The following is a 72,089-nucleotide window of genomic DNA, read 5'->3' as shown; positions in this document are numbered from 1 at the left end:
ACCGAACAATATTTTTTTTTTACACTGGGGAAGAGTGCACCTGGACAAGGCAGCAGCCGCTTGATGAACAACACAGCACCCCTTTTATGGACATCAAAGCACCCCTGCAGAGTGCGGACGGACCACCTGCAGAGTTACAGATATGTGGATGATAAACTGCGGCCCCTACGGCCGTGTCACCAAACAATAACGTAGCTAGCACACACACAAAAAAAATTGTGGAAAGATAATTATTAATTTTAACTTTTATTTTTTTAACACTGGGCAAAAGCACCCCTGGAATGATAGAGCACCCCTGGACGACACAGCACTACTTTATGAACTGCAACCCTAGCCCTTTGATGGACAGGACAACAGTGACAGCAGCACCCCCCACTTTATGTACTGCAGCCCCAGCCCAACAACACTGCACCCTTGAACTACTACAACACTGCACCCTTGAACAACACAGAAGAACAGAGCCCCTTGATTGACAGGACAACAGTGATGCAGCACCCCCCACTTTATGTACTGCAGCCCCAGCCTGACAACACTGCACCCTTGAACAACAGAGAAGAACAGAGCACGTCTGTTCTGTACACTCTCCACAGCAGGGGTGAAAATGGTGCAGATCAGCGGGACCTTTATAGAATCCAAAACCCGCGAGATTCCGACAAGGGATGAAAACTTTTTGCCTCATATTGGATTCTGAGTTAGGCGGGAAAACACGAGTCGGACTCGGCTCCTACTCGGATCCCCTATGTTCGGGTGGGTCCGGTTCTCGGAGAACCGGACTCGCTCATCTCTAATCCTGCAGATGCAGACATGCTGAACGTCATCATTTAAACAATGTCGATATCATAGCTGTCAACATTGTTATGTCGGCATTGTAAATCAGGGGTTCCCCACCACGGTCCTCAAGGCACACTAACAGTCCAGGTTTAAGGATAGCCATAGTTGAGCAAAGGTGACTTAATTAGTACCTTAGTTTTTTTTTATTTAACCATCTGTGCTTAAGCATGGATATCACTAAAACCAGGACTGTTAGTGTGCCTTGAGGACCGAAGTTGGGAATCACTGTTGTAAATGTTTACATTATGAATACATCCTTTTTGGGTAGTATGTAATTGTGATGTCAACTTCCCTCTTTCTTCAAAGTACATTCTGGTGTCCCATTGCACAGGGCTACATAGATGTGTGTGTGCTGGGGGGGAGGTTATTAGTGCAGTAAATGTCTTAATGGTGGTCTAACAAAATGTAGAATGGCTTTATTATTACAACAATGAATACAATTGGATTTAATGTTTTAGGAGCCATGCATGTCTAGCTTCTTAAACAATACAGTGTACACATACAATACACGCAAACACACACACAGTCACAAACACACAAATACATGCATGCAAGCACACACATACATGCATACATATAAACAAACAGAAAAGTATTTTAGAGTGCTTGTGATTACCTATCCCATGTTTCCCCTAGCAGAAGTACACTTGTTTTTGTAGCAGATAAAGAGAAGGTATCCTCTAGTAAAAAATAATTATGCCCTTTATTCTTGACCCATTTATTTGTTCAAGCAGCCAGTAATTAATGTTTTGATAATTAAACTTCTTCAGTGACTGCTTGTCATGAAATCCCCAGGAGACACATACGAGTACAATAAGCAATATCAGTGCTATATACTTCCTGATGAGGGTAGTTTATGGGAAAGCACACACTTGTAATTTTCCAAATGGGTTTTGGATTATTACATTACCAATAATCAGACAGATGGTTAATTCCAGTAATAAGCTTGCTCAGTTTTCACTTTCTTCCAGGCCCTGATTTTGCAATTTGCCTTTCATATATTCTAAGCATTTAACCATTGAATTATGGGTGAATTATGTATTATACATTTTAGACAAATGGAATGGAGATAATGAATGGTTGGTACTTGGTACTGTGGAAGTCGCCCTTAATAGCCAGACCTTTATGAAAGAAGAAAAGTAATGTGTCTTTTGTTAACATTGGTTCCTGTTTTTGTAAGAAATCATGTACAGTAGTTGCCCAAAGGATTGTTCATAGTTAGATACACTACACTTGGTCTTGTCTGGAGAAAAAAGAGAGTAGGTCAAGGGGCACCAATAGGTTCACCCAAATATCATCCTCCTAGTCACAAGATTTACCTGCCAATCTCTCAGGTTTCTAGAGAACAGGAGGTCAAATTTGTGTGACCTCCACTTCACTAGCAGATGTAGAGAGACTATACAGAGAAACATGATATGTTAAAAGGCAGAACAGTTTTCTGGTAGAAGTAGCACTGATGATTGCATTGACATCTTATGTATTTACCCATCACACTCCACGTAGACCGTGGCATTCTAAATTAACAAGATACCTACAAAAACTCTCACGTAAAGTAGAACATCAGTGGCGTAAATCTCGTACTCCAAGCAAATTCCTCACATATAAGACTATCTACAACTCTTACCGTAATGCTCTGGATATTGCTAAACAAACATATTTCCAATCTCTCATCTCTGCCCAAGCCTCTAACCCCAAGCGACTTTTTAATACATTTAAATCACTTCTTACCCCTCTCTCACCCAACCCACCTGCTACAATCCATGCACAAGATCTTGCTTCCTAATTCAAGGACAAGATTGATAAGATCTGAAATGAAATGGCATGCTCTTCCTCAGCCAGTGACCTACTCAATTCCCTACCTGAACCCACTGGCACATTCTCTTCATTTGACCCCACAAATGAAGATGAAATATCTATAGTCTTCTCATCCACCTACTCTACTACCTCTCCTCTTGATCCTATACCCTCACAAATCAGTAAAGCTCTGTCTCCTGTGCTCAGCCAAACCTTAACTAAAATCTGTAATCTCTCTCTCTCTCTACTGGTATCTTTCCATCACTGTTCAAGAATGCAGTGTTTACTACCATTCAAATGCCCATCCCATCTCCCTTGCCCCTCCAAGCTACTTGGGAGACTTGTCTACACCTGCCTCACACACTTAACTCACACAACAGTCAGACTCATTCCCAACACTCCACAGAGACAACACTGACTAAGGAAGTGACTGATCTGGTCACTGCCAAGGCTAAAGGCCATTACTTGCTTCTAATTCTTCTAGATCTCTCCTGTTTTTGACACTGTTAACCACTCTCTTTTCATAAAAACACTACAATCCCTAGGTCTTAAGGACACAGCCCTTTCTTGGTTCTCATCCTAGTGTACCTATCTAATCGCTCTTTCACTGTTTGTATTTTGCTGATTCTGCATCCTCTTTTCTAGCTCTATCATTTGGAGTACCATAAGGCTCAGTCTAGGTCCTCTGCTTTTCTCAATCTATACCACCTCTCTTGGAAAATGAATCAGCTCTTTTGGACTCCAGTATCATCTGTACATTGATGATACTCAAATCTACCTATCCTCCCCAGATTTGTCACCATCTGTATTGGTCCGTGTCACTGAATGTCTTTCTGCCATTTTATCTTGGATGTCATCTCACCACCTCAAATTTAATATTTTCAAAACAGAATTAATTATATTTCCACCCATCAATAGTAGTTACCAACCTGATCTTTCTATCACTGTTGATAACTCGACAATACACCCTACACCACAAGCTCACTGCCTAGGTGTCATCCTTGACTCTGAATTGTCCTTTGTTCACCACAATCAATCTGTCTTCAATCATGTTACATACATCTAAAAAACATGTCCAAAATTCAACCATACTGTATCTTACACAAGACACTGCAAAAACTCTAATCCATGCACTCATTATTTCCTGCATTGACTATTGCAATAGTCTCCTTACTGGTCTTCCCAAAAACAGGCTCTCACCACTACAATCCATTATGAATGCAGCTGCGAGGCTGATATTCCTCGCCAAATGTTCATTGTCTGCTGCTCCACTCTGTCAGTCACTTCATTGGTTACCAATTTTCTGCTGTATTCAGTATAAAATACTTTTGCTTACACATAAGGCTATTAAGCAAATATCTACCAACCCGACCTCTCTGCTCAGCACAAAATCTGCGTCTCTCATCTACACGCATCACTTGCTCCCATTCACAGTTGCAGGGCATTTTTTCAGGCTGCACCCACTCTGTGGAATGCCGTCCCATGCACAATAAGACTTTCCTCTAGTCTCCAAACCTTCAAGCATCATTATATCCCCTCTTACAGTCCACACATAACTCACACATATTCTTTCATTCACATCCTCCTGACCTTGGGCCAACATTTCTGTGTGATTGGATCATACAGTCCACCAAGAACCTCCGCAATCTGGCTGGACCAATATGAAATAAAAATATAAAATAGGGCATTCCTACCTTTATGTCTGTCTGTTATTACCCAGTTTTGTTCTTTTAATGTTTCCAATTGTGAAGCGCAACGGAATATGTTGTGCTATACTGTATAAGAAACTGTTAATAAATAAATAAAAATAAATGTATTTCTGAAACTCTGTTGAATAGCAAAGGCTGTCTACAGTGGTTGCTACGACAGTCCAAAGGACTTCCCCAGAACAGAAATAATGAGTGCCTGCGACTTAAGACCATTGGCATGAGAAACAGAAAAGGATTTTCAAGCCACCAAACATTGTGGGTCTGGGTTGCATAACCACCAGAAATTGAAGTTTTCATAATAAGAGATAGCAGTATGCATGTTATAACCACCATAGAATTAGGGTCTGCATTGTATAATGTTCACCAAAATATAATAGGGTGGTCACTAGAATGCTTACTGTTTTTTGTTTCTGTCATAAGACCTCTATGTAATAGTGAAATGTGGTTGCATTATGTTTGATTAATGCGCACTGATATAACAATTTTTCATACATTTTATGGAGCAGTTTATTGCACCAGTCAGCTAATCATAGATAGTCTATCTGAAAGGCTATCTGTGATAGGTTGAGCAGTGCAAGAGACCAGCCAAGCTCATTGGAGCTTCAGTCATTTTTCATTGTACAGTATGCTCCTCAGGAGCAGTCTGTATATTTGTTTTGTTGTTTTATGTTTCCTTATGGAATACAATCTTTACATTAGATTATAGAAGCGCAAAAGATATGAAGAAGCAGATTTTAGGTAAGCATTAATTATGAAGGGAAAAAAATCTTTATGGTGGAAAAATTGAGTATTGTTTACTATAATGGGGACAACAATACTATTAACATCACGGGATAACATTAGTATAACCATAAATGGAGCAACATTATTATCACCATAAGAGGGGATCATCATTAAGATTACATAATTAATATTATTATTACCATATTTGGTGGAATATTGTTTTACCAGTAATGGGGCAACATTTTATTACAAAAACAGAGATATTATTTTTAATCATTATGTGAGATGCACATCAAAAACTTCCCAAGGAGTCTGCAGAAGAGAAAATGTAAATAATTAAATAGATGGCATAAAATAAATGTATGAGTATGCATACATATATTTTGCAGTTAGCAAATGAGACATAAAATTTTATTTTTGGATACTTTTAATTTTTCACTTTTTCTTTGCCATGATTTAATGTAGATTATTATATAATTATTTAATAGACCTTTATAACAATTTTAAATGCATTTTTATTTGCATTTAAGCATTTACAGATTTATAATATTCCAGTGACTATACAATTGCTGATGGTATATGTTATTAAATTGAAAGAAAATACTGTGCCGACTCCTTTGTTTTGGATCTATATTAACTTTGTATTTTGGTTTTGTTGAAACTGCCCTCGCATGTTTTGGTTTTGGATCTGTATTTTTTAAATTATAAAAACAGCTAAAATCAAATAATTTGGTACTATTTTTGTCCCAACAGTATTATCAACCTCAATAACATTAATTTTGACCACTTCACAGCTTGCAATATTGTTTTCATCTAGTTTAGGCCAAAAGGTTGCACCAAGCTAGCTAGCTGACTAAGTTAAGCGACAGCAGTGGGCAACACAAACACATGGCAGTTCAACTTCCAACATGGCACATCTAGGAAAGAAAATGATACTGCAGTGGCAGATAGGATGGCAGTATAATAAGCTATATGACCCCAAGAATGTTTTCATTAATCATGAACTAGAACACAGGCCTGAGGGAGATGGAGTATGTATGTAGTTGAAGGCAGGGGAAGGAAGGATTGATTCGTAGTAAATTTAATTTAAGTTTTGCTTTCAGAAACAAATTTATAAGGGTAGAGGGGAGGCATTTACAGAGGAAATTTTCTCATTCACATATGCCCTGCCCAAGTCAAGCTCTTCGGTGGTTCTGAATTTTTTTTTTCAAATTCAAAGAGGCATGCAGGAGATGCTGTCTGTGGGCAGAAACATTTCTGAACATTTTCAGCATTCATCAACCACATGTCAAATATTTCAGTGGCAGTTCAACTTGCAACATGGCACATCTAGGAAACAGAGTAGCAGTAACTTTACATTAATGAAGAACTAGATTAGTGGCCTGAGGGAGGTAGAGTATGTATGATTGTGGAAGGCCAGGAAATGAAGGATTGATTCGTTAGTAAATTTTATTAAATTTTTTGATTCCGAAGAAAATTTATGAGGAACGAAGGGGATCTGAGCCTCAAATGGGCTTTTCCCTTCCAGGCTCGGATTCAATATCGAGGCAAAACATCATCATCCCAGCGTTGGATTTCACAGGTTTTGGATTTGATATAAGTCTCTCTCACAGTGATTCAGGCACCAATTCACACAGGACCACCAGGAGGAGAGCACACACTAGACTGCCATGGAAGAAATTAATTAATAATTACAACTGGGTGAACATGTCCCATGTTTTACCCACAAAATAAATGTGTTGCTTCAGAATTTTTTTACAATTAAAGGGGCATGCAGGAGATGCTGTCTGTGGCCATAAATATTTCTGGACATTTTCAACATTCAGAAACCACCTGGGCACAGAGCTGGGAGAAACCACAGGCAGCAACCTGTGATCACCAGCAATATAGTGCAGTATCACAGTATGATAATTACAAAGCCACCTTACACAGCATTAAAGGCTAGTATTCCATTACTACAGTAGTGACTGACTAAATACTGCAACACTGTGGAGAACCTTGCACTTGTGTTATGTATCTTCCAGTTTCCTTTTAAATACAAGAGTAATCTAAATATATATGAAAATTCCCCAGCGCCTAATAGTGAAATTAAAATTATAACCTCAGTGATAATGGTGAAGGTGAATTGGGTAGGTGGAAAAATAACTTAAATTAATCAGGAAATCTTTGGTCACCTGACCACCATGAGTTCATACATAAAAATCAAAAGATAGGCAAAACATCGTGTGTAACGTAATGACTCTGCATCAACACACAATACACTAATATACCATTCGGGAGTTTAGGGACTACAACAAGTCCCCCATATTAATATAACACTCCCAGTGTGATATACATATAACAATTTATTTAAAACAAAAATAGCATCCACGAAATGAATGCAAGTAAACAATGTACAAGAAATATATTTTAAAAAGCTTACCTGTCCATCATATGAGGGTCATCAATAATGGGATCCAATGCGTTTCATCTGTTGAAATAGACTTCTTCAAGGGGATATTAAAATGGAGATATTGAGACATATTTATACCCAAAGTAATTAACCATAGAAAGCACATGTTGGCTAGACTGGGGAACATCACTTCCTGTCACTCATCAAACAGGAAGTGATACACAACCTATATAACCACTATAATAGGGGATCTAATATTTAAGCAACAACATGGGGACACAGTAAATATCACAAACATTTTACAAATTAAAGTATATATAGTACAAGACATCCATAGTACCATAAAGTTCTGCAATTGGAACGCACGTGCTCTGCTAATTTCATCATTTCTGGTTTAAAATTTACTCTATGACTTTATAAAAGGATCCACTTAGTTCACCAAATGGTTGGAGTATTCCTTCCCTGTGTGTACTAGAGTCATGTAAAATCACTTCCACCTGTGGCTGGGCTGGAATACGAGACCGCGTAACGTCACTCCTGCCCCGGTCTCATATTGGGAGTTCCACTCTGCCCTTAGTTCATACTTCCTGTACATGTAAAAACATGCATGGTGTAACGTCACTTCCACCTCTAAATGTGTTACTCGCGTCTCTGCTTTCATTCACTTAGGCAGGTAACTAATGTCCGCGATCCCATATTTTCACTACAGCATGTGGCGGCCATGTTTCCGTGGTCCCGATATTAGTAAGCCCGAATCCATAGCGGCCATTTTAAAGAAGCCATCAATTCATCCTATGCTTCTTCTTTATATCATGTATATAACTAAAAATAATATGGAGAGGAGGACATGGGTGAAAGTTCTATATAGTAATATTATATATATATATATATATATATATATATACACTAAATAAGTTAAGTAAAAATATATATATATTAAATGACTAATTTAAAACGTGTTTAATTTTACCTAAAATAAACCTAAAACAGATAAATATCTATAAAATTTTATAGCATAAGAAAGTTGCAATTTCAAATGCTTCATTAAAACCTAAAGGAGACATGGTCCCTAATTAAAAAATCCAAAACATCTCTCTTTTGGATAATTTGTTAAGAATATGTCCACCTCTCTCACCCAATTTTTCTTGTTCTATAGCCTTAAATGAGAGTTACTCTGGATCAGAGTTATGATATTCCATGAAATGTCTATATATAGCATGTGTGGTTATTTTGTTTTTGGTATTACGGACATGTTCTTGAATGCAGAGTTTCAACATTCTCTTCATTTTTCCTATGTATTTAAGACCACAGGTGCACTCCAGTATATATAACCATAACTGATTTACAATTAATAAAATCCTTAATCTCATATTTTTTTTAATTATTGTGGTTCTGAAAAAACTTTCTTCTTGGGAGTAAATACTTGCATATGTTACAAGAACTACATTTGTAACAACCTTGACATTTCTTCAGGATATTTTTTTTTCTCATCATCCCTCTTTAATAGGCTAGTTGCTAAAATTTCCTTGAGGTTTTGGGTTTTTCTAAAAACTATCTTGGATTTTGGGGGAAGAAATTCTTTTAAAATAGGGTCCATCAATAAAATGTTCCAATGGCAATTCAATATCTGTCTAATCCGATTACCTTGGCAGTTATATGTGGTAATAAAAAGTATAAATCATTTTTCACATCAGTCTTTTTTGGTTGAAATAGTGCTGATCTTTCCATACCATTTATTTTAGTAATAGTCTGTTATACCATTTTTTAGGGATACTTTCTTTCCACAAATCTCTTGGAGTAAATATTTAATTGTTTATTAAAATCTTCTTCTTTGCTACAATTTCTTTTTATACGATGAAACTGGGAGAAGGGTATATTTTGTTTCCATTGTTCCGCATGGCAGCTATTATAATGCAGATAGCTATTGGTGTCCACATTCTTGATAAAATTACACGTAATAATCATACTACCTTCTCCTTGTAACACTAGATCCAGATACTCAACCATGTCTATGTTCAGATTGTAACTATTTAAAGATAAATACTTAAAAAATTCTAAAAAAGACAGCTCATTTCCCTCCCATATTATAATAATGTCATCTATATAACATCTATACATTCTCAAATGTTTTCCATATGGGTTATTTGAATAAATTACTTCTTCTTCCCAACTGCCCAATACCAAGTTTGCAAAATTTGGGGCACAATTTGTCCCCATAGCTGTCCCACATATTTTAATATAAAAAGAGTCCAAGAATTTAAATTAATTATGACTTAAAATAAATCTCATAAAATCGCAAATTCCATTCTTATGTAATGTTGACATCGCTGGATCTCTGTCCATAAATTTCCTACATGATGTTATGCCTTTATCATGTTCAATACATGTATATAAACTCTGTACATCTATTGTAATCCACAGGTAAGTGTCTTTCCATTCAACCTGGGATACAACATTTAAGATACTACTTGTGTCCTTTAAATAGGAGGGTAACTCCATAACATATTTCCTTAAAAAGGCATCAATGTATTTTGATAGATGGGAAGTAAGGGACTCAATTCCTGTGATGATGGGTCGGCCAGGGGGACTTGTTAGGGACTTATGTATTTTAGGTAAAAAATAAAAAATTGGAACAACAGGACTAGTAACCATTAAAAATTGGAACTCCTCCTTACTTAAAACTTGATTGTGCAGATAATATAATAAAACTGTCCTAAGCTCCTCCACAAAATTCTGTAGGGTCCTGTAGTAGAACTTTATATGATGATTCATCTTTTAAAACTCTCTGAGCCTCATTTTCATAAGCTTTATGACCCAAGATCACAATACCCCCCCTTTATCTGCTTGTTTGATTACTATTGCATTATTTTTTGGAAAAAAAATGTAAAGCCTGTTTCTGAGCATTTTTTAGATTATATAGTTTACAGGATTGGGGTTGTTTTTCACATAAATCTTCCTTTACTAGGTCATGGAATACATTAATATAGTTTCCCTTTGATTCTATTGGATAGTATTTGGATTTAATTTTAAGGCCAGTATTAGAATTGGGTGCCCGAAAGGTTTCTTCATCCTTTTTAGAAAAATGTCTTTTCAAAGTTAAAGTTCTTATCAACTTATTCAAATCTATAAGTCTCAAAAGTATTCATTTGGTTAGATGGTGCAAATTTAAGCCCCCTATTAAGCAGAGCTACTTCTGCTGTAATATGTTCATGTTGAGATAGGTTGAAAATACCTAGGTTCATTAATTCTGTTGTTGGAAGATCCATTTTTTGTTTAGTCTTCCTCACATTGCCCCGGGTACCTCATCATCTGGGTGTCTTCTCTTTAATGGTGACTGGGTTTTGAACTTCTCTCCAAAAAATGTTTTCTTCCGTGTACCCAAGGTATCCATGATCGGGTCTGGGGATAAAGAATCCGAATCAATATTCAACTCCAGTCTTTGTAGTGTAGAGAATTGTTTTCTTTGTAGTAATACCATATATATTGGGGGGAAAAATTGGTCCCCCTCTTTTATCACCTATAATCTTGCTTCTTTTTCTCATTTGGTACGGTGTCCGTTCCTGTTTTCTATGTGTTCCAAACATCTATGGTTTTTGTTGTTGTCTACTAGCTTTAAACCTACTCCAGTTTTTCATTTTATTTTTTTGGTAATCTGCTTTATCTCTAAGATTTTTTTTCTCTTTCCCTTTGATGACCTCCTCTTCTATTTGTTCTAGCTTTTTAGTTAATGTAATATTGCTTGCCTTAAAGACCTCTTTGTCTCGATGTATCACAAGGATTTCTTCTTTAGTTTTGAGATCTTCTTCAATTTTGTCCAAAACTGTCTTTTTCTCTGTGATTATGAGTTGCATTAATCTTACAGAGCATTCATGAAGAATTTTATCCCAATTTTCCACAAATACTTGGTTGTCTAGACCAAACGTGGGATTTTTCAGGATCCTAAGTCCTCTAGGGATCCTATGTGCCATGATGTAATGTTCCATTCCTTTAATCTCCCACCAGGTTTTGATTTCTTTTGTTAAGAGCCTTTCTACCTCCCCAAAAAGTCAATCTTTATCATCTACATCTGGTGTGTTAGTTTGTAAATTGTAAATTTGAGTCTTCTCATTATTATTATTATCACTTATTTATATGGCACCACAAGTGTTCCGCAGTGCCTTAAAAAGTACATAAACAAATAGGTTGAATTACAGTGACTTACAGTACAATACAATACAGGACATGGATAATATACATTGCTACATCTGTGACTATAACACCCAGATAAGCAACAATGCAAAGCAACCAAGTGTTAGGTGCCTTAGTAGAGAGTGAGAAGTAGATGAAAGTAGAGTAAGGAGAAGCACAAGAGGGTAGAGGGCCCTGCTCATAAGAGCTTACATTCTAAAGATTCTATGACAGAGATCATTCCTTTTCTCTAAATCTCTATTACTAAACATATTGACTAAGATTATGTTACTACCGTATTGGAATCCATAGTGCTCTGGAAAGTGCAATTGACTTTCATTATAAACACTTGTTAATGGGCCCTCAAGTGCCTTTGTTTTTGTGTGCTGATGAGTGAAGATTCAAGAGACATTTTATTACTACTGAACTCAATCTATGGGAACATTCAGCTTCTTGATAAACGTATTATTGAGTTATTCAAAGTTGGTTATAAATGCACTTACAGTATACTATAAGTCATACTGTAATCATTTAATGTGTTGTGATGTTTTTAAGAAATATTTAACTGAGGTTATTCACTTCACTTATTAAGTATTGATCTGCTGCTTTATGTACATTTTCTAATGTTGAAAAGTGATTATTACTGTGACTCACTGAACTGTCTTATTCTTGAATGGGAAATATTTGTATACCTCTGAATCTGATTTGCACTACTTGATCTTTGGTGCAAGGATGTATGTATATGTTTTGTTTTGAAACTGACAGGGTACTTGAATAATGTTGAAATCTGCATATTAACAAAACAGTGTATACAGTTGCTAATTCTTACAGACCAAAATCTTTTTCAAATAACCAGCTTTCAATGAAGGTATCTGTTAAAAATACCTTTTGTATAGTGCCACCTTCCTTATCACTCAGAACTGCACCTTGGAACCTGTGCTGGGTGGATGAATTTAAGTACCAGGTAAAGTGAGAACATTACTGTTTGAAATGACTCTGACACCATTTACCTGGGTATCACATAAGCAACTGCATTCTTTGTTGAATCAGGCCCACTGACCAGTAATGACAACCACAATGGCTCAAACACAGCCTTTTTTTTTTTTTACAGACAGGGTGCTCACTGCCCTGAACACATCAGGCTCCTTACTCCACTCCACACAGACACAGTGCCCCTGCCTGCCCTATACAGAATTGAAGGGACCTGTGACTATGCACTGCTGTATTCAGTGCCACATACACACAATGAAATACTCCCTCCTCCACACAGACAGCGCCCCTGCCTAAACAGACTTGAAGGGACTGTGCAGTAGTTGCTGCTAGTTAACTAACATTTTCACTGAGAGCCCTGCCTATGCTGCCTACTCCATTGGATCTCACTCATGAAATGGCATTTGAACGCAGGAAGGGACATTTATATGCAAGCCCAAACACGCAAGATCCGACAACGGAAAGTAGAAACCCAGAGCTGGACTTGGATCCCCATCGGATCCCCTAAGTTTGGGTGGGTCTGGTTCTCATCTCTTGAAAATACATTTTAGTTTTTTCACATTAAAAGTAATAAAAATCATTTTTATGATTAATAATCGATAAGTCCTCACTTTAAAGAGCAGTTATGTACCATGTTTATTGAGTTTTATTAATGAAAAGAAAATGTTCAACTGAGAAAAGAAATGTCTTAGTGTAAAATAGTTTGTATCCAAATACTGGTTTAAGGGCAAAACATTTGTTCTAACCATTGGCAAAGCAATAAGTCACAGGAAACTAATAATTAAACTCCAATTCACTTGGTGCAAGCAAATATATGGCTTTTATTTCAACAAATTCTATTAAAATGTTAAGATGAAGTTCCAAAAAAAGAGAAGCTTGCTTTGTGCTATTTTAGATAATTGGGGGTAAATTTGCTAGGAACAGGTTGTCAAAGCTTTCACCGATAGTCTTAAAATGACAGTTGAAGTAAATGCTAAAATGGGCTTGTTTAGCATTTTTTTCATTTATCGACAAAGCCGATGATTATCGTGGCTTTGATAACCTGCTCCTCAGTAAATCTGCCCTTGAGATCAGAAATATATTTCGGTGGGGTTATTTAAAAACTTAATAAATGTAGTCATATCTCTTTCTATTGGGATGGGAGTGTCATGACCAGGGTTTTGTGGCATGGAGATTTGCGGTCCTTACCAGTGAGGGCGCTGTGGCGCGGTCCTTCTGGCCGGGGAGCTGGCATGTGGAGACTGGCACTGCATGTACGCAGAGGTTTGCCAGTATTGGGCCATCCTGGCAAGGATAAGTCTAGTGGCGGCTCTGCGTCATGGCTGTCTGGGCGCCACCATCTTGTCTTTGGTCATGTGACATAGCAGGCCAATCGTCTGTGGGTCACGTGCTCTCTCTGGCCTATCACATTCCGTTACTGGATACTTAAGGGTGTTTGGAGTGCCCTGTAGTTGCCAGTGCAATGTGTTCACAGTGTCAGCTGTGAGAGAGAGTTCTCTGTGCTCCTGAACCTTAGACTTGTGCTCCGGTGCTTGCCATAGCTCCTTGTCAGCCTCCGGCTTCCTGCATAGCCTGAACCATTCTGCCTTGCCTCACAATCCACTGGGATCAGCCCTGCACCTTCCACCAGACCCACTCCTGCCTGAACCTGGCTCCTCCATTAACCCATTCCTGCACAGCCATCATCACAGCATTACCAGATTCTCCTTTCAGCCATCATCACAGTATTACCGGGTCTCCTTTCAGTCATCATCACATCATTACCGGATTTCCCTTTCAGCCAAAATCACAGCATTACTGGATTCTCCTTTCAGCCATCATCACAGTATTACCGGATTCTCCTTTCAGTCATCATCACAGCATTACTGGATTTCCCTTTCAGCCATCATCACAGCATTTCTGTATATCCCTCTCAGCCACTATTCAGCATGCCAGGATGTCCACTTCGGGCAGGGTGCCGGACCTAAAGATAGGGCACTTCTGCGTGTGCTGAAGGCTAGCATGTGCCCGAAAAAGGGCATGACCAAAGAAAATGGGGCATGTCTTTATGACGCGTCCCCTTTTTGTCACTCCTGGGGGCGTAGGCGGCACTTACGGACCTGACGGGCAGCCCCCAAATGCTGCGGTCACTGTGAATGGATGCCAGGCATATGCGTCCAGCATCCAAAAACCAGCGGTGACCGCTGTGCCACCATTTTGACCACATGTGGGACACTGCGACCCACGGGTGGAGACAGAACCCACAGGCTGTCTCAGCGCAGTGCCGCACTGGAGGGCATGGTGCTTTCAGAAATAGGGCAGGGCATGGCGTCCTGCTGAAACAGCCTAGCGGGAATGCTACTTACCAATGCCGGCACCCCTGTGGGCCCGACACTGCCGATGTCGCTCACTGTACACATCGTCCAGTGTGTATGCGCCTTTAGAATGCTTATGAATACTTTAACATATTAAAAATGGATACAAATGGAAAGGCACATGCCTAATATTGAAATATCCTAAAATTAATTTATTTAGTATTACATACTTATTTTACCATAGAGCACATTGTGGAAACGCTCTGTGAATCCTTGAAGCACTCTGCAAAGAAACACAGAGAAACAATTTATCTTGGTGCTCCCCTCCTCTAGAACTCACCTCCCTGCCCTATGAGGGCACCTACAGTACCAGCCTGCATGGTTTCAGACTCGCACTTAAATCACACCTGTTCATTACGAACCACCATAGAGCACTTTCTCACTCTCTTAATAACAATCTAAGTTTTTGAGCAGAGCCCTCCAACTTCTTGTTTCTTACCCTTCACTATGCTTGTATCCAATGTGCCCCCAGTCAGCAACCCTGTTACTATCATTGAGAGCAACTGCTTATAATTATGTCTCATTTGGAGTGAGCATTACTGCATCACTATGGAATACCCATGTGTATTAATAGGGTCCACAGTCCTGCAGCATAGCAGCCCTTATGAATAACAATGAGCTGCGATATTACCATATGCAGCAATCTCAGGAAGTGTAACTTTCCAGAACTTATGCCTAATAGCTAACACCATTCTTATATAGCCTATAGGCTGCTTTTCTCAAATTAGCTTCAGATCCCTCTCTGTTACTTGTCCTTTGGGCATGCAGAGGCCAATGACTGTGCATGCACATTTCAACTTCTGGGTTAGAAAGCAGAAAGGGAAAGCATCACTGTGGCAGCTGGTTATGGTGCAGCTGTCCTGGCAAACTGAGTTTGTTATATGCTGGCGGGGTGAAAAAAGCTGGAGGAAAAAAAAAAAAAAGCAAGCCGCATATGTGCTGTGGATATCATCACATTTATAAGGCAATGTTTGATATGGGATAAAGCCGTCATCCCGGTGGTCGGTGCTGGAATCCTGACACCGGCTAGAATCCCAGCACCAGCATCCTGACCAGCGGGATACCAAAGTTAGGTAGCGGGGTTTTGGGGAAGGTTGGGATTAGGTTTAGTCATTAGGAGGCAAGGTTAAGGTTAGGCACCAGGGAGGGAGGGTTAGGGTAGGGAGAGGGGGAGGGTTAGGATACCGACCAACAAGTGTCAGTATCCTAACCCTGTCGGGATTCTGACCGTCGGCATCCCATACCCAACCCCTATTGATACATCTTGCCATAAGGGGCATATTAATCAAACATTCTAAAGAGGACAAGATGAGGTGCCAATCAGCTTGTAATTGACTGTTTGCTATGACCAATACCTTCACTTGTCCTCTTTAGAAGGTTTGATAAATCTCCCCTTAGCTGTATAATTATTTCACTGTTTGATGTTTTCATCTGTCATGTCTGTTTGAAGCATGTTACATTGTTTTGTTTGTTTTTACCATTGTAATTTCTGTGTCATGCTCCGGCCCTTAAAAAACACTTTCTTACCTCTCTGGTGTCTGTTTAGACTGGCACAGAGATCCACTCATGCTGCACATTGCTCCCGGCTGGTGCTGAGGTCTGTCTGTGCTGCTCCTGCCCTGTACACTCGGTGTCCTGTCACTGAGCATCTCCGCAGCCCCTTGCTCACAGCGTGTCTTCCCAGCATGATCGTACACAAGCTGCATGCCAGAGTTCTCTCCTAAACCACAGTATGGGTGCAACCTTGTTGGATTCTATCACCTTACACTCTTCCTCCACTCAGAGCACTGCTCCCATACCAGCTGATTGCGGCATCCAATCCCTGGGGATCCTCCCCCATAAATTCCTTTTTCCAGACTGGCCTCTGTTGCCAGTACAGCGTCGCTTCTGGTGAAGTTACAGCACTGTGCTTAGCTTACGTAATCTGTATCTTAAAGGTTCCAGTCCATTATATTCCAGTTCCAAGTCTGGCTATCAAGTTTCCTATTCAATCTAACATTCCTGTCTGGTATTATCACACAGACTTGTTAACATTAACATATATCTGTTTCAGTTGATACCTTCAACAATCGGTCCCATCCGTTATTTCAATCATCTGTTCCAAACCGAACAGGTACTGCAATTCAACATCATCAGTCCCAAATGGATCCAGTACTGCAACTGATCACCATCATCCCCAAGCCAATCCAGTACTGCAATTGATCATCATCGGATCCAAACCGACCCAGTACTGCAATTTGTCATCATCGCTCATCATTAGACCCAAACTGATCCAGTACTGCAATTCATCAACATCGGTCTCAACTGATCAAATTCTTCAATTCATCAACATCGGTCTCAAACCGATCAAGTTCTTAAATTCATAAACATCGGTCTCAAACTGAGCAAATTCTTCAATTCATCAATCTTCGGATCCGAACCAACCCATTACTGCAATTCATTATCATCGGTCCCAAACTGATCCAGTACTGCAATTCATCAACATCGGTCTCAACCAATCAAGTTATTCAATTCATCAACATCAGTCTCAAACCGTTCTAGTTCTTCAATTCATCAACATTGGTCTCAAACCTATCAAGCTCTACAATTCATCAACATCGGTCTCAAACCGATCTAGTTCTTCAATTCATCAACATTGGTCTCTAACCAAAAAAGTTCTTCAAGTAATCAACATCGGTCCCAATCCAATTCTGCCAATCTCCTGAGTATTATATATCCAGTTTCCATTCCAATCAATAAAGACATTTAGTTTACTGTCAGCCTCCCACACCTGTTCCAACCAACTCCTCAGGTGTGACATTCCATCTGTGTGGCACAACGGACACTTAAGCTGGGTACACAGTAGATGACGGCCCAATGTGTCGTGCCTGACGTCACAACTGGGTTGGCATTTACATGTGCCCACCCAATTGTGATGGCAGTCACCGGTGGCCTCTACTGCAACTGTAGATAGCATAATGTGCCGATATATCTGCAGCCATCGTTCACAGACATGTCACTGGTACAAACCTGCTGATGTGCCCACGATATATCAGCAATTCAATTGAACATACGATATATTGGGCAGTTTGTACCCAGCATTAGCGGCACCATATAAATAACATAAAATATAAGATAAGATTATATCATCACTTCATATACAGTTGTCGAAGTCAAATAATTGAGTATGATCACTGTACAAATATTATCGGACAATTTAGTCGTCTATGATCTGATGATGAATTGCTTGGACGCTACTCCGATACACACAAATATATATTTATATTACTACAAGGTTTAGTCAGAGTGTGGAAAACAGGTTTAATGTGTATGTCTGTGGGTGTTTGCATATGTTTTGAGAAACTCTGCATACTAATACAATATGCCTGTAACAAATAATTAAAATGTAACATAGATAGTGATATGATCAGAGAAGGGTTCTAAATGCAAAGTTAGGAATCATAGTCAGGAACCTGCAAATCGTTAACAATTGTATACCTTTTGTTCGATACTACTGCTGTTCAAAGGAACTGGCATTTAGACTTTGAATAGGCAGAAGAAAAGCCTGTCACAAGCTACCAGACAAGGTGGCAACAGCAAACAGCTGTGGGTCTCCCCCTTCTTAGAAATAAACCTTACTGCTTATAACACCTTGGGCTGTAGTTCAAGCAACTTATTAAAATATGTCAGAATGGATAATATATATATATTAATCCATCACAAATACACTGAAATACATAACAGACACACATATACTTACATGCATATACATACGCACACACCTTTGAGTGCACACGCACCCACACATACGCGCAACGCAAACTAGCAAAACTACACAATATTCTCACACTTACACATACAATAACTTATAAAAAGTTTCCTCCACATTAAAAGCTTAGTATTAGAGGTTTTATTAGCAAATAATTATGTTGTGAAATGTATGTATATGATATTTAAGGTACAGAAGCTAGTTGACATGTCATATTTGATACCATTCTAAATCCCTGTTTATTTGTAGATCATTGGTTCTATCGGCAAGGAAATCGCAGCATGCGTTCGCAAGATATGAATTATAGGTTAGAATGTATCTCTGTATGTACTGTCTTTTTTATTAGTTCTTCAGCGGGAAAACCATAAAAAGCAACATCTGAAGATCTGGGACATACCCCCAGTGATACCATATGAACTAAACAATGAATGGAGTGACCTGAAGCAAGAACCAATGAGCATCTGTTATTCTGTGTCTTTGTTGTCTCTGAAACCTGTACCGAATATAGGCTTGTGAGCTGGGGCAGTAGTCAGTCATTTCTCCATATCCATGGGTGACGGTGACCACAGATTCAGGATTGAAATATTGCATACTGGGACCAGTGTGCACACATATGTATTGGTTTGTACCTTTGTATTTATTGCTTTTTGCGCTAATTGTGTTAGATCGAAGCGTGTAACTTTCTTTTTATTACAATATAACTTTTTGTGCTTTGGAACCACAATTGGATTGGAAAGCAATTATTTTGTATGCGACTTATAGTGCTAAATAGCGACATTTTGGGTATATAGATTTAGGGGTATCAATACAGCACTTCAGACATTCTTACTAGTATCATTATCATTATACATTGCCCCTTTTTCTTTGGAAATTACCTGTTTATCAAACAATTATCTAATCTGCTGATGACATAACTTCTCTTACCTCCGATTCCCAAACTCTCTGCTTCATAGCCTCTGAGGCTCCAGATCTATGTTTCTACTCTACTATAATTCTTTTACCAGACTTTCTGACTTTCTGCTGACCTACAATATAGGATCAAATCTATTTACAGATCCTGAGATTCAGTTTAGCACAGTAAGTAGGATATCTTCTTTCTTCCATCCTTCCTTTGATCACATATTCTCCGCTACATTCATTTTATTTCACGGAATCATTTTAGTAAACATACAGAAATAAACATTTTAGAAGAATTAAATAAAAGTTATATATCGGTATAATATTTGTCTAAAGTGTGCATTGCAAATAAATGCTTTTCCTTTCTGCTCCTTTTGCTGAATATTTTCTTTTTTTGTTGCAATAATACAAATGCTATGAACATTAATTTGTATATGCTGTTTACAATAATATTTTTGAAAAGCCTTCTGTCAATTGTTTCCCTTTTGAGTCAAAACTTTTTTTTTACAAAATCTACAATATTTTATGGGATTAGGGATAAATTAAATAATTTGTCATTTTCAGCATTATTACTATTATTATTATCTTGGCATTATTAAACCAATATCAGGATATGTAAGCATACAGTATATGTATCTTATATCCATTTTCCACCAAAATCCCAGGTCTGACCCGGGATATGGAACATGCTTCTAAACCGGGTTAGACCCAGGACAGATCCCTTATACACCGTGGCACTGACCCGGGTAATTCCTGGGTTGGTGCCATTCACACTGCACCTGTGTGCAGTGGAACTCTTCTGCCAGCGCTTGGTGATGACCTCATCTCCAAGTGCCTGGAAATTCGGATCTCCCCATGCTGTAAATGGGACCCGGGTTGTGCGACCTCTGTTACCTGATTACACTGCCCCTTAGCCCAGATCCTTCCCATGTCCAACCCTGGTCACTACCCGGGTTAGATTCCCGAGTCACTTGACCCAGATTTTTTTGGGGGACCCTTTTCCACTGAGCTGCGACCCAGGTAGACCAGGCCCGGGTTATTGCGGCAGTGCAAAATGGGTATGTGTCAGATATACAGCACTGATCTTGTCCTGTATGTGTAGGAAACAATGGATCACTGAGGGACATCAGAATAGTAAGTGTCAATTCTCCTCACTAGCTATGGCCAGCGAATTAGTTCTTTATTGGTCACCCTCAGAGTCTTGTTTGCTAAAGGCTACATATGTTCATGTGAAAGAAAGAGACACGGACACGAACGTGTATATGTAACCACAAGCATCTCCATCTCTGCCTCTGCTTTATTCAACAGACAGTCTCCTTTATAGATTCCATCTAACACATGGTATTCATTATCTGCAGTGAGACTATAGCTCTGTTTAAACATTGGAATCGCATACCTTACCATATATGTACATATGCTTTTCTGTGCACTTATAACAGGGTCTGTACAATGAATTAACTCCATCCTGTCCTGTGCACCCACCCTCCATGCATACATGGCATACAAAATGGATTCTTATTCCAAAATGGCTTCTACATATTCCCCCCTTTCAATTCAAATTTTACATACTATTGTCTTTCTAGCTTACCTAGCCATGGCCCACCCCCTATGTATCTGGTCCCTACTTCACACAACAAGTTATCCTTCCTAACGAGGTAGCTGCATGGGGCAGTGCCCATTCAAGACCACATAGGCGATGAGTCCCTCAGTTCCTATAGTCCTGTATCTTCTTTTCATCTGTATTCTTGTAAAAGCCTTCAATTATTTCCATACATTGTTCACATAAGTCTCTGCAAAGCAATGGTTCTCTAGTCTTTCAAATTGCACAAAAGTTCTGGGTATGTCCATGTAGCAGGATCATAGTTGTCTTTGACATTTCTTTAGACGCTTTAAACCTAGAACAGTAATCAAGTGTAAGTATTTTCCTTATTAGTCATATATCTATCCTGACAATCATTTAGATGACTAGTAATTTCAATCCTTTAGCTATTAACATGAAAATACCTGAAAACTATTCTTCTGTTCCCTTGAACCAACTTAACATATTCAACCGTGTAAACTATCCATTACTATCAATACCATACTCTGGATCATTATGTATCTTCCTAAACTGGTCATTCAATTTCTTAACTTTCTCTAAGTGTACATATATTGGGTCAGATAAATTATCAGCTATATAATTACAGCAAACAGGTCTCACTATTTTACACATACTTCCCTGTGTAGCTGTGAGATACTCAAGGATCAGCCTAAACTGTCCCAAAACCTTCACCTGGAATTTCAATTAATTCGTAATTATTTCAAACACATCAAATATTTAATCTATAACAGTATTAAATAGTCTGGCTAAAGCTTCTATATTGTCACCATTCTTTACACTAGGTCTGGATATTGATAAAACTAGAAACAAAACAATAACAAGAACAAATCATAGTATACAGTACATCCTCACAAGCCTTTCTCTGGCTTAAGGCCTAGCAACATATATCAATTCATAACTTCAAATTACTCCAACTCCCCTTATGTAATGATCTTGCAGTGTGAGGCGAATCCAAATTTTCTTTTCTGCCGCCTTTACTGCCATTGGAGTAGTTAGGAGAACTTGATAAAGACCTTGTATCTGGGTCCTAGGACTTTTCCTTAGATGCTTCTTTATCACGACGCAATCACCTGGTTGCAGTCTGTAGGTGCTGCAATTGAATTGGGATCTAGAACATAAGAGAACACCTGGTAGTGGACTTTGGTTAGTTTCTATTATATATGCATCACATATTGAATCAAGTTACTATGCTCATATTGTAACACTTGTAGGAAATCACATCTTGTTCTAGCAGTTTTACCAAATAGTATTCCATAAGCTATCATCCTACATTTCACACTGGGAAAGTTCTTGACTATCAATCATATTAAAAATAAACATTCTAACAAACCTTTCATAGTTCAATTTGACTGTATAATTCAGTCTTTACACTCTATCATTGCTTTGGGTCCTATTTATTCTCAGATTCTCCAAGATACATTCTAAAAATGTCTTTAATAAAATGTGTACCTTTGTCACACTCTATTACCTCACATGTACGAATTACTTCTGTCATTTATTTTCCTTTTTCCTATTGTTCATATTGTTTCTATTGTGTTTCATTTGTGTTTGCTACCATTCAAAACCATAGTCAATTTGACAACAGGTCTGAGCACAGAACATACCCAACACTTAACCAACTATATAAAATCAATCTTTAGTTTCTGGAAGGAATAACATCGGTGAGGTACTCCTTTCATTCTTCTTCTAGTACCGTGATCACTTTTCCTGGGCTGTGCAATGATTAGGGATAGGCTTATGCAGCCCAACTGAAGCCTGGGGCTATCCAGTGCTTCTTGGCTATTTTTACCATAGCATCTCTTATGAGTGCTTCCATGAAGTATTTGGGCTCAGACTGAGAATAGTGAACGTGGCAGACAGAGGTGGTGCTCAACCATCCATCCATCACCCGAAGTCGTGCAAGTCTTTCCAAGTCATACTTCTGAGGAACCTGTAACTGCAACTTTTAACAAAATCAGGTTCACTGTTTCTGCTGTTTCTGGTCGCCAATATCAAAATATCAGGTAGGTATATTACTGTAGCCTGTTTGGCCAACTTGGTTTGCTGGAGCAGTTCCTCTTCTGGGGTATGTTCTCTGATATGTGCTTTTGACCTTACTTAAAACTAAATTTGTCGGCATTTGAAAAGCAGCAAACAAAAAATCTAATACAAACTATGTATAATCTATCTATAATTTACAATAACATAACTTATCAAAAAAGATTTCATTAATTCAAAACAATCATTATCATTAAAGAAAGATGAAAAATAAAAAAAGTAATCATAATTTTCATCTTCCTGTGTCTCACTAGTCCCCTGTGGTTGCTAGCTGAACTACATATAGTATTTGCATTAGGGATGTGCAGGCTCAGACCCTTCCAATTTGCATATGCTGTGCTGCTGGATCTTCTCTCATATGCCAGCATCATCCCCCACAGTACTTCTCCCTCCTCTTGAATACATGAGAAACAAAGTGACATCTGGATTCAATCTTAACTAACTGCTGTAATGTAGCAGAGTTAACACAAGAACTAAGTTACAGTACTTTTAAATTCCTGCTGTCTATCACCTTTTAGGTATAATACAATAAGACCTAAAAATCCTCTCAATTGTTTAAATATCTTTAGTACAGGCACTTTTTGTACGACTTTTTCCCTCCCCCGACCTTGGGGTCCAGACATACCCTTTTGGTTAGGTTGGGTTGGAACTTTGAACCAAAAAAATTGTTTCTGTTTATCTTACTTAATCCTAAACTTTAATATTGATCGGAAAGTATCTTAACCAAATCAGTTAGAAGCATACAAAAAAACGTCCGACATGTTTTAAGTAGTGTCAGTGTAATTCTAGTTGCATTCCTGTAACCAAAATAAAGTTTCAACATCCTGACATTTCCAAGGGTGAAAGTACCTATCAATCCATCAATCCCTTAATCTATGTCTTTTTTAACAGTTGCTCATGATATTATACAACTGAGGATAATTTCTCTTCTATAACGGGTATATTACCACATTCCCTTACACTCCAGAACTTGGAACATCTGGAGTGGATTATTGGATTTTTTTTCTTTTCATTTAAAGCTTACTTGACCTGCGCAACTGTATTGGCAATATTAATTCCTATGGCTCCTTCTAATTAATTCATTCCAGTCATATATAAACAGCCCCTATTCTACCTATATTCTTAGATTTGTAAAATTATGTTCTTGTTGGTCGTCTAACCATTAACATCTTAATTTGTAAGCATGCATCATTCAACAGTTTAAAGAAATCAGGAACTGATAAAACATTTTGTTAGGGAAATTTTACATCACTTTTACTATTATTAATCCCTTCTGCAGCAATCAAAAATAATTACTGATTCTTTTAGAATTACAATATGGCTCTTGATCTCACAAGTTACAGAAACAATATCCATTTTCCTAGAAAATAACAAATAAAGCATTTTGTTATTAATGCATTCAACATCAATCCTTTTTCCAATCTTGCAATGCACTTTTTTTATTTATGGGCGTCCCCATGAAAAAAATGGCAACTCACTCACATTAACCCATTAACCCTTTCAATTCCTGCACAACTTCTCCACAATTCCCAGTACACCTTCACTATGCACAATCATTCACACACCACATCTGATCAGCACAATTGTTCCAACCAACTCTACTTTCTCAAGTTCACTCGACTCTCTTTAATCACATACATATGCATATGGGCCCATCTCATTCACAAGCAAACATTCAGTTACAGCACGGCAGCCATTTTCTGTGACATCCTGCATTCCATTGTCATCAGCAAAGCACCTCTATCACAGCATGCCTTCACAATACAAATTAAATATACATTTTGAGAAGAAAAGAAAAACAAAACAAACAAAACACTAGTTATATAAAATGCAACATTCCTCTTCAGTGATAATTAAGTAAGTGGGCATCTGGGGGTCATTTCTATATTCTTATTCACGTTTATTACATTTCTCAATCAGACCTTTCAGTGTGTCATCTAGGTTATATTTATTAACCTCTGCTTCTGCTTCTCATATCTCATTTTGTGAGGTTTAAACCAGTCAGTATCTGGGGTGTCAGCCTTTTTAAACATTCATCAAATATCCTGCTTTATGATTCCCATAAAGCTTTGCTAGAACATTCCCTTGTCTAGCTTAGTCAAAGTCCCTTATGACTAAAATCAGACCTAATGGTCCCCCCTCTTATTAGAGGTTACTATTCTCGTGCACAAGAATAATATCATCAAATATTTATCTATAGGCACATCCACACACTGACTTTTCCTGCTTCAGTTATAAACACTATTGACTGGATGTAACGTTCCTCCTATTTCTGAACACACTGCCTGACAGGGTCTCTCTCCCTTTCTGTTCTTTCATACACTAATACATGAAAACACATTTCTGTCAATGTATCCAATCCTTCTCTGATGTACCTTTCTAAATCTAATGGAATTTCATGGCACTCTTCTATTTCATAAACAAATCACTGTGTAGGGCTCTCTTCTAAAGTTAAATCAGTGGCTAAATCAAAGTTACTCTAAAAACACAATTAGGACAGGTTTGGTACATAACAAACAGACAAACAAGACTTTAAACATTCACCTATCATTCACTGAACATATAACAGATTATAACATGTTTAAATAACAACACCTTTAGGGTGACCAATAATTACCCAAGGATTGATTCCAGCAGGACAGAACTTCAACTGCAATGGAGACACAGCTACCAGGAGACCAGCACATTTGTGTTTACTCACCCGGGAAAGTGTCCTGGCAACTCTGTCCCCTGAGCACAATCTCACATGCTCTGTCCAGTGGTAGTCAACACTGCTGGGCATCTCAGTGGAAATCTCCATGTTGTCAATTCTCCTCACTAGCTATGGCCAGCGAATTAGTTCTTTATTGGTCACCCTCAGAGTCTTGTTTGCTAAAGGCTACATATGTTCATGTGAAAGAAAGAGACACGGACACGAACGTGTATATGTAACCACAAGCATCTCCATCTCTGCCTCTGCTTTATTCAACAGACAGTCTCCTTTATAGATTCCGTCTAACACATGGTATTCATTATCTGCAGTGAGACTATAGCTCTGTTTAAACATTGGAATTGCATACCATACCATATATGTACATATGCTTTTCTGTGCACTTATAACAGGGTCCGTACAATGAATTAACTCCATCCTGTCCTGTGCACCCACCCTCCATGCATACATGGCATACAAAATGGATTCTTATTCCAAAATGGCTTCTACATAAGTCTATGTTTGTGTAAAATCTCATTTAACATATATAGATGTGTTTTCATACACTGAGCATCTTTATGTCATACGATGCGAGATGCCCAGCAATTACTGAGCCACTACGAGAGGAGTAGCGTACCATATTTTTCTTTAAATATGTGTCTGTGGGGTCTATTTATCAAGCAGTGAAAAGCATCGAGAAGTGGACCAGTGGAGAAGTTGCCCATAGCAACCAATCAGCTCCTACCTATTATTTTATAGACTGTACTTAATAAATGCTACTTCAATGTAGAGATGAGTGGCTCCGGTTTTCCGAGAACCAAACTCTACCGATCATAGGGGAACCGAGTAGGATCCTAGTCTGGCACGAGGTTTCCCACCTAACTTGGAATTCAAAATGAGGCAAAACGTCATCATCCCACTGTTGGTTCTTGCGGGTTTTGGATTGTATAAAGGTCCCGGTGATCAGCGCCATTTTCACTCCAGCTGTGGAGAGTGTACAGAGCAGATAACAGTCAGTGTTATGTGTCACTATTTCTTTAAGGCTGTTTTAAGGCTGTGGCTGCAGTACATAAAGTGGGGGGTCCGCTGCTGTGCCCCTCGCTGTTGTCCTGTCAATCAAGGGGAAGGGGCTGCAGTACATAAAGGGCTGCTGCTGTGTTGTCCATAAAGGGGCTTGAGCTACAGTACATAAAGGGGTGCTGCTGTGTTGTCCTGTCCATCAAGGGGCTAGGGCTGCAGTTCATAAAGGGGCGCTGTGTCGTCCAGGGGTGTTCGGTCAATACAGGGGTGCTCTTCCCCAGTGTATAAAAAATAAGTTAAAATCTTTTTTTTTTCTTTTTTTTGTGTGTGCACTAGCCAGGTAGTTACTAGTTAGTAACTAGTTATGCTATTACTATTCGGTGACGCTGCCGGCCAGACCGCAGTTTATCATCCATGTATTTGTGACTCTGCAAGTGATCTGTCTGCACTCCGCTGCTCCGCAGGGGGGCTTTGCTGTCCATAAAGAGGTGCTGTGTGTTGATCATCAAGGGGCTGCTGCCTCGTCTAGGGGCGCTCTTCCCCAGTGTAAAAATAATAAAAGTGAAATATATAATTGGCTTTCCTCAAAAAATAAAAAAAATATCTTTTTATCTTTTTTTTGTGTGTTAGCAAGTTAGCTACACTATTATTGTTCAGTTGCACTGCTGGTCAGACCGCAGTTTATAATCCACATATTGTGACACTATAAGTCGTAGTGCAGTACGTTATTCTTATTCATAAAAAATATTGTGACACTGTTAGTGGTAGTGCAGTGTAATATTCAACTTTTCACCTCTTTCCTCAATTGTGAATAAATGATTAGTCTACATGCAGACTACAAGACCACAACAAAGTGCAAATTAACATGCATAATATAGAAAACATATTGATATCACTATAAGTGGCAGTGCAGTATGTTATTCTTTTCTTATTCATAAAAAATATTGTGACACTGTAGGTGGTAGTGCAGTGTTATTCTTTTCTTATTCATAAAAAATATTATGACACTAAGTGGTAGTGCAGTGTGTTATTATTTTCTTATTCATAAATAATCTTGTGACTCTGTAAGTGGTAGTGCAATGTGTTATTCTTTTCTTACTCATAAAAAATATTATGACACTAAGTGGTAGTGCAGTGTTTTACTCTTAAAAAAATCTTGTGACACTAAGTGGTAGTGCAGTGTGTTATTATTTTCTTATTCATAAAGAATCTTGTGACACTGTAAGCGGTAGCTGTAGAAGTACGATTCATTAAGAAACATCAAGTACAGAATATATATCATATACTTCAGAATATATACTGATTTATTTACTCATATTCACTTATATGTACACGCCATATATGACCATATACTTATATACTCTTATGTTCATATAATCTTATATCATATTCATATAAGAACTCACATATATATCATTTAGTATTAGAACCACCTGTCAGTCATGATGCTGAAGCAGGACTTATTTATCATGGTTGCTTTAAGAAAGACATTACCTAACTTGTTTTTCTGCAAAGTTAGGGAGTAAAAGGAACACATTAAGACCTTCCTTTTGCTCACTGTCTGACTTATTTACCAAATATAGAGATTCGGCCCTCAGATGAGGATGTTGCACATTGCACGTAGGCCATGGCTATTGCATTCCAAGGATGGGGAGTATTTCATTAATTAGGGCAAGAATAAACTTCTGTCTCAATCTTTTTATAAATGTCTTATCAATGTATGCCAAAAGTTATCCAATGCTTGTATGCCTTAGATGGAAAAAGAACTTTGCAAGTGGGGCGTGATATTGTGCAATGATTCTGCAAATGAAATGACTAGTGTATAAAAGATTTGGGACTTGTGTCCATCTTGGTTACTTGTGCACTAACCCTGAGAGATGCACTTATGCTCTCAGTAAGATTGCCTAATTAATTAATAAAATATACTTATTCTTAAGAATACCTGTTTCGGATTGATTACTCATTGGAGAAGCACGCCTGATGTTCTGTTTAAATGAACTTAGACAGTTTTGGATGCACTGCTATCGAGTCTACTAATTGCATGCAATCATGTGTCAACTTAACATGACAAGTGGAGAACTGCTTGCTGACTGGCCACCAGCTTAAGAGTCTTTACGAGAAGTCATCTCTCGGTATCTTGGTAAGTATAGAGTTTGTTATCTTTATATTAAGATGCAGATTTCTGTACTCCAAGATAGTGTGAGAGGAGATGTTGTGGGTGATTGTGTGTTTTTTGGCTAAGCATTGAACTCAGAATTTTATAATTTTGACAGGGTGTGTTACTGCATGTGGGTGATCTCATAAATAAATAAATAAATTAATTAATTAATTAAAGTGATAAGTGAGTAAATGTATTATTAATAAATTTTGTTATATATTATAGACTGATCAGCTATAGTATAATTAGTAATAAATAAAAATTTATATTTTTACTAAATTGTTGGATATTTACAATATTACATTTAATTGAAATTTGAGGCAATTGCAGAAATTTGTATTGATTATGTGATTAACTTGTTGAAGTAAAGCTTTTCTGTAAGACAGATGTGTTGCAAGGTGTAATATAGACCTAGAGAAAATATGGGTGCTAATATTTCCTTGGAGGAGAAAGCTGATGTACGGTCAAATAAAACATGTGCATATTACATAATGAAAAAGATTAATCCAAATTATGTACAATTCTGTGACAAGTGGTCTAAATTACCAAAAGGGCACAAAATGTGTTTCCCTATATATGGAACATTCAATACAGACAGTTTAGACTTGGTAAGAAAAAAGTTTCATGTTTGTTTGGAGCAAAGCGAAGAGCTAAGCATTTACAATGTTTACATAATTGGTGTGTTTATTCTTTTCTTATTCATAAAAAATATTGTGACGCTGTAGGTCATTGATACCGCAGTGTAATATTTAAATTGGTACAAATTGACATGTATGCTGTAACCCACTTCATTTGTTATGGAGAATGATCAGTTGAGAGGAGAGCAGGAACCACGTACTAGTGCTGAAGCTGCTGTTAGTCCCACCAGTCATGAAGATATTAGTTCTACTAAAGCTGATGCCCAAGAGCATGCAGGACTTGAGTCAGGGCATCTAAACTTAAAGAACCAATCTTTTACATTGGTAAAGAAAGAAACATCAAAGGGAAAGTTAGCTGCAGAAAGACATAACATTGACAATATGCCTTTCACCACACAAAGTCGCAAGGAAAGGCTAAGGCCTTGGCATTTATTTATTACCGGTGGTTCTGCCTCTTCTCCCAGTAAACTTTACAAAAAAAAATTTGTTGAGGTACAGGAACCAACTGTGTGCTCAGAAATGTCACAAATCCCTGAGGAGAATCAGTGAGTGCCATTTGTGAGCCTCCTTCCAAAACTTGTGCATCCTCATGAAATGTGGGGATGAACAGCACAAGTCAACATAGAACTTGAGGATGCTTCTGTGGAAGTGCACTGAGATGAGGAGGATATTTGTCTAGCTGACGGTAATAAGGATAATGATGATAATGATGATGATAAGGATGTTGTTGATGAGGATGTTGTTTTTGTAAATCAGGCCCCAGTGGAAACAGTTGTTGCCCATGATAAGGAATAGCCCATTGTCATGCCTGGGCATAAAACAAAAAAATCCAATTCATATGTGTGGAATCATTGTCAACCCATCTGTACCCATTGTCATGTCACAGTAAATAGAGGTAGGGACCCTAACCATCTAGGAACCTCCTCCCTGTTACATCATCTACAGTTCATCCATCAAAAGTGTTTGCAATATTCAGAAACTTTGGCTAAGTAACAAGCAGTCAAACATCAGCTACCTCCCTTCTCTCTACTAGATCCAAGCACCTGGCAACTTCACCACCAACACCTTCATCAATAATATCCTCAATCATGATTGGAAGTAGTCCTGCATCCAAGTTGATAAGGCTAACTCAGTCTTCCCCTATCCTGGATTCCTCAGAAGAATCATTGAGCACTATGCCTGCTGCTGCTGCTGCTGGGAGTGGATCTTCATCACAGAAGAGGTCTAGGAAGACTACTAGTAGTAGTCATAAAAAACAATTGACTGTTAAACAATCCTTTGCAAGGGGGAGCTAGTGTGACAGCTGTCACCTAGTTGCACAGTGATTACTTACGCCATAACATCTATGCTGGTATAAGATGTGCATCCAATATTCACCATTAGTGCAGTGGGTTTTAGACAGTTAATTGAGGTCCTGTGTCCACGGTACCAAATCCTATCTGGGTTCCACTTCACTAGAAAAGCAATTCCCAGGCTGTACAGGGACTTTAAAAAGAACTTAATTAGTGTCCTCCAAAATGTCCCACTGTCCACTTAACCACAGATATTTGAACAAGTGGAACTGGACAAATGCAAGATTACATGACTATAACAGCCCACTGGGTGGGTTTATTGCCTTCATCGCCACCAACAGCAGCAGCAGCAGCTAAGTAACAGTTTCACCGGTTTCACTAAGAGTTGAAAAACTCAGGGAAGTCATTGCAATATGGCTTACCCCGCTTGGACTCTGCTCGGGATTTGGGATTTCTGACAATGCCACCAATATTGTAAGAGCATTACAGCAGGGTGAATTCCAACACATCCCATATTTTGCTCACACAATCAACCTGGTGGTGCAATTTTTTTTTAAAAATGACAGGGCCGTGCAGGAGATGCTCTCTGTGGCCTGCAAAATTTCTGGACATTTTTGCCATTCAGCAAGTGCATGTAGAAGATTGCAGCACCTGCAAGAAATGTTGAATTTGCCTTATCACCAGCTGAAGCAAGAGGTAGTTGCAAAGTGGAACTCCACCCTTTACATGCTTCAGCGTATGGAGGAACAGCAAAAAGCCATCCAAAGCTACACAATGAACTATGATATAGGAAGAGGAGGGGGGATGTACCTTACAGCAATACATGTTGGTAACTGCTCAATCACTTCAGTAATATCACTCAGGTGCATGTGAGGGAGGGGTAGTCTATACAAGATTATTTTTCTCTTTCTCTTATTGTATATATATATATATATATTAATTTTTTTTATTTTTTCTTAGCATTTTAATTATACTTTTCACCTATGTATCACCCAGTAACAAATAGTTTTTGCTTTATTCTTATTAACCCATACTAACACTTTAGTCTCTCACTGGTGTGCATCACTGGGGTGGCTGGCTTTCGCCGTTTTTTGGGGGGGTTTTGCACTCCAGACTCTGACCAAGTAATAGGGACCTCCGGTATCAGAGATGCCATGATGCGGACTGGAGGCTTAGCCATATCTTTGCAACTGAGATCTCTGAAATTTCTACCACCATGTCGTTTTTCAAATCTTAATGCTGATTTCATTCTGAGTGCTGGGGGATTACATTTTTGCGGCATGACCTTACTCAAGCTCAGTGCAAAATCCTTTTCGTGTTGTGCAAAGTGCTGAAACCCTTTTAAAGTAGTCACCTGTGAAGTGAGTTCAGACACTGCTAGCTTGAGTCAGGTTATTCCCCTAATTAGACTGTTGGAAAAGCAGCTTGATAAACTGAAGCGAGCTGAAATGAAGCGATTCCGCTAAGCATGTTGTACTTGTAAATCAAGTCCTTTATTTGCTTCACCAGGATCCAAGGGTTGTCAGGATCTTCCAATCAGATCAATACATTTTGGCGACCATGCTGGATCATACATCGTGTCTTTCTTCCCAGAGGACACAGACCTGAAGAGATGCAAAGAGCTGTTGGTAAGGAAATTGTCAGCTCAAGCGGCACATGATGCAGCGATGGCTCCTCCTTCAGTTTCTCCAGCAAGTGCAGCTGCCAAGAAAAAACTAAACTTTCCTTACTGGTGATGCAGTAGAGTCAAAACAATAAAGTTTTGACATTTGGTTGGTCTAAAAAAATTGCTTACAATTAATGGTCACCATTCAAAGAATGGTTGAGGACTTTTTTAATGATAACGTCCAAATGGACATGTCAGACAGTCCGTTTCACTACTGGCAGGAAAAAAGGCAATTTGGAGGCCCTTGCACAAACTGGCTTTGCTTTACTTGAGCTTCCCACCCTCCAGTGTGTACTCAGAAAAAGTTTTCAGCACAGCTGGGAACCTTATCAGCGATCGGCAAAGGAGGCTACTTCCTCAAAATATGTAAAAGATGATGTTCATCCAAAATTAACTACAAATTTCACAACAAAGACCTTTACCGCCAATTACATCCAAAAATTGCAGAGGCACCTAAGGCTGTAATGGTTGATTGCAGCGGGGACGAATTAATATTGTGTGAAGATGATGTACACACTGATGAGGGTGAGGAATCAGATGATGATGTCGACAATATCTTGCCTCTGTAAAGCCAGTTTGTGCATGGAGACATCATTGCCAGCAATGTCAGCTGCCCATTGGTAGCTTGTTGTGTGGGGGCCCAAACAAACCAATCGCTTCAGCCACAATTGGCAGTACCTGTTGCTGAAGTAATTGGTTTGTTAAACTGTGCATGTCCTGTTTACTAAATACAACATAAGGGTGGGTGGAAGGACCCAAGGATATTTCCATCTTGCACCTCTTTTCTTTGCATTATGTGCTGTTTGGGGCATTGCTGCCTGACATTTATAATTTTTTAGTTTATAAAACTGCCATCCTGTCTGCCACTGCTGTGTGGCAATTGTTTAATAGATGTCCTATATTTTTTTAAACTGTCGTGCTTTTGTGGTGCTGTTCTGGTGCTTCCTTTTTTTTCTTTTATTTACATACTGTATTTATTTCAACTAAAATCACAAGTAGGCATTCTTGCAAAATACTCTTATGCCATTTTCAACCTTGATTTTTAGATACCAATCTGGTGGCCTTGGAGCATAACAGCCATGTTTGATGAGATGCAATTCAAATATCAAATGGAGAGGCTTTTTTGTGATGGTATCTGGAGATGTTCTCGCTCATCCCTTCCCAGCCTTCCCATACATAATCCCAGAAGCACAATGATAAGAGATGTTTAGTACCAGACTTTGAAATCCCTCTGCTCTCTTCCTGTTCAGAGCTTCCATTTTGTGTGCTGCAGCAGACATCATCTCCTGCATGCCCATTTCATTCTTTTAAAAAATTTTGCAACCACCTAGAAGCTCCACTGGGGCAAAGACTGATGTGAGTTAAATACCCTCCTCCCTCAAAAATTTGCTTCGGAATAAAAAAATGAAATTAAATTTACTAATAATCAACCCTTCCTTTCCCTGCCTTCAACTACATACATACTCCTACTCCCTCAGGACGCTTGAATAATAAAAGCATTTGTTTCTTGATGTGCCATGTTGGAAGTTGAACTGCCACAGCTGCTGCAATCTTTGACATATGATTGCTGAATGCCAAAAATGTTCAGAAATGTTTATGGCCACAGAAAGCATTTCCTGCATGCCCCTTTAAATTTACAAAATATTCTGAACCACCAAGTTGATATTGTGAGCAAAACATGGGACATATTGTTCACTCATGCTCTCCCCTCATAAATTTTCTTCGGAATAAAAAAATTATATTAAATTTACTGTGAATCAACCCTTCCTTTCCCTGCCTTTAACTACATACATACTCCATCTCCCTCAGGCCTCTTGATTAATGAAAACATATGTTTACTTATGTGCCATGTTGGGGGTTGAGCTGCCACGTGTTTGTGCCACTCACTGCTGCCACTTAGCTTAGTCATCCAGCTAGCTTGGTGCAACTTTTGGGCCTAAACTAGTTGAAAACAATATTGTGAGCTGTGAGGTGGTCAAAATTGACTGGAAATGAGTGGAAATTAATGTTATTGAGGTTAATAATAGCAGTTTGTATAATTTTTTGAAAGAAAATACAAATCCAAAACCAAACCACGCAAGGGCGGTTTTGCAAAACCAAATCCAGATCCAAAACCTTGAAGGAACTACAGATCCAAAACCAAAACACGGGGTCAACGCACATCCCTACTTCAAAGCTGATTGGTTGCTATGGGCAACTTCTCCACTGGTTCACTTCTCCACACTTTTCACTGCTTGATACATAAACCTGTTAGTTATATTGCAGATAAAGCTAAAAGCCACTCACTAGAGACACTAGACTGTGCACAGGATCTGCTTTTATACATGCACAAAGTCGCAGATGAAGCACGATGGAACTTGGTGTGAGTTAAAGTTGCAGCTGCTTGTATTGGAGTCTTTAACACAGATTCAAACTCAGTCACACACAGATGTACAAATGTTGCAAATCTCAATGGTCAGACCGTGCAAACAATGCAGTTCTATCTCTTCAAGTTGTTTATTTATGTGAATAAGATGCACATTTAGGGCAAAATTTACTAAGTGTCGGGTTCTAAACCCCGGCGGTTTGGTCGTGGTTTGATGGCATGTTCGAAACTCCAGGGGTTGGTGGCAGTTTTGCAGCAGTTTCTAAATGACAGCCCTGTTCTATTCTATTCTAAAATGTGTTTTGACGGCGGTTTTGCAGTGGTTTTGGCCTTAGCAAATCTGTGGATAGCAAAACCGCCACGAAACAGGATTTACAACCCGCCGCTTAGTAAATTTTGCCCTTTGAGTAAAAAAAACATTCTTGGTGCGGCCAAGTCGGCTGGCACCTGATATGCTGAGAGGAGCTATTTGGCACGACTGAAGCCACAATATTAGAGGACACATCTGTATGAAGCAGTGGCGTACCTATAATCGGTGCAGTGTGTGCAGGGCACATGAGGCCCCAGGTCCAGGGGGCCCTGCACTGTACACCCTGCACCCATATTATTTTAAACTCACCTGTCCGTGGTCCCGCTTCGGGTGTCAGCGCTGCTCAGAAAATGAGAAAATGGCCGCCATGGTGCCCGGAGTCTACTGATGCTCCGGTGGCTGACCAGACACATCAGTCGGCTGCCAGTCACTGGGGAGAGAGGAGGGGGGCCCACATGGGGAGTGCACACGGGCCTCCTCCTCTCTTAAGATGCCCCTGGTATGAAGGTTTCTTGAAACTCATGAATCATGAAGTTGGAACATATGTTTGAACAGCTGTTGATTCATTTTTATATAAATTGTATAACCTGGCTCCAATACCTCTTAAAGTGTACAGATGCCCCAAGCTAAATAATATTTTTTAACACTCTTTAGGCTTCCTAGCAACAGTGGCAGTGTACCTTGCTGAAGATGCTGGTAGATTCCTTATATTTTCAAATGCTTTACAGGTTTAATGACCTCTACAAACTTTTATGTTAGGCCATTTATTTTTGTGTTATCTTTTTATTAGCACACTGCAAATAATATAAGACCTTTAGTTGTGGGAACATTACATTACAGAAAAGCAATGTTTTTGAAAAAGGAAATGTGATGTTTCCTTCATCAATTTTGTTTATGCTCTTGTTTTCTCTGACACTTCATAAGATATACCACTTTCAAATTCTGTAGAATTAATGTGTAACCAGCTGACACCTCATCTGACAAACTAATCTTAATCAAGAAACCCTGATTTAAATGTATTTTTCTCTAGATTACATAAATAGTTCATGTATACATAATTTTAAAATGATATTCAGGAAACTTTAACTGCAATGCTTGGCAATATTGGGATATTTTTAAATGTTATATGTGACAAAATAAAATGGATGTAGTTTGAGTGACATTTCTAATATGACAGCAGATAAATTTAAACCTTTAGGCCAGGATGTACTATACCTTTTCATCGCGGCAAGTGCCGTTTTTTGTGAGATATGATATCATTGCAAATGTACAGGACAGCAATCAGTATAGCTTCCCAAATCACTGCAGTTTCAGAAATCGCTGCACAACAGAAATGAGTTCGGAACAGAAATCATTGCTGAGCAGAAATCTCTGCAGACCAACATTGGAGACCATGGCATATGAAAATGTGCTTGGAGGAAATTAGTAACTGTCATTGCAGGTGCAGTGTGACAGTTGAAGCTCCTTACTGCTTTTCCATTGGAACTCTGTCTGCCACCCACTGGTACATATCAGCCTGTGCTGTCAGACCGCTGCAGTTTTAGGCACTGGAAAACATCCTGAGTGAACTGCTTAAACCAAAATTTCAAATCAGAGGCTTCACAGCCCACCATGTAGACCTCCATGGCCCTGACAAACTTCAAACATAGCCACAAACCTAATCCTTGTCAAACGACACCACCTTGCCAAATTTGATGGACCTAGCTACAAAACTCTTGCCGTGCATAAAGGACAAACAGACAGACACACACTTTTTTGTTTATTATATAGATGGTGCTATAGATGGAGATCATAAATTATTAGGAAGCAGAGATGGTTCTGTTATCCCAGTACTATATGCAGAACCTGATGTGATTAATGCTACAAATTGATCATTTCTAGTTCGATAAACAATATATGCAATCATCAGTAATAATGTAAATTGTCGTGGCAGGAATAAACTGTCATACAGAAATATGCCAGGTCTGAAATAGGTCCTGCTGTCTTTGTGTACTAAGGGCCTTATTCAGCATGGATCACAATTGCAGCCGCATATGCAGATTGGACGATTGTTGTGTACTGCGTATGCACCACACTGCACGTGTGCGGCGATCATACAGCGATTACGCATGCAGACAGGAATCCATCGCAGACTGAATGACAGGCCTGAGCATGTGGGGGCAGTGACGGGGGAGTGGTTGCAGAAACGCAGGCGTGCCTGACCGTTTGAACGCCATTGCATGGGCATGCATAAATTATCGTAGTAGCGATTGCCTACGTAGCTTGAGTACTCACTGCGTGCGACGAGACTTGCAATTTCAGAGACAGGTCAGATCTGCTGTCATTCTGCGTGACAGGCCAATGTTCTCTGATGGTACCGATGTATACACAGGACTGCGAGGTATTATGGATGTGAGAAAGCAGTAGTGCAGTAGCGCACGCAGGGGGGGGTTTTAAGCACCCAGAAACCCCCCTCATGACGGGCCAACTTTTTCTTATTTCAGAGACGGAGACAGCCTTGTCTCCGTCTACCAGCCGCGGGCCACTCACACTCAGAGCTGCTCAACTGCCCGGCCCGGCCACTGCACTGCCTGTTTGGTAGCGGCTGTCCGCTCGCAAGTGGGTCGATGTTCTGCACTGAGCATGCGCATGACGGAGGACTTTCCTTTGCTCGTTGTGTCTGATCAAAGGGGGCATGCTGTCGATGTTGATTGACAGCACGCCCCCTTTGGTGGGCGTGCCGGGGGCGTTCCTAAGGGAACGCCTCCCGTCAGAAGCCGGCCCACTGACATCACTAGTGATGTCAGTGGGAGTGATTTTGGCTCTGATAGAGCCAAAATCACTCCAGGCCTTGCGGTTGAAACCTCAACCGCAGGCTCCGGCACGCAGTTTCGATGGTCGCGATGGTCAAGACCATCGCGGCCATCAAACTGCACGCTCGTATAAGCTGTGGGTGGTGACCCACAGCTATACGAGCGTCCAGGAGGACGCTCCATAGTTATGGAGGTCGGCCCTCATTCAGAGCGTGCGCTCTGCTCAGAGCGTACGGCTCTGAATGAGGGCCTTAGCTTTTAATTTTTTTTTCTTTAACACTGTAAAACATTGCTTGTTTGATTTTAGATGCCCTGACTTAAGCCCTGTATGCTCTTGGGCATTGGCTTCAGTAGATGATGTAGATGGACTAGCATCGTCATGACTGGTGGCACTGGCAGGAGCTCCAGCACTAGTATATGGTTCATGCTCTTCTCTCAACTGATCGTTCTCCATATTAACAAACACAAATGAAGTGGGGTATAGCACACATGTCAATTTGTACCAATTTTAAATATTACACTGCTGTATTAATGAAATACAGTGTCACAAGACATTTTATGAATAAGAGAAGAATCACACTGCATTTTCCACTGACAGTGTCACAATATTTTTTACGAATACACTGCATTTCTACTTACAGTGTCACAATATTTTTAACAAGTACACTGCTTTTCCACTAACAGTGTCACAATATTTTTTATGAATACACTGTGTTTTCACTAACAGTGTCACAATATTTTTACGAATACACTGCGTTTTCCACTTAGTGTCACAATATTTTTTACGAATACACTGCATTTTTACTAACAGTTCACAATATTTTTAACAAATTCACTGTGTTTTCACTAACAGTGTCACAATATTCAATATACACTGCGCTACCACTTACAGTGTCACAAACAATACGTGTATGAATATTACGCTATGGTCTGTCCGACAGCGTCACAGTAAAAAAAAAAAATAATAATAATATAGTTCACTGGGGTACAGCACAAAAAAATATATATTATTTTTTTATTATATTAGCTTTTATTATTTTATACACTGGGCAGCCTTGGATGGATAGAGCACCTCTGAATAAACACAGCAGCCCCTGGATGGACACAGAAGCCACTGCCCCTGGATGGACGCAGCAACCCCTGGGTGGACACATCAGACCCTAGATGGACACAAGGTCATCACTTTTTAACTTTACAAGGTTCACTTGCTCCATTCTCAAAGAAAGTTAGTTATCATATTGCCACCTCTTATACCCAATTTTTTTTTTCAATTCCAAAGGCATGTAAAGTTTTGAAATCACCTTTACAAATTGATCATCTTATAACTATCATTAATCTAGCATACAATCAGGGCCATAGAGAGCCCTGGCGAGCCCAAATACAGAGGGGGGTGTGGCCTAATTGTATGAGGCATGGCCACGCCCCCTCAACAAATAGAAAACCCACTGTTGCAGCGCTGCGGAGGGGGGCTCTGTGCGCCAGGGAGGGGGCGCTGTAAGCCCCTCAGCCCGGCAAAAAGCCAGGGGGGTGCGATCAGTGTGATCACTCCCCCCCACAGGCAAAGGAGACTGCTGTGGCTGCTGCTCATGATTTCTCATGATTTCTCATGAACAGCAGCCACAAGCAGTCTCCCACTGCAGCTCAGAACACGCTGTGTGCTGGGCTGCTGTGAGAGAGAGAGAGGAGGGAGGGGGGAGCAGTTCCAGACCTCGGCCCCCGCTGGGCCCATCAGGAAGCCCGGGCCCTGGTAAACAGTACCCGCTCCCCCCCCTTCTCAGTGCCCCTGCATATAATAGTCTATTAAATGGCAGGTAGAAGCTGATTGGTTGCTTGGGACAATATCACCACTTTACCTTTTTCAAAGGTTTCTTCGTGAGATTTGTTGTAGTAATCTCATACAGTATGTGAGTTTAAATTGAGATTGAAGGAAAAATATGTATTCCTCCAGGTCATTTTTGAGTCCTTTCCAAACAATGAAAACATATATATATAAATATACAGTGGTCGAAGTGGGAATTTTGAAGTAGGGGTATGGATGCATAGTGTGTGCGCATGCCAAAAAAAGGGTGTGGCCGTGCATCACAATGGGCTTGGCTGTGTGTCATGAGGGGTGTGGCCACACATAGGCTTTGCGAGTAAAAAAAACACCCACACATTGGGGGCAATTCAATTAAACATGATGTGAATAGCACCGGGAAGGAGTTCCTAGAGCTATTCAATTGGTTCCCCCGTGCCTGGAAGTTGGGAGATGCCAGTTAGCGCGCCTTAAGCCAGGTGTTTAGGTACGCTAACTGCCATTTTCCACCTAAAGTGCTGGTTGCAATGCTGTCAGCACCATACTAATCTGAAAAATAGCAACGCGGCCGGCACTTTAGTTTGATTTCTGCTCGCACCTTTAGGAAGATGTGTGCATAAATTCTTTAATTGGACTAGCAGCAGGGTCAATTGAATAGTTCCAGGAACCATTTCCAATTGCTATTCAACATTACACCTAATTGAATAGACCCTAATAGCACCGATAGGAAAATAAAGAAATACATTGGCCACAGGAAAAAAACACACAAACATATAGGCTTTGCATGAAAAAAAACACAGACACATTAGCACCTATAAGAAAATGTTGTGGGGTACACAGGGGTGGTGAGACACACAGGAATGGCAAGACACACAGGGGTGGCAAGGCATACAGGGGTGGCAAGGCACATGGGTGGTGAGGTAAACAAGGGTTGATGAGATAAACAAAGGGTGGAGGGGTACACACTACTGAGAAAGAATAGAAAGCTATTATTACTCATCGGTTGCTGCTCTAACAGCTGAGGAGGAGGCTATCTAGACTGTGACTCCTGGTCCTGAATATTGCAAGGGTCGGGCAGCGGCGGAGGCATAATGTCTCTGCAGCATGTAATGGATGCTGCAGAGACCTTCAATACAGCACCTGGCACATGCGGACGGGGTTCAAAGGCACAATACTGGACTCTGCAGCTTTGATGCTGCAGAGATCTTGGGACAGGACGGAGATTGGCTCCCAGTACTTGCTCAGTATTGGGCAGGCAGCGGCACACTGACTCAGCCAACTGCTGCCACTGAATCTGCTGGGGATGGGTGGCGGTGAAGGCATAATGTCTCTGCAGTGTGTAATAGATGCTGCAGAGACCTTCAAGACAGGCACTCGGCATGTTTGGATGGGAGGGTGAGCGGACGCCCGGCACATGCAGGAAGGAGTTTGGAGGCACAATGTTGAACTTTCCAGCGGGGGAAGGCTCCCAGTACACACTCGGGATTGGCTGGGAAGCGGCACACTGAGCCACCTGCACATACTGCAGCTTGCTTTAGGGACTGTGCTCCAGTGTCACTTACAGAAGCAGACTGAGCTTGTAACTTTCCTGCTCAGCCCTCTCCCAAGTTCCAAATACAGATGTGCCCAGCTAGATTGTTGCTCCATATGCTATGAACCATGCCACTCATGGCGCGCCACACACCATGCCATGAGTCGCGCCACACAGAAAGTTTAGTAATATAGCGTAGCGTAACGCTGGAAAAAAGTCATAACGTGTAATACAACTTTTTGCCCACCAGGTGTCACTTTTCCTAAACTACATAGCACATGCGTCTGATCTCCAATGCAAGTTCTGTATCACCGCCCGAAGATTGGCTGACAGAAGTGGTGATTCGGTACACTATACAGTATTACAGCGTTTTCCACATGGAATCAGGAATGTATAATAAAGCGGTAGAAGAATGTTTAATAAAGTTTGAAATCATTAAGCTCTGTATTACACACTGACTGTGCGGTTGAAATTGCACACTTGCGCCAATATAAGTAAGGGAACGCCTCCCGTCAGAAGCCGGCCCACTGACATCACTAGTGATGTCAGTGGGAGTGATTTTGGCTCTGATAGAGCCAAAATCACTCCGGGCCTTGTGGTTGAAAACCTCAACCGCAGGCTCCGGCACGCAGTTCGATGGTCGCGATTGTCAAGACCATCGCGGCCATCAAACTGCACGCTCGTATAGGCTGTGGGTGGTGACCCACAGCTATACAAGCGTCCAGGAGGACGCTCCATAGTTATGGAGGTCGGCCCTCATTTAGAGCGTGCGCTCTGCTCAGAGCGTACGGCTCTGAATGAGGGCCTTAGCTTTTAATTTTTTTTTCTTTAACACTGTAAAACATTGCTTGTTTGATTTTAGATGCCCTGACTTAAGCCCTGTATGCTCTTGGGCATTGGCTTCAGTAGATGATGTAGATGGACTAGCATCGTCATGACTGGTGGCACTGGCAGGAGCTCCAGCACTAGTATATGGTTCATGCTCTTCTCTCAACTGATCGTTCTCCATATTATCAAACACAAATGAAGTGGGGTATAGCACACATGTCAATTTGTACCAATTTTAAATATTACACTGCTGTATTAATGAAATACAGTGTCACAAGACATTTTATGAATAAGAGAAGAATCACACGGCATTTTCCACTGACAGTGTCACAATATATTTTACGAATACACTGCATTTCTACTTACAGTGTCACAATATTTTTAACAAGTACACTGCTTTTCCACTAACAGTGTCACAATATTTTTTATGAATACACTGTGTTTTCACTAACAGTGTCACAATATTTTTACGAATACACTGCGTTTTCCACTTAGTGTCACAATATTTTTTACGAATACACTGCATTTTTACTAACAGTTCACAATATTTTTAACAAATTCACTGTGTTTTCACTAACAGTGTCACAATATTCAATATACACTGCGCTACCACTTACAGTGTCACAAACAATACGTGTATGAATATTACGCTATGGTCTGTCCGACAGCGTCACAGTAAAAAAAAAAATAATAATAATATAGTTCACTGGGGTACAGCACAAAAAAAATATATATTATTTTTTTATTATATTAGCTTTTATTATTTTATACACTGGGCACCCTTGGATGGATAGAGCACCTCTGAATAAACACAGCAGCCCCTGGATGGACACAGAAGCCACTGCCCCTGGATGGACGCAGCAACCCCTGGGTGGACACATCAGACCCTAGATGGACACAAGGTCATCACTTTTTAACTTTACAAGGTTCACTTGCTCCATTCTCAAAGAAAGTTAGTTATCATATTGCCACCTCTTATACCCAATTTTTTTTTTCAATTCCAAAGGCATGTAAAGTTTTGAAATCACCTTTACAAATTGATCATCTTATAACTATCATTAATCTAGCATACAATCAGGGCCATAGAGAGCCCTGGCGAGCCCAAATACAGAGGGGGGTGTGGCCTAATTGTATGAGGCATGGCCACGCCCCCTCAACAAATAGAAAACCCACTGTTGCAGCGCTGCGGAGGGGGGCTCTGTGCGCCAGGGAGGGGGCGCTGTAAGCCCCTCAGCCCGGCAAAAAGCCAGGGGGGTGCGATCAGTGTGATCACTCCCCCCCACAGGCAAAGGAGACTGCTGTGGCTGCTGCTCATGATTTCTCATGATTTCTCATGAACAGCAGCCACAAGCAGTCTCCCACTGCAGCTCAGAACACGCTGTGTGCTGGGCTGCTGTGAGAGAGAGAGAGGAGGGAGGGGGGAGCAGTGCCAGACCTCGGCCCCCGCCGGGCCCATCAGGAAGCCCGGGCCCTGGTAAACAGTACCCGCTCCCCCCCCTCTCAGTGCCCCTGCATATAATAGTCTATTAAATGGCAGGTAGAAGCTGATTGGTTGCTTGGGACAATATCACCACTTTACCTTTTTCAAAGGTTTCTTCGTGAGATTTGTTGTAGTAATCTCATACAGTATGTGAGTTTAAATTGAGATTGAAGGAAAAATATGTATTCCTCCAGGTCATTTTTGAGTCCTTTCCAAACAATGAAAACATATATATATAAATATACAGTGGTCGAAGTGGGAATTTTGAAGTAGGGGTATGGATGCATAGTGTGTGCGCATGCCAAAAAAAGGGTGTGGCCGTGCATCACAAGGGGCTTGGCTGTGTGTCATGAGGGGTGTGGCCACACATAGGCTTTGCGAGTAAAAAAAACACCCACACATTGGGGGCAATTCAATTAAACATGATGTGAATAGCACCGGGAAGGAGTTCCTAGAGCTATTCAATTGGTTCCCCCGTGCCTGGAAGTCGGGAGATGCCAGTTAGCGCGCCTTAAGCCAGGTGTTTAGGTACGCTAACTGCCATTTTCCACCTAAAGTGCTGGTTGCAATGCTGTCAGCACCATACTAATCTGAAAAATAGCAACGCGGCCGGCACTTTAGTTTGATTTCTGCTCGCACCTTTAGGAAGATGTGTGCATAAATTCTTTAATTGGACTAGCAGCAGGGTCAATTGAATAGTTCCAGGAACCATTTCCAATTGCTATTCAACATTACACCTAATTGAATAGACCCTAATAGCACCGATAGGAAAATAAAGAAATACATTGGCCACAGGAAAAAAACACACAAACATATAGGCTTTGCATGAAAAAAAACACAGACACATTAGCACCTATAAGAAAATGTTGTGGGGTACACAGGGGTGGTGAGACACACAGGAATGGCAAAACACACAGGGGTGGCAAGGCATACAGGGGTGGCAAGGCACATGGGTGGTGAGGTAAACAAGGGTTGATGAGATAAACAAAGGGTGGAGGGGTACACACTACTGAGAAAGAATAGAAAGCTATTATTACTCATCGGTTGCTGCTCTAACAGCTGAGGAGGAGGCTATCTAGACTGTGACTCCTGGTCCTGAATATTGCAAGGGTCGGGCAGCGGCGGAGGCATAATGTCTCTGCAGCATGTAATGAATGCTGCAGAGACCTTCAATACAGCACCAGGCACATGCGGACAGGGTTCAAAGGCACAATACTGGACTCTGCAGCTTTGATGCTGCAGAGATCTTGGGACAGGACGGGGATTGGCTCCCAGTACATGCTCAGTATTGGGCAGGCAGCGGCACACTGACTCAGCCAACTGCTGCCACTGAATCTGCTGGGGATGGGTGGCGGTGAAGGCATAATGTCTCTGCAGTGTGTAATAGATGCTGCAGAGACCTTCAAGACAGGCACTCGGCATGTTTGGATGGGAGGGTGAGCGGGCGCCCGGCACATGCAGGAAGGAGTTTGGAGGCACAATGTTGAACTTTCCAGCGGGGGAAGGCTCCCAGTACACACTCGGGATTGGCTGGGAAGCGGCACACTGAGCCACCTGCACATACTGCAGCTTGCTTTAGGGACTGTGCTCCAGTGTCACTTACAGAAGCAGGCTGAGCTTGTAACTTTCCTGCTCAGCCCTCTCCCAAGTTCCAAATACAGATGTGCCCAGCTAGATTGTTGCTCCATATGCTATGAACCATGCCACTCATGGCGCGCCACACACCATGCCATGAGTCGCGCCACACAGAAAGTTTAGTAATATAGCGTAGCGTAACGCTGGAAAAAAGTCATAACGTGTAATACAACTTTTTGCCCACCAGGTGTCACTTTTCCTAAACTACATAGCACATGCGTCTGATCTCCAATGCAAGTTCTGTATCACCGCCCGAAGATTGGCTGACAGAAGTGGTGATTCGGTACACTATACAGTATTACAGCGTTTTCCACATGGAATCAGGAATGTATAATAAAGCGGTAGAAGAATGTTTAATAAAGTTTGAAATCATTAAGCTCTGTATTACACACTGACTGTGCGGTTGAAATTAAACATTTGCGCCAATATAAGTACTGTCGGCACTGTCCCAGACTTAGACATTGCAGTGATTTCATTACTTTACATACTACAGAACTGTAGTAATGGGTGAAGGATGTGGCCTAGCGTTATAATGCCTAGTCTCACTGCTACTCCCATCTTCTTGTCCCATGGGTTTGAGACCTTGAAAATATATATATTTTTTTTTATTATTTTTAAAATTTTCTCTTACAATATGTAGTATTCAATACAATACATGTGGAGCACATGCCCAGTGCTTCGGGAGACAAACACAGTGAAAGTGGGATTTTTGATACATACTGTACCTTAGAGCGCAAACTTGCGTCAATGTCGGCGATGTCCCAGACGGACACTATAGTGATTTCTCATGACCAGCAACTGGTAGTGGGCTCTGTTTGTATTACAAACTGACTGTGCATTTTAAACATTTTAAAGATTGCATCAATTTCAGTGCTGTACCAGCCTTAGACACTACAGTGATTTCTCATGAACAGTAACTGTTAGTGGGCTCTGTTTGAGAGAGAGGTCTCTGCATTACAAACTGACTGTGCGATTAAAGCGCAAATTTGCATCAATGTCAGTAAGGTTGGCTATCAGTCAGCTCTGAAGGGTTATAAATGGGATCTCTGGCTGGAAAAGCATTAACAATGACACAAGTTTGCACTTTAAATGCACAGTCAGTTTGTAATACAGTGACATCCCAAACAGAGACCACTACTGTAGCAGTTTCTGAATTCATGAAATGACTATTGTGTACAACTCTGCGGGACAGCACAGAGTGGTGCAAGTGTGAAGATTCAACAGCATACTATAGGAATGCAGACAACTTGGCATGTGCAGTGATGATCTTCCATATGCCATGGCATAGTGCTACATGGTGTATGGCTTGGCTCCACTGGGCATGCACCACAGATTCCATTGTCATTGTAACCCCTCCACTGGGCATGCGCCAGAAATTCCATTGTAACCCCTCCACTGGGCATGCGCCAGAGATCCCATTTATAACCCTTCGGAGCTAGCTGCCAGCCACCACAGCACAAACCGTGCTAACATTGATGCAAGTTTACGGTTCAAACGCACAGTCAGTTTGTAATGCAGAGACCTCTCTCTCACACAGGACCCACTACCAGTTACTGAACTCATAAAATCACTACAGTGTCCAAGTCTAGGACAGCATCAAAATTGACGCTATTTCACATTTTAAACGCACAGTCAGTTTGTAATACAGAGACTTCTCTGTCAAACAGATCCCACTACCAGTTACTGGTCATGAGAAATCACTATAGAGTCCAAGGCTGGAACAGCATTGACAATGACGCAAGTTTGCGCTTTAAACACACAGTCAGTTTGTAATACAGAGACTTCCCTCTCAAACAGAGCCCACTACTGTAGCAGTTTCTGATGTCGTGAAATGACTATTGTGTACAAGTCTGGGGGACAGTGCAGCGTGGTGCAAGTGTGAAAATTCAATGGCATACTGTAGTAATACAGACAACTGGACATGCGCAGTGATGATCTTGAATGCACCATGGCATACTGCGACATGGCGTATGGCTTGGCTCCACTGGGCATGTGGAAGAAATCCCATTGTAACCTCTCGGAGCTGACAGCCACCACAGCACAGTCATTGACACAAGTTTGCACTTTTAAATGCACAGTTTGTAATGTCTTACTTTTAAGCAGGCTTTGAAACAACAACACTACTACATTAGTTTCACTATAGTGTCCAGAGCCAACAGTGCCAAAAAAAATTATTCTTTTCCAGGGCTCGAACCCAGGACCAGCATTGTTGCAAAGTGATCACCTAACCACTAGCCCGCAAGCCAGCTATATTAAGAACCACACAGAGCAGCCTCATCCTGGTCCACTCCACCCACCTGCTGCTGTTTTTAATAATAAAAAAAAAATTGTCTTCCTTTCCAAATATTATACAGTACTCCACTGTTAGATAATAATTTATCCCATCTCAGTGAAAGCTGTTAGTGTATCTCATTAATCTACGGTATCATGATAACAACTCAGGCAACTTCACTGCTGTACAGTTATGTACAATATGTGTACTGATTTGAATCCCATTCTAAGAGCTTACTGTATGTATGTGACATTAAAAATATTGGTTGTGCGAACATGCAAATACTGTACAGTGCATGAATGTGATATCCATCCAATTTAACAGTATGGCATTCAGTACAAATTACAACAGTGGAGCACTAGTCACCAGTGGTTAAGTGCTGTATTACATGCCGTAGCGTATCCTTAGTTGAAGAATACCATGGTACGCCACAAGTCCAGCCATCACGTAACGTTCCATGGTGCGACTCAGAGGCCTGAACGCCACGCCATGAGCAACAAACTAACTGGGCACATCTGTAGGTAAAAAAAAAAGTTTATTGCTTGAGGTGCCGGTATGCCATACCATTCCATACCGGCACACTTTGAGCAATATATATATATATATATATATATATATATATATATATTATAGTGAAGTCATACAGATAATTGGTGTAGTGACAACTTCTCCCACCTACCCAGGTAGACAATGACTGTCCCATACTGTAGTTCTTAAAGATGGTTGGATTTTATGAAAAAACATTGATGGTAGCGATACTGGATCAGAACCTCTATACACTCCTTCCTATACCTTCTAATAACCTGCCTATACCTTCTAAGGATGACGCTAATTTGCGTACGCAGTCATACAGTAAATAAAGACTTAGACCTGGAATCTGTGGTTCCAAAGCACTAGTATTATTCAAGTAAAAGTTCAGACAGTTACACGCAATCAATCCAGACACAATTTAGGTGCAAAAGGAATTATACAGACCCAAGTACAGTATACATATGCAGCGCTTCCGGTACCAGGTGTTAGGCATCAGCAAGAAATCCCTCGTCTATCAGCATGCAGCACGAAGACCCAGTGTTTGAGCACACATATTTATACCCCCCAGGAATAGACAAAACAATAGAGACTTTTGTTGCTGATGCTGTTGGTTCCCAAGGGGGTTCTGTCTGTTACGGAGCATTTAACAGGCTGGTTCAAATAGACTCTCCCTGCCTGTAACAGCTGGGGGTCTCTCCCTTCCCGCCCCCTGTAACATCCTAACAGTTAATACATTTTGTTGCTTGAAGTCTCTGCGATCCATAACTCGAGAATGCATGATGCGATCTCCCCACCGTTAACACTGGAAAACTCTGGGAAGAGTATGCATCAGTACGAAAGCAAACACGGCTTGTTTAGCATGTATAAAACCTTAGTTATCAAATATCTTTATTTCACAGCGTTTATATTAACTGAACCAACTTAAATCGTATATCTTAAAGCTAATGGAACCTTGTAAGTGAATATGTAATGTGTGAGTGTACGGGGTTTGATATGAAGACGCTAGTTAACTTGGTGTGGATGCATGCGCATTTAGCTACTAAACGGTGTTTTCATTCGAGGTCTTGTGCAGTCGCTAATATGCGACTAGTTAACAGCGCTATTATGCGTATTATTGTGTATATGAGAAATGATGGGAGATGCAATCGTATGGTGCTAATAGTATTATCGCCACATGTACTAAAATGTGAGTTTATCTAAAATGGCGCTTAGGCGGCCATTCGCAAAATGGTGTCTTGTGATCTCATTTTCATGATGGTGTCTTGCGGCCAGTCGCAAGATGGCGTCGCTGCGATTCAATTTTAAACTGAACTTGTCTCAGCCAATTACTCAGCTTCGACAGTCCACCCTTTGATAGCAAACAACATGCTATCACAATCTGCTATTAGAATTTAATTTAGGCTTACATTTACATATTATTTAGTGTTATTGTGGGATGGCACAGGGTGGTTCTTAATCCATCAATAATGTGTCTCTGGGTGGGGACATAAAACTATTATTATACGCACACCGTGGATCTTGGAAGATCATATGAAAGGTGTGGGAATGCACCTGTCTTATAAAAGCAGTCTTGAAGGGGAATTGAGACTTTTCATTATCTGAGGTGTTCTATAAATAACATTCCAATAATACATTCTATGTCTAAATATAATACATCAAACAATAGTATTTCCTAGTTCAGGGTTGTAATGCAGTTCTATATTTACCTCGGTATACATATTGTCATTACTGACCACCATCATAGTTTGGTTCTAACATTTTACTCTGTTTTTACATTTTCCACCCTTCACCACAATAGGAATGCACCGGACGCAAATGCCAATTATTATGATGACAATTAGTATAAGGATCAAGAATTTGCCTATGCTGGCAATCACTTCCTGGACCCATTCCCCTAGACTTGAGAACCATTTCACTGGGTTCAGCCATGAAACCCATCCTTCTATCTTCTCCCCTACTTCAGCCACTGAAGCATTATGGTTCTTACGAAACTCCCATTTTAGCTTCAGAATTTCATCCATCTTCCAGTCTATCACCTCCTTGGGGTCGCTTGTATCATTGGTGACATAGGTGCAACATTTTACTCCAAACTGGGTGGCCAATGTTACGCAATATCCTCCAGTAACAGCAGTTAAATAATTCAGCACTAGCCTGTGTTGCACCAGTTCTTTCTTGTACGCTTGCAATTCTCTCCCTGTATACCTGAATGTGTCATCGTACATCTCGGTGATATTATCTATCAATTTAGCAAGTTCCTGGATATATCTAAAATTTAATGTACCCCGAGCGATCCTGGTGGGATCCAATGCGACTAAAACTTGAAAGCCAGTTGTCTCACTGATTAACTGATTGGCTTTATGCACGTCACCAGGTATCATATTTCTTTTGCCTCTGTGTTCATATTGTGTGTGAAGATATGGTGACAGTGTGTTTTTATGTATACCCAGCATTTCAACATGTGTGAGGGTCATAACTTCTGGTACTACTCTTCCCAGGTAACACAAACCTTCGGAACTCGGGGAGAGCCATTTATATGCTTTTCCTCCACATATGAAATATACATTATCAGGGAGAACATAAGGAATGGTATGCATCATTATCATTAAGCACATTTCCCTTGCAAACAATCCTATTTCTGGGTCTTCCATCTGGTACATGCAAGTGTCTGGTTGTATTATCTTAGCACAATCACCATTTGACACCTTACCAATAATTTCCTTGGTGGATCTCAATGTATACCGATACCTAAAATGTTTCCCACCAGACTTAATGGAGCGTAATAGATCATGGTTTATGGACTCATTATCAGCTCTTTGTGAGAAGGTCATCGTCTGATTATTCCCCGTCACTTCCCAACTCCCGAGTTTAATGGGGTTGGTTATGTTTAAGCACAAAAGTGATCTATGTGCTTGGAATTGATGGAGTTTGAAATGAGGTGATTTGGATGAGAGAAATTTTCCATCCAAGGTTTTCCCTTTTTGCAATTCTAAAATTTCCGTGGTATTCAGCGGAAATTGCACCAACCCTACATTATGCTGTCCCTGTGGCACATGTGAACACACCCAGCAATCAGTTTGATTGAACACTTTGCCTACCATGCTATGATAATCCTCTAAAGGATACCCACCCCAGTACGGGCTATATTTAGTTTCGCACCATTGGATACAGTTATTATCAACTAGGGACCCACAAAGCTCACAAATACAGGAATTTTCAGATGATAAACATCCACACCTTCCCCGAGTATCCAGAATGATAGCTCTCTTAACAATAACAGTACTAAGGTTGGTCAGACACTCCCCTGATTGGCATTGCACTCCTCCTGACTCCACTCAATCGGCACTGCCATCAGCTCCCATTTCCTCGATCAGTCTCCCATCACAGAAACTGGATACTCCCGAACCGACCAAGATGGTGAACACTCTAAAAGAGAATATGAAAATGAACACAGCAGGCCTGTTCATTGTCACAACAAGACCTGCAGATTTCTTTCTGTTCAGGTATCTCACTACAACCTGTTCAATACTCCTGGAACAAGCTCACGAGCGACAGGTCCACACTGTCAGCCTTGTCTCTGACTTGTTTCTCCACTGGTTGATTGACCTTTTTGCAGTGAGTGGAATGGACCCAGGTATCTCTCTTGGCCACCTTCAAAGATGTAGTACTCATCAGCAGCACCTGATACGGACCTTCCCACCTATCAGTCAAACAACCTGAACGCAAGAAATTTCTGATCATTACATATTCTCCTGGTTCAACATCATGACAGTTAGTTTCAGGCATATCATTAGACAACAATTTCAGTTTCTGCTGCTGTTGCTTTAACTGCTTACTCATTGATATAAGATACTTTACAGTTACCTCGTTGTTACACTTCAGGTCTTTCTGTAGACTTATAATCAAATGAGGTTGTCTACCGAACAATATTTCAAATGGGGACAGATTCAGAGGAGGTCTTGGAGTGGTCCTTATGCTATGTAGGACCAAAGGTAACGCTTCTGGCCATCCTAGTCCAGTCTCTGCCATAATTTTACTTAGCTTATTTTTAATAGTCCCGTTCATCCTCTCTACCTTGGCACTGACTTGCGGTTGGTAGGGGGTATGAAGTCGGCTATTGATACCCATCAGCTTACACATATTTTGAAAAACATCACCTTTGAAATGGGTATCCCTATCACTCTCGATGATTTTAGGGATACCGTACCTGCATACAAATTCCTGAACTATTTTCTTGGCAGTAAACGCAGCAGTATTAGTGGCCACTGGGTAGGCCTCAACTCAGTTAGAAAATACATATGTGCACACTAATACATACTTAAGGTTCCTGCAGGGTGGTAATTGGATGAAATAAATTTGTATCACCTGGAAAGGTCCATCAGTCGGTGGAATGTGGGACGGTTCAGTAGGGATCACTTTCCCTATGTTCTTTCTCAAGCAGGTCAGACAGGATATTGCTATCTTTTCTGCTTGTGAAGAAAAACCTGGTGCGCACCAGTATGCCCTCACCAACTTGAACATACCCTGTTTAGCCAGATGAGTCAGGCCGTGTGCTGCCTCAGCCAGGTTGGGGTAATATGCCTTGGGGGCTACTGGCTTACCATGTCCGTCCCTCCAGAACCCAGAGGACTCTTGCCAACATCCCTTGGACTTCCAAATGGATTTTTCCTGAATTGAACACAAATTTTGCATCTCAATTAATTTCAGCATATCAATTGTTTGAAATGACATAATTGTTTCAGTTGGAGAAAACATTTTTAACCCTGCTGCCCATTTTGCAGCTTCATCAGCTCTGTTGTTGCCCAGTGACACCGGGTCATCCTCACATGTATGGGCTTTGCATTTAATTACTGCCACCGCTTTTGGCAGTTGGATTGCTTCTAAAATATGTTTTATGTGTCGGGAATGTGCAAATGGTGTGCCTGCTGCTGTCATAAAATTTCTCAGACGCCATAGAGCCACAATATAGTGCATCATCCCGAATGCGTACCTCGAGTCAGTGTAAATGTTAGCAGATTTGCCTGCTGCCAGTTCACATGCTCTAGTCAGTGCTACTAACTCTGCCACCTGGGCTGAGTGAGGAGGACCAAGAGGTTTAGCTTCTATGATGTCTGTGTCATTTACAACAGCATAACCTGTACATAATTCACCTGTGTCTGTTTGTCTATGACAACTCCCATCCGTATAAAAAGTTACATCCACATTCTCTAAAGGTGTGTCATGTATGTGAGGTCTAGCAGTAAAGGTCTGATTCAAATATGTCATACAATCGTGCGTATCATTATGTCTGTCGAACTCACCTCCCACCAGCAACTCCTCTGCTTCCACCCTTTGTACATCATGTTGTACATATGGTAGGTATGTTGCTGGATTCAGGGTACTGCAATGTTTAACAGTAATATTTGCAGGAGTGATTAGAGCTAGTTCCCATTTGGTGAACCTAGCCGAGGAGACGTATCTGGTTTGAGCTGAGTTCAACAGAGCAGATACAGCATGGGGAGTGTAGACAATCATATCATGGCCCAATACTACGTCCTCACTTTTACTCACCAATAGAGCAGTAGCTGCTACACTTCTCAAACAGGTGGGGAGTGATCTTGCCACAGTGTCCAATTGGGCACTGTAGTATGCTACGGGCCTACTGGCATCACCATGTTTTTGTGTAAGGACACCTGCAGCACAACCATTGGCTTCCGTACAATACAAATCAAAAGGTTTTTCATAATCAGGTATTTCCAATGCAGGAGCTCTTGTCAGACTATCCTTAAGATTAAGGAAAGCCTGTTCTGATTCTTCTGTGTTTGTGACACGATCAGGCTTTTAGGAAGAGACTAATTCCTGTAAAGATAAGGCCAAAATAGAAAAACCTGGAATCCACATTCTACAGTATCCACACATTCCCAAGAAGGTACGAATTTGCTGTTGATTCTGCGGCAGTGTCATGTTTTGTATGGCCTGGATTCTATCTGTAGTAAGATGTCGTAACCCCTGAGTTAGGCAGTGTCCCAAATATTTTACTCTGGATTGGCACGGCTGTAGTTTGTCCTTAGCCACCTTGTGTCCTGTTTGCGAGAGATGAAGTAACAAAAGTTTAGTATCATTCAAACATGACATAAACGAGTCAGAACATAGCAATAAATCATCCACATATTGAATTAGAACAGATCCATTGGCAGGTTGAAAAGATTGTAAACAGTCGTGCAATGCTTGGGAGAAGATACTGGGGCTGTCTATGAAACCTTGGGGTAACCGTGTCCATGTGTATTGTAAACCTATGTATGTAAATGCGAATAGATACTGACAGTCAGGACGGAGAGGCACAGAGAAGAAAGCAGAACAGAGGTCAATGACAGTGAAATGGGTTGCATTTGGTGGGATCTGCCAAATCCAGCTGTCTAAGAATGACAGGTTTTGGCACTACTGGGAATTGGCTCTCTACTACCTTATTAACACCTCTAAGGTCCTGTACCAGCCTATAACCCCTCCCACAACTCTTCTTCACTGGAAAGATGGGACTGTTGGCTACACTAGCTGTACGAACTAAAATTCCCTGTTGCAATAATCGCTCAATTATTGGGAAAACCCCTACTTCTACCTCCTATTTTAGTGGGTACTGGGGAATTTTTGGAGCTTGCCTACCGCTTTTTAAATTTACCATTACGGGGCTTACGTTGGCCATTAATCCAGTGTCCTGTCCATCTTTAGTCCAAAGGGAATCTGGAATTAGGGACAACATTTCATCTACCTGTGATGGAGTTTAATTTAAAACTGTAGAGTGATACATTATCTTTTGAGGAGTGTCTAACATATCCCGCACCTCGTATACCATTCTTTCTGGGATATCCAAAAATACACCATCAGGGGTGCAATATATAACACATCCCATCTTAAATAACAAGTCTCTGCCCAGTAGGTTAGTAGGATCCGCAGCAGCCAGGAGAAAAGAATGCCTGGTATGCAACGGCCCAATAGTAACCTCTGTGGACTTTACCTGTTACACCCATTGTTGGTACTGTCTCATTGGTCACCTGTAAATTAACGGGAGATTTTATCACTGACCTGGTCGCCCCTGTGTCTACAAGAAAAGGATATTCAGTACCAGCTACATCAACCATCATGACCGGTTCTTCCCTAGTACTTCCCGTTAACCTGACTATCTGTATACTACAGGTATGACCTGACCCCTAGCGTTGGCTACCATTCTCCAATAAAGCATTTACGGCCACAATTGGAGCTGGTGCCTGCTGGACACTTGCTGGCCTCTGTGCATATCCCTTATGGGGATATCCAGGTCTCCCCTGATTTGGGGTTCCTACTCTTTTTACTGTACAGTTTCTACTTAAGTGTCCTGGTTGTTTACAATTAAAACATGTTCGTGTATCGGGTGAAGACATGTGCTGTTGTGAGGTTTGAGCAGAGGGTAAAGGTGGTGGATATGGGTAAGAATAGGGAGGGTAAGGGTATTGTGGGGGATAAGAAGTTGGTGGGTAGTATGGGACTTGTGGTTGTGTCGGGTTAGTGGGATAGAGTCGTGCTTGTTGATGTGTGGGATTAGTGAGGGCACATTCTTGTTCAGATGTAAGTGTGTGTGCAAGTGCAAGTGTGCCTGTTGGCTGTGATGTTACCGTCATTCCCTCCAGAGCTTGTATACTGACAGCCATTAGTTTTTTGCTCTGGGCTTCTCTCTTCTTGGAGATGTTTTTATCATGTTTGATGGCGGTTTCTATGAGGGTGTCTATTGTGAGTCCCCGCCAACCAGGCTGTGAGGTCTGAACCCGGGTTTTTAAACTCTCCTTCAGACCGTCCACGAGTATCGTGACTATCCTTCCCCTGTGGTGAGTGCTATCTTTAATATCCTCTATCCCAGTGTGATAGCCTGCAGAGCCCAGTCGCAATAATCTTCTGTAGATTCACTCGCCTTCTGCTTAATGGTGAAAATTTTGTTCCAGTTAACTACTACTGGAAAATATATACCCAACTGAGTTACAATGCGGGAAATGTTACCTTGGTTTACTTGGTCTGTTAAGGGAACGTCACCATCCAATACACAATCCGTGATAAATTTTGTCACGTCGGTATTGCGTGGTAGACAGGCCCTTAACACCACACGCCAATCCTTATTAGTGGGTTCATGTGAACTACCCAAATTTCTCAAAAATCTTTGACATTTGGCTAATTCCTTTTTGGGATCGGGGAAAAAATTTATGATGGAATTTAGTTCTGCTCTTGTCCAAGGACAATGCATTACTACTTCCCTCGTGGGCACTATACCGTTCGCATCTGCATTTCCATTTGGAACAGTTATTGTCCGAATGGGATGCAGACCGGTAGCGCTGCTACCTTTGACCTGGTTACCTGGCTGGGGGTTTAGTCTGCTGCTGCTGCGTATGGTATGAACAACTTCCTCTACGGGTGCAGAGGGCATTAACACTTCCCTTGCTGTTACCGATGGAGATGGTGGCACCATTCATGATTGTGGTGATGACGCATCTATCATTTGTGCAGCATGGGAAATGGCAGACATTACTATAGGCTCATCATCCACATCATGAACATGTTCTTTATAGTTGCTTAAGAGAGGGTACAAGTTGCTTGTTAAATTTTTATGGGTATTTTTGGTAACTGTACTTGCACCTCCATCCACATAAGGTGAGGGAGGTGAGCGTGAACTGCTGGCGATACTCTCCATGATGCTACCTTGCCGCATGGGCACGCCATTTTATGGTGCACCCGTACTGCAATTTAGCGCCTCGGATGTATTTTCTGGCAATGTGCTCATGACGCTAGTTTGCATCGTTTGCGCATTTTTAAGCCACGCATCCCCTTCATGCTGCCACAGTTTTTAAACATTCAAAATATTTAACCTTTTTCTCTCGGGAGCGCATCAGACCGATGTGATCCCGGACAATATCTAACACATTTTTATCAAAACTACCAATTCTGGGAAACGGTCTAACACTCTTCCTCGTCATATTAAACCATAAATCACAATACCTTATTGAATAAGTACCATACTTAGTATGCATAATACGACGGGCGCCTCCATTAGCAGCACATTATTGTCTAACATCTCTACTGTTACAGCGGCTCCCATTCTGACAAAATCCTACGCTTTTCAATAAAGATTTAAACTGGTGAAAGACAATCAAGCTACTTTCACTTACCTGTGGACGGTTTAAGTCGGCGGTGCCCATACACCTGGATAAGATTTGAAAAAGGCAACTTCCACACCCGGATAAGATTTAGTAAGGCAACTTCCACACCTATGGGAGTTTATATGTCGGCTACTCCCATGCACCTCTCTACAACAAAGACAACATGTACACCTGCTACTGTGTATAGAACGGTAAATCTGCTTACCAAGCAACTAGCACTTAGCCCTTAAAGGTCATACGGTACCTTTAACTGTAGGGAACAAGTTACCCCTACCAACAAAACACTCACTGTTACACACTTTTTCCTGCGCAGAAAAATGCACGTTAACCCAGATATTGGTAATAATTAAATTTAAAAAAAATGTAAACCTCAACGGCTTTGTTCAAACATGTGGCAGCACAACCCGAAGTACGTATATACTATTGTGCGACCAGTCGCATACACAATAATGCGACTACCACACAACCGTATGACAACCTTTAGCTGCGTACACAAAAGTGCATCTTTGCTATGTGCAAACCTGTGACTTAGCCGCGTACTCAGTACTGCAGCACCCCTTTAAATGTAAGATTCTATCAACAGAGGAAAACAAACTTTTTCCTCTCTTGTCCCTGGATTCTAGTCAGCTTCCTTGATTCACACGGAGACGGATAGTGATCTTTCAGCACAAAGCGGTTGCAGGCAAACCCTGCATGTGTCCACTCCACTCTTTGCTGAAATATCGATAGCCGTATGTACCATGTGAGCAGATAAGTGACTTCACTACGAGCCCCCAACTAAAGATTCTGGATCAGAACCTCTATACACTCCTTCCTATACCTTCTAATAACCTGCCTATACCTTCTAAGGATGACGCTAATTTGCGTACGCAGTCATACAGTAAATAAAGACTTAGACCTGGAATCTGTGGTTCCAAAGCACTAGTATTATTCAAGTAAAAGTTCAGACAGTTACACGCAATTGATCCAGACACAATTTAGGCGCAAAAGGAATTATACAGACCCAAGTACAGTATACATACGCAGCGCTTCCGGTACCAGGTGTTAGGCATCAGCAAGAAACCCCTCATCTATCAGCATGCAGCACGAAGACTAAAAACCCAGTGTTTGAGCACACATATTTATACCCCCCAGGAATAGACAAAACAATAGAGACGTTTGTTGCTGATGCTGTTGGTTCCCAAGGGGGATCCGTCTGTTATGGAGCATTTAACAGGTTGGTTCAAATAGACTCTCCCTGCCTCTAACAGCTGGGGGTCTCTCCCTTCCCGCCCCCTGTAACATCCTAACAGTTAATACATTTTGTTGCTTGAAGTCTCTGCGATCCATAACTCGAGAATGCATGATGCGATCTCCCCACCGATATCACCGGAATACTGTGGAAAGAGTATGCATCAGTACGAAAGCAAACACGGCTTGTTTAGCATGTATAAAACCTTAGTTATCAAATATCTTTATTTCACAGCGTTTATATTAACTGAACCAACTTAAATCGTATATCTTAAAGCTAATAGAACCTTGTAAGTGAATATGTAATGTGTGAGTGTACGGGGTTTGATATGAAGACGCTAGTTAACTTGGTGCAGATGCATGCGCATTTAGCTACTAAGCGGTGTTTTCATTCGGGGTCTTGTGCATTCGCTAATATGCGACTAGTTAACAGCGCTATTATGCGTATTATTGTGTATATGAGATGATGGGAGATGCAATCGCATGGTGCTAATAGTATTATCGCCACATGTACTAAAATGTGAGTTTATCTAAAATGGCGCTTAGGCGGCCATTCGCAAAATGGCGTCTTGCGATCTCATTTTCAAGATGGTGTCTTGCGGCCAGTCGCAAGATGGCGTCGCCGTGATTCAATTTTAAACTGAACTTGTCTCAGCCAATTACTCAGCTTCGACAATGGTGTAAATGTCACTTTAAAAAAAGAAAAGTGTAGAATTGAATCTTGCTCTTGTCTCTAATATCCTTTTTAGCCATTTGATTGCAGTACTCTCAGTATTGTACCACTTCCAGTTGTGAGACATGACAGTAATCCCACAAGTTACTATCGCGTTGTTTACTTTGTGTATGAACTGGGAGAGATGTGTAAAAGTGAATCAAAGAAAAGTGGGAGTTTCATGATGGGATATATCACATAATAATGGTTTGCCAACTATTCCATAACTACACGCTATACTTCCGTTTTCTGTATTTCATTTAAAAAATATTAGCTCCTTACAATTAGAATTGCTAGGTCAGCCAAAAAAAACTAATTTGCCTACTTTTCCAGAATGTATGGGAAACTTCTATATTAGGGCGAGATGTTCTAGACTCCAAGTAGAACATGACGGGCTTGACCTGCCACAAGCAACATTTTAAGTAGACTCTCCACTTCTAAAAACCTGCACTTTTGTAAATATACCCCTACAGTATATAGCAAAAAACATGGGCCCTGATTCAGAGCCGGTCGCTATTTGCGGTCGTTCGTTCCAAAAAAAGGGGTGGCTATTCAAATGAACCGTTCGCTCTTTGCGGTCTGTTCACGCCTCTATGTCTGAACGAGCGAACAAAACTTGCGGTCGGTTTTTGGATAACTACGCCCCCTGGCCGCTCGCATCATGTCCGCTATTTATTAGATTAATCGAGTACATCGACCAGCGTATGAACTGCTCGCTATTCTTGTGGTTGGTTTTTCCTACCACAAATTTGCGAGCAGTTCTGACTATAAAATAACCTAGTGACGTGGTCAGTGACGCTGCTGTATTAATTATGCACACCCATAAAACGCCCGTTTTGACCTTTAAGCACGCCTGCGTTCTGATCTCCACTCCCCGTTTTCAAGCACCTTCCCCTGTTACCACCCACATACGCCTCCTCCTGTCACTCATATTAGCAGGCATTCGCTATTTAGCGAACAAACGATTTTCGGCTGCACTGACTGGTTCGCGCATGCGTATTACGATCCGTACGCATGCGCAGTTGGGCAAACATCGCTCGGAACGAACGAGCGGCCGCTTACGAGCGGCTCTTAATCAGGCCCATGGTCTTTTCAATGACGTGAGCAGCAATAAGTTCCAAAATAGGTCCTGAAAATTCAAAGGAAATCCAACTAAACTGCTTCTTTTAGAGAATCCTTATTTGCATCCACAAAGAAATATGTTCAATTCAAAAGTATATTTAGAAGTCTAGTGGGTCCAGGCACAGCTAAACTCACCATGTAGTCAGAACTATTGTTCATAGACAACAAAAGTAGTGATTCTGTTGATTTCTTTTAGCTCTCTGCACCCTTTGTGCAGAGTAAATAGAATTTGGATGCTTGAAATACTGAAACACAAAGCTAGAAAATAGATATCATTAGTAGGCTTGAAAATGGATATCATTAGCAGACTGATATTAAGTAAAGCTGAATGAGTAAGTGATAGAGAAGGAGAAAGTATTACTTTGCAGAATTTAAATGTGACAGACATTCATAACAAGTCTTCAGTTCCAAGAATGTGTAATTTTAATTGCATATTTCACAATTGTCTTTCATATTGCAGTTACAAGCTTAGGGCCTAAATCAGAGACTTACGGATCGCAGTTCCTAAAATATGCTAATGCTTTCCAAAGCTTAGCCAAGCATATGGACACCCACTGCTGCCTTCTCATATCCGTCCGATGACGTACAACAGTGTAAACATCGGTACTATCGATGCAGTCCTGCAGCATGTAAATCAAGTCTGACCAGCCACAAATACTACAGCTCTCCTGACACACAGAGAGCTCTCATACTCCAAAGGTGATTGCAATGTCTAAGTTATGCACGCCCATGAAGAGTTCAAATGGTCAGACATGCCTGCGTTTTTCAAACCACTCTCCCTGTTACTACCCCAAATGCTGACTGCCTGTTACTCACTTTGTGAGTGGCTCCTGTGTACGAGAGTAATCACAATGTAATCGCTACATGTGCGCAGTCTGGTGTTCGCACATATGCAAACAACAGCTTGATCGGCATAAATATTGGCATTGTGTTTGTCTCTGAATCAGGCTCTTAGTATATAACTAATATGTTCAGTTTTAGATGCACATGCTAAAGGTAACACAAAATTCTATACACTTAGAGATACATTTATTAAGATTTGTTTTTAGTCGTGGATGTGATTATGCAAATCGGAAATTTACTAAAGCCCAAATCTATGGCACATCGCAGGTGAAACATGACTTCACATTCCAATATACAGCAATACATCATGAGACCAAACATTGTATGGTTAACATTGACAAGAATAGAAATTACAGATTTACTAAGAATTAGGGGTGATACTGGATCAGAACCTCTATACACACCTTCCTATACCTTCTAATGTCCTGCCTATACCTTCTAATGTCCTGCCTATACCTTCTAAGGATGACGCTAATTTGCGTACGCAGTCACACCATAAATAATGACTTAGACGTGGAATCTGTGGTTCCAAAGCACAAGTGATATTCAGGTAAAAGTTCAGACAGTTACACGCAATTGATCAAGACACAATTTAGGCACAAAAGGAAATTATACAGACCCAAGTACAGTATACATACACAGGCGCTTCCGGACCCAGACATTTTGTTGCTTGTAGGCTCTGATATCCATAACTCGGGAATGTATGATGCGATCTCCCCACCGATAACACCGGAATACTGTAAAAAGGATACGCATCAGTACAACTCCAAACATGACTTGTTTAGCATGTATAATACCTTAGTTATCAAATATCTTTATTTCTCAGCATTTAAACTAACTGAACCAACTTAAATCATATACTTTAGAACTTATAGAACCTTATGTGTGAATATGTAATGTGTGGGTATTCAGGGTTTGAAATAAGGATGCTAGTTAACTTGTGGCAGATGCGTGCGCATAAAGCTAATAAAACAGCGGTTTCATACAAAGTCCTATGCATTTGCTAATATGCGACTAGTTAACAGCGCAATTGTGTGTATTAATGTGTGTATGAGAAATGGTGAAAGATGCAAACGCATGGTGCTATTAGTATTATCGCCACATGTATTAAAATGTGAGTTTATCTAAAATGGCGCTTAGTCGCAAGATGGCGTCACCGTGATTAAATTTTAACCTGAACTTGCCAACTATTCAGCTTTCGACAATGGGTTCGGATTTCTGAAATCTGAACCCCCCGAGCCCCCCCGATCCGAGGCCGATCCGAGTCAGGCTCGACTTTTCCCGCCTGACTCGGATCTGAATTCGAGGCAAAACGTCATCATCCCGCCTTCCGGGTCTCGCGGGTTTTGGATTCTATATAAGGTACCTGCGTCAGCGCCATTTTGTCACTCGGCTGTGGACAGTGAAGAGGGAGGGTGGGAGTTAGGGCTGGCTGGACTATGTAGTGTAGTGTAGTGTTGTGCTGCTGTTGTCCATAGGGGCTGTGTCCACTCCTCCAAAGTCCATAGGGTCTGGCTGTGTTGTGCTGTGCTGCTGTTGTCCATAGGGGCTGTGTCCACTCCTCCAAAGTCCATAGGGGCTGGCTGTGTTGTGCTGTGCTGCTGTTGTCCATAGGGGCTGTGTCCACTCCTCCAAAGTCCATAGGGGCTGGCTGTGTTGTGCTGTGCTGCTGTTGTCCATAGGGGCTGTGTCCACTCCTCCAAAGTCCATAGGGGCTGGCTGGACTGTGTTGTACAGTCAATTGTCCATAGGGGCTGTGTCCACTCCAAAGTCCTGTGCAGTATCCCAGTCCTAAAGGGGTGCTGTAGTGTTGTCCAGGGGGTGCTCTGTCCATCAGGGGTGCTCCCCCCAAGTGCAAAAAAATTAATATTTTTTCTGTGTTTGTGAATTGTGTGCGCAGTAGCGACACATGCATCAACAAAGTAGTGCCAAGCGTGCACCTGTGTCCCATAAGTAAAGGGCCAGCTGGCTTGTCTGTTAAAGGGTGCTGTAACCCTCAAAGAGTGCTCCACAAACAATAAAAAAATTCTTCTTTTTTTTCTGTCTTTGTGAAATGTGTGGGCTGTAGACGCACCTGCATCCTCAAAGCAGCAGCGACAAGCGTGCGTCTGTCTGTTAAAGGGTGGTGTAACCCTCAAAGTGCTCTCCACAAACAATAAAAAAATTCTTCCTTTTTTTCTGTCTTTGTGAAATGTGTGGGCTGTAGCCGCACCTTCATCCTCAAAGCAGCAGTGACAAGCGTGTGTCTGTCTGTTAAAGGATTACATCAGTGACAGCATCCAAGTAGGCATGTCAGACAGTCCGTACATGTACTGGCAGGAAAAAGAGGCAATTTGGAGGCCCCTGTACAAACTGGCTCTATTTTACCTGAGTTGCCCCCCCTCCAGTGTGTACTCTGAAAGAGTGTTTAGTGCAGCCGGGAACCTTGTCAGCGAAAGGTGTAGGAGGTTGCTTCCACAAAATGTGGAGAAGATGATGTTCATAAAAATTAATTATCAACTCTTCCAGGGAGACCAGCCTCCATAACGTACAGAGGGACCTGTGGTGGTGGATTCTAGCAGGGATGAATTAATACTCTGTGAGGATGAGAATGAACACAACACTGAAGAGAATGAGGAATTGGTGAATGAGGAGGATGAGGACGACATCTTGCCTCCGTAGAGCCAGTTTGTGTAGGGACAGATTAATTGCCAGCTTGTTTTGTGGGGCCCAAACGAACCAATTATTTCAGCCACAGTCATGTGGCAGACCCTGGCGCTGAAATGATTGGTTTGTTAAAGTGTGCATGTCCTGTTTATACAACATAAGGGTGGATGGGAGGGCCCAAGGACAATTCCATCTTGCACCTCTTTTTTTTCTTTGCATTATGTACTGTTTGGGGCCTAGTTTTTCAAACTGCCATCCTGTCTGCCACTGCAGTGTCACTCCTAGATGGGCCACGTGTTTGTGCCGCCCACTCGTGTCGCTTAGCATAGTCATCCAGCGACCTCGGTGCAACCTTTTGGACATAAAAACACTATTGTGAGGTATTCAGTGTTCAGAATAGACTGGAAATGAGTGGAAATTAAGGTTATTGAGGTTAATAATAGCATAGGAGCAGAAAACCCCACACATTCTGTGATTTTAGCTGTTTTTATGCTTTTTTTAAAAAAAATACAGATCCAAAACACAAAACCCAGAACCCAAAACACGGAAGGGTGGTTTTGGCAAAACCAATCCAGATCCAAAACACGAAGAAAGATCCAGATCCAAAACCAAAATACAAAACACGAAAAGTGGCCGGTGCACACCTCTACTAAGAATCGTGTTAGTCAAATTGATCAAAATCACACCACCACGCACAAAATAAATAGGCCTGTCTGTTTATCCGAAGCATGATCTGTGCAGACTTTTATGTTTAAAACTGTAAATAAAAGGTAAATTTTTATTTTTTTTAAATTGCATGGTGTCCCCCCTAAAAGCATAACCAGCCCCGGACCTCTGAGACTGGTTTGAAAAATCAAGGGGAAAACCGATGTGGGGTTCCTCCTAATTTCTAGTGAACAGCGCCGGGCTGAACCAGCTGGGAGGTGTACACTGTAGCAAGGAAACACACAGCCTGGGGTCCCCCTGCTAAAATGTAAAACCATCCCCAACTGGTCAGCCTAGGGCTGGAAATCACCAGAAAGTAGGGACACCAAAAACAAAATGGGGTCCCCTTCCTGAGGATCTATCAGCCCAGGGATTTTCCCTGTAGCCCTGGAGGTGATGGGTGTGAGTGTAATGGTGTAAAATATAGTGTTACAACATTCCATGTGTGTGTCCTGTGATTTTTGTAATATTTTCTTTCCAGTGGAACTATAGGTACCAATGGGGCCCTTAATGTCCAGGCATGCTGGCACTTGTGGTTGTCCAAGTGCTTGCATGCCAGGGCAGGCTTGCTGGGACCTACAGTATAGTTCCACTGTAATGAACAATATTAAATCTATATTTATATAATTACCTCCACATCCACTGCCTCTAGGGGTGCAGGGAAGTACCCTGGTAGATCCTTGGGAAGGGGGTCCCCATTTTATTTTTGGTGTCCTCACTTTCTAAATATTTCCAACCCTGGGCTTACCATTTGGGGCTGGTTTTACATTATGGCAGGGGCACCGCACACTGTGTGTCTCCCTGCAATAGTTTAAGCCTCCTGGCTGGTTCAGTCCACCGCTGGTTACAGGAAGATAAGGGAGACCCCACGCCTGCAAAATATTCCAGTACCATACCGGGCTAAGAGGTCCGGGGCTGGTTATACTTTTTTGGGGGGAAAGCACTTTAAAAAAAACCTTTTTATAATATTTAACATACAAAAGTCTATACAGATAATACTGATCTGTGCAGTGCTTTGAATTCACTGCTGAATGTCAGCAGATTCATGCTTTGACTTGTCAGCAGAGTCTATTATAAACAGGGCAAATCGACTGATCTCGCACATGACAGATATTGCTGAGTATCACCATTGAATGTAAATAGACAGTCAAATACATTAATAAGTTAATTTGTGTTTTTGATGGTGAAAAGTTCCAGCAATGTCCAGTAATTACGTTTAGAAGTCAAACACGATTCTTAGTAAATGTATCCCTTACATTATTAGGAACATATGTACACCTGCTTGTTAATGCAAATATATAATCAGCCAATAATGTGTCAGCAACTAAATGCATAAAAGTATGCAGACATGGTCAAGTGGTTTAGTTGCTGATCAGACCAAACACCAAACAGTGACTTTGACAGTGGAATTATTGTTGGTGCCTGTCATGACCAGCTGTATGAAAACCCCTGCTAAAGGGTGCAAACTAAGATTCTGGGCTGAAGATGGAATCAGTGAATTGGGGCCTGTACACAAGACCTCCTCTTCCAGGAGTACCAGTCGTTAGCGAGTCCTGACCAAAGGTGTGGAATCTAACCAGCCGGGAGGTGTTCACCAGTGACCCCTCCAAGTGGGATATGGGTTTAGCTGCACCCAGCTGGCAGGTTGTGGTTCTTTGGTCAGGTGACTGGCACTCACGGGAACAGAGAATCTTGCAACAGTGGCCCTAGAGAGTATTTCTATCAGGAATATGCTATGCCATTATATAACTTCCAATGTATACACCAGAGGATCTCTGAGGCACAATGGTGCTGAGGGTTGGCACTTGTAAAGTACATGAAGGAGAGATTCCAGATGCATGGTGGTATAAAGAGTAGACAGGGGATCGTGTCAAAGATGATATGTCGGAGGACGCACTTAGCAGATTGAGGTGGCGATGGCTCCGTACACAGGTGAGATGTACAGGACGCACTTTAGTACATTGAGGTTGCAATGGCTCCGAACACAGGTGAGTTGTACAGTACGCACTTTAGCACAATGAAGTGGCGATGGCTCCGTACACAGGTGAGATGTACAGGACGCACTTTAGTACAATGAGGTGGCAATGACTCCATACACAGGTGAGATGTTCAGGACGCACTTTTGCACAACAAGGTGGCAATGGCTTCGCACACAGGTGGGATGTTCAGGATGTACTGTGGCACAACGAGGTAGCAATTGTTCCGTACACAGGTGAGATGTTCAGGAGGGACTTTTGCACAATGAGGTGGCAATGGCTTCGCACACAGGCGGGATGTTCAGGACGCACTGTGGCTCACTATAGTCGGTATTGGTAAGCACAAGGATAACACAAGGATAGGACCTGGAACAAGATAGTATCAGTAGATACAGGAAATGACAACATTGCTCAGGCAGCTTCCTGTGGTCTGCAGCCAGGCTTTATCCCCTGCAGTAGCAGATCATTGGTGGACAGCATCAGCTGACCACGATCATGCTACCATTGGGTATGGAGTTGTCAGGTGATGCAAACTTCATGGCCGCGTCCATGACGGCAACCGCAGAAACCAGGCACGGCGCAATCCAAGGCAGTTCACATGGCACTAAGTAGAATACTCAGCTTGTTACCCTCCACCGCAGCTGATGTCTGACCCCATGGGAGATCAGGGGAAGGCGGCGCAGATGTGAGCAATGGCCGATCCTAGGCCGCAACCTGACAGTGCCAGGCAGATTGTTGGAGTATATCAGAAACTGCTGAACACCTGGGATTTTCACATACAAACATCTGTAGTTTACAGAGAATGGTGTGCAAGATAAAAAACAACTCCATAGCAGCAGTTCTGTGGGAAGGCAAAGTTGTCTTGCTAATGAAAAAGGGTCAGAGGAGAAAGGACAGAAAGTTTCAAGGTGACAGTATGGCGACAGTAACTCTGACGGACTCCATTGCCACCCCATTTTACTACAATAAAACATCTTTAGGATGTAATGGAACAGAAGATTGTGTAGCCAAAAATCATCTGCAGCAACTGTGGGATACTATTATGTCTTCTTGGATCTGAATCTCTAGGGCATGTTTCCAGCACCTTGTTGATTCCAAATCATGAATAAATGGAACAGAGATCCATCTGATCATTCCCCAGTGAGTTTATTGATAATTTCCTGGCAGCAGTGTTTGGAGCAGATTTAATTTTATTGTTTAAACAAAACCCCCACTGGCAGTTTTGGAAAGGGCTAATCTCACCCTCACTGGCTAAACCCACCTTCTGTCTTCCATAAGCTAAGAATCAGCCACATAATTAAATATAAATCTATTAATAATAAGATTAGAGCAAAATAGTGGTGCACAGAAGGAAATTTTTGAGGGAGGAGGGGAGCCGTTTACAGAGCAAATTTTCCCTTTCACATCAGTCTCTGCCCTAGTGGAGCTTACAACAATCTATAGAGGTCATTCAGACCCGCTCGCAAGCGCAGGATGCTCGCAAGCGGGTCGATGTTCCCTCACTGCGCATGCGCACAACAGAGGGAGCTCCGTCATGCGCATGCGTGAGACCCGGCCAGCGACGGGCTCTCCATCGGTCCGGGTCTCGCACCAAAGGGGGCGTGCTGTCGATGTTGATTGACAGCACGCCCCCTTTGGTGGGCGTGCTGGGGGCATGCCTGCCAGACGGAGGCGTTCCCATGGGAATGCCTCCGTCTGAAGCCGGCCCCACTGACATCACTAGTGATGTCAGTGGGAGTGATTTTGGCTCTGATAGAGCCAAAATCACTCCAGGGCTTGCGGCAGCGAGACCCTACTGGAGGGTCTCCGTTGCAAGCCCGATGGTCGTGATGGTCAAGACCATCGCGACCATCATCATAGATGCTCGCATATGCTGTGGGTGGTCACCCACAGCTATGCGAGCGGCCAGGAGGCCGCTCCATTTTCATGGAGGAGGGCACTGATTCAGAGCGAGCACTCTGGTCAGAGCATTCGGCTCTGAATCAGGCTCAATGTTCCCTATCACATACACACACATATACACTAGGGTTACTTTATTTTGGGAGGCAATTATCAACCTACCAGTATAATTTTGGGGTGTGGGAGGAAAATTAAGTACCCGTAGGAAACCCATGCAAGCACAGGGAGAACATACAATCTCTGCACATGATTAGTGTTGATAATTTAACCATAAAAAAACAAATGAGAGAAGTGGAAAGCATTGTTAAAAAAAACAAGCAACCAAAATCCCAATGAAGTTGATTCCTTAGGATTTAAGGCCTAGTCAAATTGAATAATTAATTACATGATTTGATGATACCTGTTTGCCTCTGCTGAGAAGTTGCAGTAAATGGTGCCTATATTCCTGGATGAGAAGCTGGTTATGGATGGCATTGCAAGATACAAAAGAACATGAACGCCCAAGTACAGTACAGTAATATACAGTTCACTGCATGTCAAGCACACACAATCTTGGCAAAGCCAATAATTAAAAGTGGTGCAAGATGGAATTGTCTTTTGGCCCTCTCACCCACCCTTATGTTGTATATTAAAAGAACATGCACAATTTACCAAACAAAGTACTTCAGCAACAGGGACTGTTACTTGTGTGGCTGAAGTCCTTGGTTTGTTTAAGCCCCCACAAAACAATTTTATGGATCATTAATTAGAAGGTTAATGTTGAGGGTGTTGGTGGTGGAAATTGCATGTGCTGGGTGGAGGTGCCTACATGGTTAATATGCCTCCCTATACTAACTGGCCTCACAAATGGTACAGATGCCTTCACAGATGTTGTCAGGCTTTTGGTTAAAATAATTCCACACCCAAGAAGTGGATTGCGCCACAGGAGGCAGGGGTGCCGAGAGGAGGGGGGAGTGGAAACTAATTACCCAGGCCTGGGCTTGCTGGAGGGGCCCTTCGGGGGCCCGGGTCTGGCACCACTGCCCCCCCTCTTTAATCACAGCAGCCTAGCATACACTGCTGTGTCCTGGGCTGCACTTGGAGACTGCTCACGTGTGCTCCTATGCAGCCACGGCAGTCTCCTATGTCTGTGGGGGGAGCGATCAGGCTGATTGCACCCCCCACTGGTTATGTACCGGGTGAGGGGGCTCACTGCACCCCCCTCACCAGCACCCAAAACCTTTCTTTTTTTTTTACCTAAGGGGGCATGGCCACGCCTCCTGCTATTAGGCCATGCCCCCTTTTTACCTAGGCCCCGCATGGCTATTGGATAGCCTGACTGGAGGTGGAGAGGATGGACACAGAACAGCAGCCACTGGACTCAAGTTAGCACAGCACAGACTGGAGTCGGTGTGAAATGGGATCCGAATCACCATGGGAGGGAGAATCTGACTCCAAGATGATGACGTTTTGCCTCAGATCCAGGAAGTTTGGGTGTAATCTCTAGTTATAATGTAACCAGATATGCAGATGAAAGGTTATTAGATATACAGTAGCTAATATACATCTAAAGCTGCGTATACACTATGCAATTATCGCCCCGATCTGCATATAATCATCGGATAGGGTGATAATTGGAAAATGTATGTCTGTGACCGATAAGTGATGATCAGACTGTCAGGCATGAAAAATCCTCCAGCATGTCTGACTAATCCGATTATTGATTGGCGGCATCTGGCTCTGTCCTGTTAGTATATAACTAGTATATAGATTTGTATCTGTTAATTATACTATAATCTCATAAATACCTTTACAAATGGATATGAAGTCACATATTGAGTGGACCCCTTAATTTCCAAATACAGAAATAACTTCTATGGCAGAGTATCCGGACAGACAATGGTTTGTAATTACCAGATGGCAGAGAGGTAAAAACCTCAATGGGCGTGTGATGTATCATATCAATGTAAGGTCCGGGCACTCCACTGATACACGCTCATGTCCCCAGCCTTCCGGCAATAGTACCTCCGTCTGTCCTGGAATGCCTCCTCACAGCACCAATGCATTTCGACCCCTCACTGGTGGTCTTTGTCAAGGTGTCTTGATCGTGAATGCTGCTCTTCCTCACACCCAGCCTTAAATACCCCATATCCCTAATCCGAACACCACCGGCGCAGCTGATCTCTATACATAAAAAACTACAATGTCCATGATCCTTTGCTGCACCGGGACGGGGTTTCCGGTTCGCGTAATGTCACTTCCTGGTGGCAAAAACCAATGTGCATCTCCGCTCTGCGGAGCTCCTTCCCATGTGAGACATCCAATCTATGACACCACTGTTGTTGCTATAGTGATACAAAGCTTAACGAGCCGTCTCCCACGTGTTCTCTTGATCCTCCGGTTTTACACTTGTTGCTATAGAACATGTAAACAACATGGAGACCTCTCGTGGACATTGCACTTTGATCCACTAAGCGTTGTCCATATGCAGGCAGATAGTCCATAAACAGCAATATTCAGGAAGTATGACCCTCAATAAACACAAATAAATAAATAAATTAATGATTTTAAAACACCATAAATTAGAATAAAGTGTCAAGTGAATGTAAAACTACACACAGTGCAAAATACACAAAAAGTGCAGATTCTCATAAAAACCACTTTATCTCAAAGTCTGCATTGAGGCCTCCTGGGTTAAGGGTGCCGAGATCAAAAATTGTTTTCATCTCGGCCTTGGCCAATTGATTCGCCAAGTCCCTTCTACGCCAGTGGCCCCCAATGTGGTATAATCCCATAAAACACCTAATCTCAGCAGTATTGCTGTTATGGTATTTCTTAAAGTGGTTGGACAAGGCATGCGTTTCCAACCCCTTCCGAATATTCCTTAGGTATTCTCCAATTTGGGTTTTAAAAGGCCTTGAGGTTCTGCCAATATAGAATAAATTGCAACTGCATCCTATGGTATAAATAACACTTTTGGTGTTGCAGGTAATAAAATCTTTTATTGTGCAAATTTTCCCATTAATAGTAATTTCAGTTATTTTATTCATTCCATCCCTTTTATTCCTCTAAACCCTAAACACATGCCACAACAGAAGAAGCCTTTTGATTTAATAGCTCCTATATTTCTTCTTGTAATGCACTGTTTACTAAATTGGTGCTTATATTGGGTGCCTTCCTGTAAATACACTTAGGTGCTTTTGGCAACTGTAGACCAAGTATTGGATCTTTTTGTAGTATTCCCCAATGTTTATACAGGGATCTCTCCAAAAGTTTATGTTGACTGCTATATGAAGTGATGAACGCCCATTCAAAAGAGGGAGAATTGTTTTTCTTGTTTGAATTGGATTTTAAGAGGTATTCTCTCTTTATTAATTCCACCTCTTTATTAGCTTGTTCTATATTCTCTATATTGTAGCCCGATGCTACAAATTTGGCTTTCATTCCTTTAGCTTGTGTTTCATAGGCATTCGCATGGCTACAGTTTTTATTTAATCTTCTTAACTGGCTACCAGGAATGGAAAGTAGCCAATTAGCATGATGACAGCTATCTGCTTTTAGATACGTATTGGAATCTGTGG

This window comes from Taudactylus pleione, unplaced genomic scaffold, assembly GCF_031769625.1.
Source record: "Taudactylus pleione unplaced genomic scaffold, aTauple2 ptg000053l, whole genome shotgun sequence".
NCBI classification, from domain to species: Eukaryota; Metazoa; Chordata; class Amphibia; order Anura; family Myobatrachidae; genus Taudactylus; species Taudactylus pleione.
Note: the sequence above shows the minus strand (reverse complement) of the source record.